Raw genomic sequence first — 72,089 nt, 5'->3', positions numbered from 1 at the left:
GGCAGAAGCGACTCTCATCGCTGAAGACGACACGTCTCCATTCGTCCCTCCATTCACGTCTGTCGCGACACCACTGGAGGCGGGCTGCACGATGTTGGGGCGTGAGCGGAAGACGGCCTAACGGTGTGCGGGACCGTAGCCCAGCTTCATGGAGACGGTTGCGAATGGTCCTCGCCGATACCCCAGGAGCAACAGTGTCCCTAATTTGCTGGGAAGTGGCGGTGCGGTCCCCTACGGCACTGCGTAGGATCCTACGGTCTTGGCGTGCATCCGTGCGTCGCTGCGGTCCGGTCCCAGGTCGACGGGCACGTGCACCTTCCGCCGACCACTGGCGACAACATCGATGTACTGTGGAGACCCACGCCCCACGTGTTGAGCAATTCGGCGGTACGTCCACCCGGCCTCCCGCATGCCCACTATACGCCCTCGCTCAAAGTCCGTCAACTGCACATACGGTTCACGCCCACGCTGTCGCGGCATGCTACCAGTGTTAAAGACTGCGATGGAGCTCCGTATGCCACGGCAAACTGGCTGACACTGACGGCGGCGGTGCACAAATGCTGCGCAGCTAGCGCCATTCGACGGCCAACACCGCGGTTCCTGGTGTGTCCGCTGTGCCGTGCGTGTGATCATTGCTTGTACAGCCCTCTCGCAGTGTCCGGAGCAAGTATGGTGGGTCTGACACACCGGTGTCAATGTGTTCTTTTTTCCATTTCCAGGAGTGTACTTCAGTCGATCGATGAAAGAATGAAGTACACAGATGTTTAGGGAAATTCAGGGATAATGAAATAGAAGGCTCTGAAGAATGAACTAAATAGGAAGTGCAGGGAAGCTAAGATGAAATGGCACATGAAAAAAGTGAAGAAAGTGAAACAGAAATTATGGTCGGAAGGACTGACTCATTATATAGGAAAGCCAAAAACGACCTACGGTGAAATTAAAAGCAAGGGTGCTAACATTAAGAGTGCAACGGGAATTCCACTGGTAATGTAGGGGAGATAGGTGAAAAGTGTGGTGTCACCGCTAGACACCACACTTGCTAGGTGGTAACTTAAATCGGCCGCGGTCCTGTAGTACATGTCGGACCCGCGTGTCGCCACTGTGTATTCGCAAACGTAGCGCCACCACATGGCAGGTCACAAGACACGGACTTGACCTCGCCCCAGTTGTACGGACGACATAGCTTGCGACTAGACCTACCAAGTATTCCTCTCATTTGCCGAGAGACAGATTAAATAGCCTTCAGCTAGTCCATCGCTACTACCTAGCAAGGCGCCATGTGTATCATTGCTAATTGCTTACTACTATGCAAGAGATGTATTTCTACAAGAACAAGACTACATTAAAGTTAAGTATATTAAAATCTCTCTTCTTTTCTTTATAGTTTTTCATCCAGTCTCCTGTTTCAGAATTTACGCCCGTCTGCGTTAGTTTCGCGTGCACCTAGCCACTCATTGTGTCGAGACCTTAGGGAATCGACACAACAATATTTTGGCGCCGAGGAGTGGTGCCGCGCCCACGTTGCAGTCTTTGTGTTATACTTGCTCTAATTTGCTTGTGTCATGGCTTCGCCGCATTCTCCAGATGTACTGTCCGAATTTTTTCGCTTGCAGAATCAGCAGACGCAGGCGTTATTGGAAGCCCTTGGACAGCTCGTCCAGGGTCAACGTGCGCTGCAAACCGATGCGGCGGCAGCCGTTTCATCGCTACCGCAGCCACACACCGCTGTCGCACCGCCATTTAGGCCCTTTGAGGCCCATAACGAGAGCTGGACTGAGTGGGCCGATCAGTTCAACTTCCACCTCACTGCTTATGGAATTCAAGGTAAAGAGCGGCAGCCGTTTTTGCTTTCTTGTGTCGGTGTGTCTACCTACCGGGTGATAGTGAAATTGTTTCCCCGACGCGACGTAGCAACTCTGTCCTACGAGGAAATTTTGTCTGCTTTAGATGCCTATTTCAAAGAAACAGTAAATGTTGTTGCAAAACGGTATACGTTTTTTCGTACAAAACGTACGGCCGGTCAGACTAACAGGGAGTGGGTAGCAACTTTGCAAGGCCTTACTAGAGACTGCGCGTTTGCCTGTGAATGTGGCCTCCCATATTCAGATACTATGGTGCGTGATGCAATTGCACAGAACGTTTCTGATGTTCGCATAAGGGAACAGATTTTGAAACTAGTTAATCCCTCCCTGCAACAAGTGATAGACATATTGGACAGGCAAGACACACTTGACTTTGCTCAGGCATCATTTGAAACTTCGCCAGCAGCGTGTCACGTTAATCGGCCCGCCGGGCCCGCTGCACGGGACGCTAAGCGGCCCTCGCGCCCGACTTCGCAGCGGCCGCCTAGCTGGCAACCACGTGCGCCGCGTAAGCAAGCAAATGCAGTGATATCTTGCCCGCGGTGTGCCACTAGACATTCGCGTGCAAATTGCCCGTCACGCCAAGCTATTTGCTTTTACTGCCAAAAGAAAGGACATGTACAAAGTGTTTGCCGGAAAAAGTTAAGATCAGACAATCACACAAATTCCAGGCCCTTTGCTTCGCGCCGGAATCGAACCCAGGACAATCAGGCTCGTGGACCTTCACCCTTGGACATTCATGTGGTTCATTCCCACCCGTCCAGTGCCACTTTAGCTAACAGTGACTGTGTTCGTCCCACCCAACGTGTGCGTCGACGTCGCCGGAAATCCCGTAAAGTCGCAAGTGCTTCTGTACCTGTCTCCGTTCCAATTGCACGAGACAGTCGCTCTTGTCGTCAACAAGACAATAAACTTTTTGTGGACTTAGACTTTGCAGGAAAAGTGATACCATTCCAGCTCGATACCGGAGCTGCAGTTTCCTTGCTCAATCACGACACGTACAAACAACTGGGCGCCCCGCCATTGCGTGCCGCAAATGTTACGTTAACTAGTTACTCAGGACAGCACATACCTGTGTTAGGACAGTGCAGCCTTATTGCAACATACAAGGGACAGACAAAACTTGTGTCATTTTATGTTCTTCGTTCCTCTAGTGCAGTGAACTTGTTTGGTTTAGATTTGTTTCAATTGTTTAATATGTCTATTGTAAATCAGGTCCTATCAGTGAATCAGACTGTGCCTTCCGCCAGTGTTTCTAGTCTTTGTGAAGAATTTGCAGACATTTTTGCACCGGGCCTTGGTTGCGCTAAGAACTATGAAGCGCATTTGGAACTGAAAGACAACGCGCAACCGAAATTTTTCAGAGCGCGCAATGTTCCCCACGCATTGCGTGATGAGGTCGCAAGAACATTAGCCGAATTAGAATCTCAAGGTGTCATTGAACGTGTGCAGGCTTCTCTCTGGGCCTCACCCTTAGTCATTTTGCCAAAACCTTCCGGAAAACTGAGACTTTGTGTGGACTTCAAGGCAACTGTGAATCCACAACTTGTGACTGCTACTTTTCCTTTGCCCCGCCCGGAAGATCTTTTTGACAAACTGTGCCCGGGAAAGTATTTTTCAAAATTGGACCTAGCAGATGCGTACTTGCAGATACCTGTGGACGAAGAATCCCAGCGCGTCTTAGTGGTCAACACGCATCTTGGCTTGTATCGCTTCAAAAGACTGCCATTCGGGTGTGCATCCGCCCCTGCTTTATTTCAGCAATATTTACAAACTATTTGTGCGTCGGTCCCTACGGCTGCGAACTATCTGGACGATATTGTAATCTCAGGAAAGACAGAAGCAGAACATTTGCAAAATCTCCGGACCTTATTTCAGGTCTTGCGACAAAATGGTCTTCGCTTGAGGAAGGACAAATGTGTGTTCTTTGCTCGGGACTTACCGTACCTGGGCCATGTCCTTAACGCCCAAGGTATACATCCGAGTCCAGAGCACCTTCGTGCCATTCAGGACTTGCCGTCACCGCAGAACTTAAAACAGCTACAGAGTGTGCTGGGTAAGGTAAATTATTATCACCGATTTGTGCGCAATGCTTCTTCCATTTCAGCTCCGCTTCATCGCTTACGCCGTAAAGGTGTTCCGTTCGTCTGGACGACGGAATGCGAACGCGCCTTTCGTCAGTTGAAATCGGCGTTACTTTCCAATACTTGCCTTACGCCATTCGATCCCCGAAACCCCATTTTGTTGATGGTTGATGCATCGGATTTCGGGATCGGTGCTGTGCTTGCGCACAAGGATGGCTCGCATGATCGCCCTATTGCCTTTGCGTCCAAATTGCTCTCATCTGCGCAAAGACATTATTCACAAATAGAGAAGGAAGCTTTGGCTCTTGTGTTTGGTGTAACAAAGTTTCACGATTTCTTGTCTGGTCGTCACTTTACCATCATCACGGACCACAAGCCTTTGACATCGCTTTTTCATCCGAACAAGCCTGTACCTCCATGTACAGCGCAGAAATTCATTCGCTGGTCACTTTTTCTCTCGCAGTACCGCTACGATATCTTGTATCGGTCCACTGCTAAGCACGGCAACGCTGATGCGTTGTCCCGTTTGCCTGTTGCTGAGGATAAAGCATTCGATTCTTCCGAACTTGCTTGCATGTTCATTGATTCGGAAGCCGATGACGTGGTCGCATCGTTTCCGATTGATTTTCGTCGTGTAGCTACAGCCACAGCTGCTGACCCTGTCCTTGCTCCCGTTTTGCGTTTTGTTGCTACGCAATGGCCCTTGTCAAAGTCACGGATCGAGGATCCTTTGGTTCGCCGTTTTTTTGCTCACAAGGAGAGACTTTTTGTACGACGTGGTGTTTTGTTGTTGCGTTCCGCTAATGATCGATCCCGAGTCGTAGTCCCACGTTCGTTACAGTCCTCTGTCTTACGGCTTCTTCACCAAGGACATTGGGGTATAGTGCGAACGAAACAACTTGCTCGGCAGCACTGTACTTGGTTCGGAATCGATGCTGCGATTACGAAAATGTGCTCCTCTTGCGTGGCGTGTGCCGAACAACAATCCGCACCGCCGCGGAAATTCTTTGCATGGCCGAAAGCCACTTCCCCTTGGCAACGCTTGCACATAGATTTTGCTGGTCCGTTCTGGAATGCTCGATGGTTGGTTGTGGTCGATGCTTTCAGTAATTTTCCTTTTGTTGTCCGGATGTCTTCCACGACGTCTTCTGCCACAATCCAAGCCTTGTCTGCTATCTTTTGCTTTGAAGGTCTTCCGCAGACTATTGTTTCCGACAATGGCCCACAATTCATGTCCGCAGAATTTCAGTCATTCTGCCAGGCCAATGGTATTCAACATCTGACATCCGCGCCGTTTTCGCCTCAGTCAAACGGTGCCGCTGAACGATTGGTCCGGACTTTCAAGTCGCAGATGTTGAAGTTGAAAGAGTCGCATTCTCGGGAGGACGCTTTGTTGCTCTTTTTGTTCTCATATCGCTCTCAGCCCCGCGATGGTCGCTCGCCGGCTGAGTTGCTCCATGGTCGTCCTCATCGAACTCTGATGTCTTTGCTGCATCCGCCACATCAGGTTCCTGTGCAGCGGCAGACTCCTGCTTTTGCTCCTGGCGACGTTGTCTATTATCGCAACTATCGCGGTTCACAGCGTTGGCTCGCAGGGCGCATTCTTCGCTGCCTCGGCCGCGCGATGTATTTGGTTTTGGGGGCCTCTGGTGAGGTGCGTCGGCATCTCAATCAGCTGCGCCTCTGTCGTCGCCTGGGTTCTGCCGCTCCCCGTCTGCTTTCAGCGACGGAGCCGTCAGGTCAGCGCCTTGGGGACCCATCTACTGGCTCGCCTCATCCCCAGGTGTTACCGACGATGCCTTCCATTTTGCCTCATGGCGTCGCGCCGCCGCAGCCGCCGCCGGCGCCGCCCGCAGCGGACGCTTCGCTGCAACCGCATGGCGCCTCCCTGGGTCACGCGCCGCCGCTCGCTTCCCGTGACCAGCCGTCCTCCGCCATGGACCTCTTGCCCGCTCCGGACCAGATGTCGTCTTCGCCCGTCGGGTGCTCCGACCACATGGAGGTCGACCCTTCTGTCTCATTCCGTGCGCATACCCCTCATGTTGACGTGCACCCTGGACTAGGTTTGCAGGCGTTTCCTAGCTCCCCTCGGACCGAATGGCCGGGTGCGGGTGGCACAGCCTCGCCTGTTGTTAGGCTCCCCACCTCATCGCATACGTCAACATGGGGTCCTCCCCACGGCGGGCGGAAGCCTTATCTCACGACCGTTCGCCGATTTGCGGGGGAGGAATGTGGTGTCACCGCTAGACACCACACTTGCTAGGTGGTAACTTAAATCGGCCGCGGTCCTGTAGTACATGTCGGACCCGCGTGTCGCCACTGTGTATTCGCAAACGTAGCGCCACCACATGGCAGGTCACAAGACACGGACTTGACCTCGCCCCAGTTGTACGGACGACATAGCTTGCGACTAGACCTACCAAGTATTCCTCTCATTTGCCGAGAGACAGATTAAATAGCCTTCAGCTAGTCCATCGCTACTACCTAGCAAGGCGCCATGTGTATCATTGCTAATTGCTTACTACTATGCAAGAGATGTATTTCTACAAGAACAAGACTACATTAAAGTTAAGTATATTAAAATCTCTCTTCTTTTCTTTATAGTTTTTCATCCAGTCTCCTGTTTCAGAATTTACGCCCGTCTGCGTTAGTTTCGCGTGCACCTAGCCACTCATTGTGTCGAGACCTTAGGGAATCGACACAACAAAAAGAGTACATCGATGGCCACTATGAGGAGGAAGATTTGTCTCGTGTGATAGAAGAAGAAACAGGATTATATTTAGAAGAGATAGGGATACAGTATTAGAACCAGAATTTAAAAGAGTTTTGGAGGACTTAAGATCAAATAAGGCAGAAGGGATAGATAACATTCCTTCAGAATTTATAAAATCATTGAAGGAAGTAGCAACAAAACGGCTACTCATGTTGGTGTCTAGAACTTATGACCCTGGCGCTGTACCGTCTGCCTTCCGGAAAATATCATCCACACAATTCTGAAGACTGCAAGAGCTGACAAGTGCGAGAATTATCGCACAACCAGATTGACAGGTCATGCATCCAAGTTGCAGGCAAGAGTAATATAGCCTACAGAAGAATGGATAAGAAAACTGAGAATATGTTAGATGACGATCAGTTTTGCTTCACTATAGGTAAAGGCACTAGAGAGGCAATTCTGACGTTGTAGTTGATAATGGATGCAAGACTAAAGAAAAATCAAAACTCGTTCATAGGCTTTGTAGATCTGGAAAAAGCTTTCGACAATGTAAAATGGTGCAAGGTGTTCAAAATCCAGAGAAAAATAGGGATAAGCTATAGGGAGAGACAGGTAATATACAATATGCACAAGAGCCAAGAGCGAATAATAAGAGTGGACAACCAAGAACGAAGTGCTCGGATTCAAATGGCGTAAGAGGGGAATGATGTCTTTCGCCCCTACTGTTCGATCTGTACATCGAAGAAGCAATGATGGAAACGAAAGAAAGATTCAAGAGTGGGATTACAATTCAGGGTGAAAGGATAACAATGATACGATTCGCTGATGACATTGCTATTCTGAGTGAAAGTGAAGAAGAATTACGTGATCTGCTGAGTGGAATGAGCAGTCTAATGAATACAGAATAGAACTGAGAATAAATCGAAGAGTCCGCAGCTCGTGGTCGTGCGGTAGCGTTCTTGCTTCCCACACCCGGGTTCCCGGGTTCGATTCCCGGCGGGGTCAGGGATTTTTCTCTGCCTCGTGATGACTGGGTGTTGTGTGATGTCCTTAGGTTAGTTAGGTTTAAGTAGTTCTAAGTTCTAGGGGACTGATGACCATAGATGTTAAGTCCCATAGTGCTCAGAGCCAGCCCAGTAAATCGAAGAAAGTCGAATGTAAGGAGAAGTAGCAGAAATGAGAACAGCGAGAAACTTAACGTTAGGATTGGTGGTCATGAAGTATATGAATTTAAGGAATTCTACTATTTAGGCAGGAAAATAACCAATGACGGCCGTTACAAGACTAGCACTGGCAAGGAGGGTGTTCCTGGCCAAGAGAAGTTTTGTAGTATCTATCATAGGCATTAATTCGGGGAAGAAATTCCTAAGAATGTACGTTTGGAGCTCAGCATTGTATGTAGTGAAACATGGACAGTGAGGAAACCGGAACATAAGAGAATCGATGTAGTGCTACAGAAGAACGTTGAAAATTACTTAGTTTGATAAGGTAAGGAATGAGGAGGTTCTGCGGAGAATCGGAGAAGAAAGGACAGGATGGTAGGACAGCTGTTAATACATCAGGCAATGACTTCCATGGTATTAAAGGGAGCTGTAGAGGGCAGAAACTGTAGAGGAAGACAGAGATTGGAATACATCGAGTAAATAATTGAGAACATAGGTTGCAAGTGCTACTCTGAGATGAAGCGGTTGGCTAAGGAGAGGAATTAATGGCAAGTCGCACCAAACCAGTCAGAAGATTGATAACTCAAAAAAAAGTCTTACAAAGCTTTTTTAAATTAAGATTCTAATATGGGATTTCCTATCTCTTACCTGTCGACTCCTGTGTCTTCTTCTATCATATCATCAGGTAAGTCTTATCCCTCATAGAGGCCTTCAATGTACTCTCTCCAAGTATTTACTCTTTACTCTTAATTTTTGTGTGTATTTAATCTAGTATATCACATTTATTTATGTTGAACGTTAAGTGCCAGTCCCTGCAGCAACCACTGATTATCTACAAGTCCTGCTGCAGTTTGTAAGAGATCTCTGACACTGCCATCTTCTAATAGTCAACTGCATTGTCTTCGACCGACCTGATGCAACTTATGACGTTATTTAATATATATGTGTATTGTATACCAGGGTCGCCCAAGATTTCATGTTGCGGGCCATGTGCAGGCACAAGTGCCTCAGCGCTCAGCCTTGCAGCACATTCTCCCCCCCCCCCCACCAGACCATGCTATCTGAGCAGGAGGAAAGGAAAGGGCAAAACTGCGAACGTACCACATTTAAATGGCAGTGCAGTGCACAGTATACAGCTTGGTTTTATACAGTATATCACATTTCTCAACAATAAATGTTACACAGAAAACAATTTTTCAATATTGCTTAATCAGTTTTGACGTGCTGAATACATTATTTGTGTAGCTAAAAAAGGCGGGTTTTGGGGAACTGGCTCAGTTTTTGGCGAACCTTTTGGTGTGCTAAAAACTGAACTATTGAACCAGAACCTGCATTTTTAGCTACTACAATATATATTTTCAGCTCAAATTCACTACATTTTTAAAAGGTGAATGTAAGAAAATAAATTTAAAATATTTATTTATAGAATGTGAATGTAAGAAACTAATTTAATATAATTTCTTATAAAAGATGAATGCAAGAAAATAAATAAAATGAATTATGGCAATGTATCCCTTACCTAAAATTTTCCTAATTCTTTCTTCTTTAGCAGTGATAAGATTTTTATGAACTGCTGATTTTTTTATGTTCTTTGAGTGATTTCTTGAATACAGTTCTGCCACATTCACTAGTAACTTTAATTTTCTGAAATTCTTTACTATATTCTACACAGTTTCTACAACACCCACCTTTTCGACGTTTATCCTTGTAAAATTCACTAACTTTATTTTTCTCTACACACATATCCGTTTAAAGAATATAAAATTCAATAGGAAGAAAATAAAATCAATGAAAATAAATTTATTTTCAAAAAATGCAAAACTTTCAGCGCCATTTGAAGTAAATCCTGGAGGTTTTTTTTCCTTCTTGATGGTACTCTCTTTATTTCATTTGCACCATCCAGGATTTTTTTGCTGAACGTCACTGTTGTTCTGCGACTAGTTGCTTCATTGTCCATCCATCATCTTCTCTTCTTCTTGCTGCACCTTGTCATCTACCTCTCGAATAGATGGAAGAGCTGCTGACGACTGATGTTGGTATCTTCTTCTTGTTGATGGGCTCGAGCAGTGAACGACGATAGGAAATTACAATAGAATTTGGCCAGCTGAACCAATTTCTATAGCAATTCAGCTTTTTGCCACACAGGGAAAAGCAATTCTATGTACAAATTGTATATATAGTTGGTATTCGAGTGGCAAAGCATGATATAAAAGCGCCATTTTTAATCAACTTATTTTTCTGTAAAATGCGAATTATTTTATCAAAATATATTTTTATTTGAGGAGTAGAATTTGTAGATAATACGTAACGATAGTTGAGATACTCAAGTTATCACCAGAAAAAAAGTTATTCGAATTTAAGGCCAAGAATGTTCCCTATTAATTTAAATGAAACAAACAGTGCTGTCACCAATTAACAGAATTTTGCACTAATTTTAACTTATACTGAATATTGTGCGTCACTGTACTAGGACAGCGGAATGTCTAAAGAGGTTGTGTGGTTCTAAAATCACTTCACCATGCTCGCTAATTGCCTAGTTGCTAGCGAGTAAAAGTTGGAACTCGCTCTTGAGATAACACGTGTTGCACATTGAGCGAAGTCAGTTATATTTATTACAGGTCAGACGCAAAGCATGGAATCAGAAACAGCCAAAGCAGTCTTAGTCAGACTGCATCCAGAACTCGACGCATTCACGAGCCACTGTGAGCTTCATTTATTCAGAAGATTACGAGTTAATTTCTCAACGAAATATTAACCGATTTTAAAAATTCAATGTGCTGATGGAATCTATATCAAAAGAGCTATCTGGAAAATACATAATTAAAAATCTTTCAGTTAATATTAAGCGATACCTATTGTAAGTGGATAGATCGGTTTTTAAAAATTCATAGGGCTGTCAAAGATCTATTCAAAAATTTTCATTAAGTATTCTGTGTTGTGAATCATATGTAAGATTATTCTTCCCATACATTATTATATATACTAAATGGTCTGCAGCAATTTTATCATTAAAAGTTGCTCGAAGTTCCATAGTTGTTTTCTGTGAAGATACAATATTTTTTCTTCAAGTCATGTTGAAACCTTCCTGTCTCCTCTATATCTCTTTTTTTTTGTTACATAACCTTCCCTTCTACAATAACCTGTGAAACCTTCCCTTAGGATTTCTACCTCTTGCTTAATAGTAACAAATGAAATCTTCCCTTTGAAATTAATTTTATTTCTCAATCTTCGTATACAAATTTAAATGCTGTTTATTAAAAGATATTTTCTGATTATTTCGACGAAACATAGAATGTGTCGTCGTCGTGGCCCTCAGTCGTTACCTGCAATAACCCAAAACTGTTCCTTACCTTTTCTACTGTTACTGGATCGCCATCTGACTGCTACATCAAACTGCAACATGAATAAACTTACTCTGTTTTACTATACTCTATTAGCTGCTGGTGGGCTGTCATAATAAGTGGCTGTATTTATTACCAAAGCTGACTTTATTCTTTAGTAGCAAAGCTGACGTTATTCTTTAATTAATTTGACTGAAGTTACGTAATTCATAGTTAAACTTTTTCTTGACAACAATAAAATTTTGTGAAGATTTACGTTGATGGTTTTTGAGATGGATTATAATCAGTAGTGCAATATTGCTGGCAAAAATTAATTATATTCTGAATGAAATGATTTTACAAACGTTCAAATGGGACTTACGTTTTACAATAATCTTACAACTAGCAATTTACAAACATACCCACAGTAGTCATAAGTTTCTCAAAAAATTAATTCAATAATATTAGTTTCTCTTAAGATAATAGTTAGCTGATGTCTCTGTACATCGGTTTATAATCTCTTGCAAATCATAGCTGGTGGCTGGCAGGCACACCACTCCTCTCAACCTCTCACTTCAGACCTGCTACCGACTCGCTCCACATCTCGCTTACTACTGACTTCCTACGAACGCTAAAGTGCGGTCTCTCCTGCCAACAGTGCTTTCTGGTGCAGACAATCCCTGCTACCATTATAAAATGAATCAATGCGCCGTCTTTCACGCTCTTTTCTTAAAATGTATCCATATGCTGTCTCTCTCGCCCTTTTTTAAAGTAATATCAGTGTGCAGTCTCTCTTGGCAACAATACTTTGGTGCAGACATTCCCTGCTACCACAATTATTTCCAACATGACAAATATTAATTATTCCTACTTAATCCTATTAATAAAATATAATCATCTTTCATGAATTGTGGTTTGACAATAGACAATAGAAATATACACGTCTTACAGTGTTAACCTTCCCCTCATGAACCATGCACCTTGCCGTTGGTGGGGAGGCTTGCGTGCCTCAATGATACAGATAGCCGTACCGTAGGTGCACCCACAACGAAGGGGTATCTGTTGAGAGGCCAGACAAACGTGTGGTTCCTGAAGAGGGGCAGCAGCCTTTTCAGTAGTTGCAGGGGCAACAGTCTGGATGATTAACTGATCTGGCCTTGTAACACTAACCAAAACGGCCTTGCTATTGTGGTACTGGGAACCGCTGAAAGCAAGGGGAAACTACAGCCGTAATTTTTCCCGAGGGCATGCAGCTTTACTGTATGGTTAAATGATGATGGCGTCCTCTTGGGTAAAATATTCCAGAGGTAAAATAGTCCCCCATTCAGATCTCCGGGCGGGGACTACTCAAAAAGATGTCATTATCAGGAGAAAGAAAACTGGCATTCTACGGATCGGAGTGTGGAATGTCAGATCCCTTAATCGGGCAGGTAGGTTAGAAAATATAAAAAGGGAAATGGATAGGTTAAAGTTAGATATAGTAGGAATTAGTGAAGTTCGGTGGCAGGAGGAACAAGACTTTTGGTCAGGTGAATACAGGGTTATAAATACAAAATCAAAGAGGGGTAATGCAGGAGTAGGTTTAATAATGATTAAAAAAATAGGAGTGCGGGTAAGCTACTACAAACAGCATAGTGAACGTATTATAGTGGCCAAGATAGACACGAAGCCCATTCCTACTACAGTAGTACAAGTTTATATGCCAACTAGCTCTGCAGATGACAAAAAAATTGAAGAAATGTATGATGAGATAAAAGAAATTATTCAGATAGTGAAGGGAGACGAAAATTTAATAGTCATGGGTGACTGGAATTCGAGTGCAGGAAAAGGGAGAGAAGGAAACCTAGTAGGTGAATATGGATTGGGGCTAAGAAATGAAAGAGGAAGCCGCCTGGTAGAATTTTGCACAGAGCACAACTTAATCATAGCTAACACTTGGTTTAAGAATCATGATAGAAGGTTGTATACATGGAAGAACCCTGGAGATACTAAAAGGTATCAGATAGATTATATAATGGTAAGACAGAGATTTAGGATCCAGGTTTTAAATTGTAAGACATTTCCAGGGGCAGATGTGGACTCTGACCACAATCTATTGGTTATGACCTGTAGATTAAAACTGAAGAAACTGCAAAAAGGTGGGAATTTAAGGAGATGGGACCTGGATAAACTGAAAGAACCAGAGGTTGTACAGAGTTTCAGGGAGAGCATAAGGAAACAATTGACAGGAATGGGGGAAAGAAACACAGTAGAAGAAGAATGGGTAGCTTTGAGGGATGAAGTAGTGAAGGCAGCAGAGGATAAAGTAGGTAAAAAGACGAGGGCTAGTAGAAATCCTTGGGTAACAGAAGAAATATTGAATTTAATTGATGAAAGGAGAAAATATAAAAAATGCAGTAAATGAAGCAGGCAAAAAGGAATACAAACGTCTCAAATTGAGATCGACAGGAAGTGCAAAATGGCTAAGCAGGGATGGCTAGAGGACAAATGTAAGGATGTAGAGGCTTATCTCACTAGGGGTAAGATAGATACAGCCTACAGGAAAATTAAAGAGACCGTTGGAGAAAAGAGAGCCACTTGTATGAATATCAAGAGTGCAGGTGGAAACCCAGTACTAAGCAAAGAAGGGAAAGCAGAAAGGTGGAAGGAGTATATAGAGGGTCTATACAAGGGCGATGTAGTTGAGGACAATATTTTGGAAATGAAAGAGGATGTAGATGAAGATGAAATGGGAGATACAATACCGTGTGAAGAGTTTGACAGAGCACTGAAAGACCTGAGTCGAAACAAGGCCCCGGGAGTAGACAACATCCATTAGAACTACTGACGGCCTTGGGAGAGCCAGTCCTGACAAAACTCTACCATCTGGTGAGCAAGATGTATGAGACAGGCGAAATACCCTCAGACCTCAAGAAGAATATAATAATTCGAATCCCAAAGAAAGCAGGTGTTGACAAATGTGAAAATTACCGGACTATCAGTTTAATAAGTCACAGCTGCAAAATACTTACGCGAATTATTTACAGATGAACGGAAAAACTGGTAGAAGCCGACCTCGGGGAAGATCAGTTCGGATTCTGTAGAAATATTGGAACACGTGAGGCAGTACTGACCGTACGACTTATCTTAGAAGAAAGACTAAGGAAAGGCAAACCTACGTTTCTAGCATTTATAGACTTAGAGAAAGCTTTTGACAATGTTGACTGGAATACTCTCTTTCAAATTCTAAAGGTGGCAGGGGTAAAATACAGGGAGCGAAAGGCTATTTACAATTTGTACAGAAACCAGATGGCAGTTATAAGAGTCGAGGGATATGAAAGGGAAGTAGTGGTTGGGAAGGGAGTGAGACAGGGTTTTAGCCTCTCCCCGATGTTATTCAATCTGTATATTGAGCAAGCAGTAAAGGAAACAAAAGGAAAATTCGGAGTAGGTATTAAAATCCATGGAGAAGAAATAAAAACTTTGAGGTTCGCCGATGACATTGTAATTCTGTCAGAGACAGCAAAGGACTTGAAAGAGCAGTTGAACGGAATGGACAGTGTCTTGAAAGGAGGGTATAAGATGAACATCAACAAAAGCAAAACAAGGATAATGGAATGTAGTCGAATTAAGTAGAGTGATGCTGAGGGAATTAGATTAGGAAATGAGACACAGTAGTAGATGAATTTTGCTATTTGGGGAGCAAAATAACTGATGAGGTCGAAGTAGAGAGGATATAAAATGTAGACTGGCAATGGCAAGGAAAGCGTTTCTGAAGAAGAGAAATTTGTTAACATCGAGTATAGATTTTAGTGTCAGGAAGTCGTTTCTGAAAGTATTTGTATGGAGTGTAGCCATGTATGGAAGTGAAACATGGACAATAAATAGTTTGGACAAGAAGAGAATAGAAGCTTTCATAATGTGGTGCTACAGAAGGATGTTGAAGATTAGGTGGATAGATCACGTAACTAATGAGGAGCATGGACAGCTGCATCAAACCAGTCTCAGGACTGAAGACCACAACAACAACAACAATGTTAACCTCGTTAATCGGATAATTTGTTATGTAACTTTTAGTAGAGTAACTCATTTATAACCGAGAAAGGCATCGTATTCTTTGAGAAAATTTTCTGGAGGATAAATATTCCACATCACCTGTGGGAATTTCGTTTCTTCCATTTTTCAAATATATATTTTGCAGTTTAACATGATCGAATAATGATCAGTCAATTAGCTGATTATTTATACGATTTGTCTGAAACTAATAAATAAAAAATTTGCCATGTCCAACTCCACTGAGTCATAGTAATTCGTGATAATGAACTCAAAATATTTCTTGCCAGTTAATCCAGCAAACTTCTACTGTTTGTAGTTCATAAAAAGGTATCGGAATTTTTGAATTTTTCAAAATATTTTCTCATTGTTATAATTCATAATTTGAGTTTCCATCGATTCTATGACAATTTTTACTTGTTTTGAAGAACATGTTTTATTTCAGTTCTCGTGTCATTATAATCAGACCATGGAAGAATTACGTCTTCAGAACTTGATGACCTTGCAAAAAGTACTGATAAATCTCCTTCACACATGATTTCCTTACAATCTTTAAAAAATCTACGATGCATTGATAATGGATTAAGTAGTTTATTTCTCTTACTCTTTATTTTTCCATTACTAAGAATATGCTTGTCTAAGCTTATTTTATCAGTGAGGGATGAAGCCAAATTTAACAGAACTGATGATGAAATAAAAGAATGTTTGATTCTCGAAAAATTTTATTGACTTTCTTTATGGTTATAAAATCAAAAAGTTTTGCCACATGATTATCGATTAATTTTTTATTGAATTTTCCAACACATATTGGATAATCTGTTGCATCAGTTCCAATAATACTGAAATTCATATAAAGTTGTGCATGATTCGATGAAGCCATCCATCGCCAATATTTATTTCAATTTCTGTATCCTTATTTGTCGCATTTAAATTATTTCTAGTTCTTCTCATTCACAGAGAATGAGAAGAATTGATAACTCTCGATTTTATTCATGATACAGACGAAGACTGCTTTGGCTGTTGCTGATTTACTTAGGAAAAAAATTATTAAGAGTAAATCATTCCTAAAACAACTGTTACTATAGATCCATTAAAGTCAATTAAAATATCATTTTCATCAGTTACAGATATTTTTAAATCTTGAACAAGATCAAAAATAGGAGTATTTAAAGAATAATGTGGTTCATGAATTATTGGTCCTCCAAATTGAGCATTTTGTTTAAATGAAGCAATAATATTAATTTCTCGATGCAAATGATCAGTATGTTTAAGAAACATTCCAACAGCCTTATTAAAATGTATATCTATTAATTCAAATTGAATAATTTTAGGATCATCAGTAGCAATGGGTTTTTCATTAACTCCAATAACTTGGTTACTAAATCAAAGCACACTTCCTACACTATCTTCTTTATCCATATGTAATTTAACATCACTCTCCAAATTTTTCAAACTATACTGTTCTACAGGAATTTCTATCGTTTCTCCATCGATATATAATTTGTCATTTTCCGATATAATATTCTGAGTTAAAAATTTGTATAAAAACCTACTAGCAAAACATTGTATTACTATCTTGTATAGGTACAGTCAATCTTTTTTCGAGAAGAGATGACTTACCAGTAAATTGAAATAGATGAGTCATTCATTTCAATGAAAATTTTGTTAAATAAATGAACAAAATTGATTGGCAACGAAAATAATAATTCCAGAAAAGAAATAAAAAAATAAACACACTAAACTCTTACCTAATTCTATTCAATGTGCAATAATTGGGCTGAGCGGATGGGGAAAAATAGAATTAATGATTGACATTTATATTCTAGTTCATGGATGGTTGAAATGGTATAAAATTAATCATTTGTACATTTATTCAAAAAGCTTAGATCAGCCAAAATACTCAGAATTTATAAAAAGATGTGAAAAAATTAAAGGTAAGCAGAATGTTAAAATTACTACGTTTATTGAAAATAATGATGAAATTTTTCCATTAGCTCAATATCTAAATAATTTTGTATTTGAGAAATCATTCTTGAAAATCAGGATATAGTCAGAGAATATTTTACTAGAGACAGACAAAAAGGAATAGATTGGTTTTATTTAGCTCAAACCTATTCAAAAGTACCAGAACAATTGGTCAGAGATAATCTAAATTTTTTAAATGTTTTAAGACAGGATGTCACAAATTTAAATCATATGTATCAAGAATTTGTTGGAGGTAATTTAAAGTTTGACGATTTTAAAGAAATGTGTAGATTGGAATGTATACCACAGAGAAAGGCTGGACAGTGAAGGGGGAGGCGTGTTTATAGCGACAAAATGTGCAATAGTATCAAAGGAAATTGATGGAGATCCAAAATGTGAAATAATTTGGGTGCAGGTCACGGTTAAAGCAGGCTCAAACATGGTAATAGGATGTCTCTATAGGCTCCCTGGCTCGGCAGCTGTTGTGGCAGAGCACCTGAAGGAAAATTTCGAAAATATTTAGAGTAGATTTTCCGACCATGTTATAATTCTGGGTGGACATTTTAATTTGCCAAATATAGACTGGGAGAATCAAACGTTTATAACGCGTGGCAGGGACAAAGAATCCATTGAAATTTTTTTAAGTGCATTATCTGAAAACCACCTTGACCAATTAAACAGAAAACCGACTGGAGACGATAATATATTAGACCTTCTGGTGACAAACATACCAGAACTATTTGAAACAGTTATTGCAGAACAGGGAATCAGCGAACATAAAGCGGTTACTGCATCGATGATTTCGGCCGTAAATAGAAATAGTGAAAACGGTAAAAAGATTTTTCTGTTTAGCAAAAGTTACAGAAATCATATTTCAGAGTACTTGATGGCTAAACACAAAAGTTATGTCTCAAGTACAGATAGTGTTGAGAATCAGTGGACGAAGTTCAAAACCATCGCACAATATGAATTAGATGAGTATGTGCCTAGCAAGACCATAAGAGATTGGAAAGAGCCACTGTGGTACAACTTGGCAGAAAATCCTAAGAAATTTCGGTCTTTGCCAAAGCGGTAGGTGGATCAAAACAAAATGTCCAGACACCCTGTGACCAAAACGGTACTGAAACAGAGGATAACAGGCTAAAGGCCGAAATATTAAATGTCTTTTTCCAAAGCTGTTTCACAGAGGAAGACTGCATTGTAGTTCCTTCTCTAGATTGTCTCATGGATGACAAAATGGTAGATATCGAACTAGATGACAGAAGGACAGAAAAACAATTAAAATCGTTCAAAAGAGGAAGCGCCGGTGGACTTGATGGGATACCAGTTCGATTTTACACAGAGTACGCGAAGGAACTTGCCCCCCTTCTTGCAGCGGTGTACCGTAGGTCTCCAGAAGAGCGTAGCGTTCCAAAAGATTGGAAAAGGGCACAGGTCATCCCCGTTTTCAAGAAGGGACGTCGAACACATGTGCAACGTCGATCAGTTGTAGAATTTTGAAACACGGATTACGTTCGAGTATAATGACTTTTCTGCAGACTAGAAATCTACTCTGTAGGAATCAGCATGGGTTTCGAAAAAGACGATCGTGTGAAATGCAGCTCGCGCTATTCGTTCACGAGACTCAGAGGGCCATAGACATGGGTTCCCAGGTAGATGTCGTGTTTCTTGACTTCCGCAAGGCGTTTGATATAGTTCCCCACAGTCGTTTAATTAACAAAGTAAGAGCATATCACTATCAGACCAATTGTGTGATTGGATTGAAGAGTTTCTAGATAACAGAACGCAGCATTTCATTCTCAATGGAGAGAAATCTTCTGAAGTAAGAGTGATTTCAGGTGTGCTGCAGGGGAGTGTCATAGGACCATTGCTATTCACAATATACATAAATGACCTTGTGGATAACATCGAAAGTTCACTGAGGCTTTTTGCGGATGATGCTGTAGTATATCAAGAGGTTGTAACAATGGAAAATTGTACTGAAATGCAGGAGGATCTGCAGCGAACTGACGCATGGTGCAGGGAATGGCAACTGAATCTCAATGTAGACAAGTGCAACGTGCTGCGAATACATGGAAAGAAAGATCCCTCATCATTTAACTACAATATAGTGGTCAGCAACTGGAAGCAGTTAATTCCATAAATTATCAGGGAGTAGGCATTAGGAGTGTTTTAAAATGGAATGACTATATAAAATTAATCATTGGTAAAGCAGATGCCAGACTGAGATTCATTGGAAGAATCCTAAGGAAATGCAATCCAAAAACAAAGGAAGTATGTAACAGTACACTTGTTCGCCCACTGCTTGAATACTGCTCACCGGTGTGGGATCCGTACCAGATAGGGTTGATAGAAGAGTTAGAGAAGATCGAATGGAGAGCAGCGCCCTTTGTTACAGGATCATTAAGTAATCACAAAAGCGTTACGGAGATGATAGGTAAACTCCAGTGGAAGACACTGCAAGAGAGACACTCAGTAGCTCGGTACGGGCTTTTGTTGAAGTTTCGATAACATACCTTCACCGAGGAGTCAATCAATATATTGCTTCCTCCTATGTATATCTCGCGAAGAGACTGTGAGGGTTAAAATCAGAGAGATTAGAGCCCACACAGAGGCTTACCGACAATCTCTCTTTCCACAAACAATACGAGACTGGAATAGAAGGGAGAACCGATAGAGGTACTCAAGGTACCTTCCGCCACACGCCGTCAGGTGGCTTGCAGAGTATGGGTTTAGATGTAGATGTAAATGTTGCAATGGACAGTTTGGATTTTTGACGATAGACATGATTAGCAAATCGAATGATGGCAAGTTTAGGAACAAAATACATTTTATTAAATATTAATGTATTTTTTCCTTATTAAATGAGAGATAAAATTGCGTGTCTGTTAGACCACAGTGATGATCTTTTACCAGAACATGTAAGTAAATTTAAAGAAGCTCTTGATTATTTAGAAAAATATGAAAAATTACAGAAGGTTGAATCGAGATTTGATGAACATTATAGCAATTGTGTATGGTCTGATAATAATGCTAAATGTGGACGAGACACATGTCGTTGTTGTTATTTTGATAGATATATATTTAGAATATGTCATCTAATTAAATTTTACCATCAATGTAAACGTTAAATTCAAATGTAAATGTTGAATGTAAATGAATTAATGTTTTTTCTACTTTAAGAAATGTTTGCAAAATACAACCCAGAGATTGTTGAAAAAGCCAAACGAAATAGAAAGTAAACTGAAGAATTGGACCTGATGGTGTTAAATAAATAAATGCAAGTGAAAGAATATCAAAGTATGTTAATCATAGTGTAGTTTCAACTTTTGGATTCAGACCTGTTGATAAATTTAAATTTGTTGCATGATTTCCAGTTGATTTCGATGGTGATAAATTAAAAATTTGTGGAAAACGAAGGCACAGATAGATTAATGGATCTTTTAACTAAAAAACAAATTACTATAGATTATTTAAATGATTAGTTTGATAGTGTAGTTTTATCAAATTATGCCGATGTATTATACCATTCAGGAGCATTATATTCTGAAAATAATCCAAATAAAATAAAATAAACTTGAGTTAAAAATGCAATAAACTGACAAAAGAAATTGTTAACGTATGTTTTCCTAAAGTATATCAAGTACCATCAGATTCAGGTTGTCCAGATTCTTCAGATTCTTCAGAAATAAGTTCACCTGAGAAAATGGGTAAAGAATTAATTAAAAACTATACACAAAAACTAGTTGAATATGTTTGGATGAGTAATTTTAGAGATTTAATCGATAGATTAGCAGTAACTCATGGTGAAGAATTGGCAGGAAATAAAAATATCATAATGAGAAAGTTGCAATAATGCACATGCTGACAAACAAATTTAGTGATTTTATTATCAATAATCCGAAAAGTATTCCATACTTGATTAAATTTTTGAATAATTTACCACATACACTTTGGAAAAGTGAAAAATATGGAAAACAATTAGTAAACACTTTGATTAACAAATTACCTTTCTAGATGCATTTTCCTAGTTATCGATTTTGTGGTGCAGCAACAAAATTAGAAGAAAGATTAGGTAGAGGAGATCAAGGAATAAACAACTTATATGAATCTTGTAAACTAAATACTATTGCTTATAGAGATGAAAAGATTAATAAAAACGACATGAAGCAGATAAAGAACTTCAATTAGCTGCAAAAGAAAGAATGCACGTAAGTGATGCACCTTTCGGTGAAAAAATTGCAGGTACTGCAATTCGAGGAATATTGTATGGAAAATGAAAATTAGGAATGGGTTGTGAAATTGATGAAAACGGATCGGGTTTATATTTCTTTAATATATTTTTAACCTATATAAATGAACAACTTTTCAATCGATTATACTTTGCTTCGAAGTGGCAAAACTAAGACAAATTAAATTAAACTTAAATTAAATAAAGATCAATTAAATGTGTTTGAACCGTATCTGAATGATGTTTGAAAAAGATAGAAAGAGAAAAAACAGGTGGAAATTTGCTTGTTTCCTTAACAATTCTAGCTGTGAAAAATTAATTGAATATCTAACAAAAAAGAAAGAAGGAGCCAGACTAAAAAAACATTAAGGTGGATTTCTTCCTTTATTATTAGCAGTTTTGCAATATATTGCAACAATTGGTTTACTTGCTGGCAGATCTGCAGCAATCGCAATTGCAGTCATAAACAAGAAAAATGATGATAAAGAATTAGGAGAACAAAAAAGACATAATTTGGAAATGGAAAAGAAAGGAAAAGGAGAAAAAAATTGAAAAATAATTAAAAATATAATAATTCCTTATCTAATTTTAATATAGAAGATTAGTTAGACAATTAAGAATTAAACACTAACTTCGTGGTTTCATGATTGATGAATTCGCTAATGTGGAACAGTAAATTTAGATACATCTGATCCTCCAGGTACTCACTGAATTTGTTATTATAAGAACAAGTGAGATATAAAATTCGTTTTTGATTTTTTGGGGATAATACCCGAAAACAGCTAGTTATCTAAGTGGGAAATAATGACTTCTACTACAACACCAAGAGAAACAAAATTTTGATGAAGTAATTTGTGATCATTTTTGTATGTTTGTTTTAAAACTGTTGTGTCATAATTATAATTGTAATTGTATTTTGCATCTAATAATTCGACGTTTTTGGAAATAAACTACTGCCTAAAGGTGGATTAAATAATGGGAAATTAAATAAAGGAGATCTAGTAAAAATCAAAAGTGAAATTGATCCAAAAACAGAAAGTTTAATCAAACAATTTCATAAAGAACTTTGCACGAATTTTAAAGCAACTAAAACTTATATTGATTTTAAAGGTAGAAGAATCACAGATATAAAAGATCCAGTAAATGGCTATGATGCAGTTACTGAAGAATACATAGAAAAAGAATAAGCTACAAAATATGAATACGCCAGTATTTTATCACAGTTTAATAACTATGTCACTCCTGCACAGCTTAATGAAAAGATTAATCACATTCATCAAGATAACTGTAACACTACAACAAATTTCTATACAAAAATGGAAGTAGAGAAAGCTTTTATAGATTATTTTTCAAAGGCAGGTCTAACACCATATCTAAGTGAAATAAGTGTGACAGTCATTGAATTTAATACTGATGCAGAAATACTGAAATACACATTTGGGATGTAAAAATCAAGAGAATTATTTTACTTGGAGCCAACGCAGATCGTTTCCTGTCACCAACTGATTTTAAAATAGAGATAGAAAGAATCATTGTGGATGAATTGCAATGAATTGCAAATTTTACATTCAACATAATTCAATAATCCATCACTTAAAATGAAAAGGAAAGATAAGACATTTATATCTCTTAAAACTGTACCTGTCTCAGGTGAATTTATCATGTTTGGTGAATTACTTTTAGAATATAATGATGATGACAGAATGGAAGCATAACAAATTAGATTATTAAATTTTTAATCTATATAAATGGACAATCACAAAAATATTCGTGAACCAATCATTAATGAGTAACATAAAATGATAAGAAAAAATTTTAAAAGGATAATTGTTGTTTCTTTTGGTATAGATGATCAATGGCAAGCTGACTCAGTCGAAATTGATTCAGGTAATCTGAAAGTAATTTCGAAGATAAATGAAGGACATAAATATTTATTAACTGTTATTGATGTTTTTCGAAACTTGCATGGGCTATTCCAATTAAAGATAAAAAGAGCAAGAAAATAGTTGATTTTTTGGAATAGAATTTCAGTTCAGTAGCCCAAAAATTTGGTAAAGAGTTTTACAATAAAGATTTTCAAGAATTAATGAAAAATATTACATTTACTATTATTCAAATTTTACAGAATTAAAAACGTATGTTGCTGAAAGATTTAACAGAATATTAAAAGAAAAGTGGACGAAATTTGCTCTTCAAGGAAATTACAATTGTGTTGACTTAGTTTCAAAATTAGTAAACGGATACAATAACACAACACATTCAACTATAAAAATGAAACCAGATGTTAATGAAAATAATGATAAGATTGGCCCCATTGTAGCTAATCAAAAAGCGAAATTTAAAAAAAGGTGATATAGTGAGAAAAAGTAAGTTAAAATGACATTTTGAAAAAGGATATACTGCCAATCAGATAGCAGAAATTTTTGAAATTGTTCTATTATTCATTTGAACCAATCACATATAAATTAAAAGCTATGGATGGTGAAGAATGAACAGGAAATTTTTATGAGTATGAACTATGCGGATGTGTGTGTTATTCAAAACGTTTAGAGAAAGAAAGGAGTTAAAGTTTATGTCAAATGGTTGGGATGATTGATAGTTCACACAATAGTTCAGTAAATAAAAATAATGCAATTTTATAGATTGGGTGAAACTCATATTAATTCAGTCTGATGAAGCATATTAATATCATTAATCAATTGTGCCAACACACAATTTTAAAGATTTTTTCATATTTTGATATATTTTGATTCAGTTTGGATTGTAATTATGTCTCAACATTTCTTCATAATTCGGATGTCTCTGAAGTTCTACATAACTTTTTTCCTAAATTTTTCCTGTGAGCCCTAATCACATAATAATCATATTCATATTCATCATCAAATAATTTTAAAGGAATAAAAGATGCTCTTAAATTTTCATTATTGTTTGAGCAACAATATTAGGTGATAAATTATGTATTTCTTAGTTTCTTTGTTGTACTATTTCTAAAGCATTATCCATTTAAATTTTGTATATGATTTTCTCGAATTTTATTTAAGTTATCCAGGTGAGTTATTTGAGCTTTATACATCTCTTTTATTTCTTTTTTAATTATATATTCTCCATGTCCATGAACTGTTGGTAAAACTTCTTCATAAAACCCAATCTTGAAAATTTTCAGCAAAAGGCATCGTGTATTTCATAACTAGAGAGTAGAGACCAGATTTATTGATAAATTTTGTTGAATTTTGTAAATATTTAGGTAGCATTATTTCAATGCTATATAATTATTTAAATGATTTACAGTATTTTTGTTTAACATGATCTTTAATTGGATACATAGGACGTTCATCTCCTAGATCAGTAACTTGATTTGTATAAAACCATGGATTATTTTTTCATCAATAATCCAAAACACTTGCTTATTATTATATGTATGCTTGTTCATTAGATCTACGATCGACTGGCTTTAAAAAATGGTTGTTAATAGGACTAAAAAATAACTGAATTTATTTCATTTGTGATTTACAGTGTATGCAAGCATAAAACATGTAAGTATTTTTACTGAATTCCTTTTATTACAATTAATATTTTCAGCCATATTGCTCATACCATCTGAAATTCTATTGAATTTTATTGTTTATTTCACATACTTTGAGCATAGGATCTGTAATTCCATAATGAATAAAATATTATGACCTGGATGGTTTGAAAAAAATATATTAATTCTTACACAGTCAAAGAGGCTTAGCTGTCGCTGATGGAGCATATTAATATCAGTAATCAATTGTTCTTCAGTATAGTTATTCAAAGTATTGAAATAGTTGAGATGACAGATAATCCTGAAATTTTCTTTCATTCTTCTTGTGCTTGACCCTTGGCCTGCAGTTTGTGCAGTTTCAGCACTGTCGCAATCGGATTTGGCATGGTTAGTCTGAAGGGGTGGCCAGATGTCCTTCCTGCCGCCACCCCGTACCCCCAAGATGAAATCAGTGCTATCTGTATATAGTGTAAATCATGACATAGTGCAAACATGTTTCAAATGTCTGCTAGTCGTGTAACTGATGCGGGACATGGGGACCAGCCTGGTATTCACCTAAAAACCACATCTAGGCTGGGCAGCACAACGGTCCTCATCATCAAGCAGCCAGGTGGATTTGATCTGGGGCTGGTGGGCCTACCCGAGTCCATGAAGCAGCACAGAAGCACTCTATGCTAACCTGGCAAATTCTCAAATTTTCTTTCATTATTAGATATAAATTAATTGAATAAGGATCGTATTCAAGCCTCAAATTCCTTCATAATTTGGATAGCTGTCTACATTTCCATAGAACTGTCTTTGTAAATTTCTTCTTTGTATTCTAATGACATAATAATCATATTTACATTCATCAACAAATAATTTTAGAAGAACAAACATGTACCTCAAATTAAAACTTCATTTAGTGTAACTACATGTGTTTGTATTTCTCTAATTAACTCATCCTTCTGATTAATTTGTTGTCTTAAGTTTTGATTGTCATGTCTTCTTTTCCTTAGAACTCACATCATCATTTCCTTATCAAAATGTAAATATTCAATTTGTTCTTGTAAATTTGCAATTGTTGATTGTAGTTTATATTGACCATGTTTTCTGATTGAAGGTAAAACTTTATTTGTTACCCATTTTTGAACTTGTTTAGCTGCTGGTAATTTTGTACCCATAACTACATCATATAAACCATATTCTGTAATGAAATGTTTTTCATTAAAACTCTGGGGTTGTGTTTCACCACCTCTAATTAACTTTCAATTTTTGTTTATATTCATTACGCACATGTTGTTTATAGCATTTATGTTATGTTTATATTACAATACAGCACTCATATCCCTAGCTTTAAACCATGGAATATTCTCTTTGACAATTATCGCGAAAACGTTTTCATTTTTATACTTACATGTAAGCTTGTTGTTGAGTAGATCTATAATCGACTCCATTTAGGAAAAATAATTTTTGTAAGTTTTGCAAAAAATAAGTAAATTTATTTTCTCTGTTTATTTTTCCAGGGAGTGGAATTCGCTCAGATCCTTTGAAATTCCATAATGAATAAAGAGCAAAAGTCATTTGTTATCAAAACATCTTTTTGATTGAACAAAGACACAGACTTGAAAGTCAGCTTTTTCTGATGCACGGAACACAGTGACAGCCAAAGCAGTCTTAGACAGTGTCAAATGTCTTTGAACCATGATGACCATATTTATTTCTATGTTTGGAATGACATTATCTTTAAGAAACTGAAAATAATTATCTTGCTTAACGACTGCAGGGATTAAATTTTTAATCCCTGCAATTCCAACAAATTTCAGTGATCGATGGAAAAATAGTTGTTAATTATATTGAAAAGGAATAATCCATTCTATGAATTTACATGGAAACAAGTAATTTCAAGATGTCTTAAATTATCTGAAAATTTTATGAGAGAATTTCAAGATAAATTAGATTGGTAGGCTATAGCATGTCATCAAAAACTGAGTGAACATTTTATGAGGGAATTTCAAAATAAATTGATCTGGATTTGTTTCAGCTCTTCAAGAATTGTCTGAAGATTTTATGAGATAATTTCAAGATAAATTAGGTTGGGAAGGAATATCGCATGATCAAATATTATCTCAAGATTTTATAAGAGAATTTCAAGATAAATTAGTTTGGGAATCGACCTAGATCCGATGGAAAAGATTCCTTTGGTAGTTATACAACTAGTATGTATAAATGGAGTAAAAAGAATATAAAATGGTGCTGTAAAGGATGAACTAAGAAAATATTGGAAATAACAGAAAATAGCACTTCATTTATGGCAAAAATATACTGATATTAAATTTGACCTCAGTAACAATAACCCTGACATTTTAATTTCAAATAAATATGATTATATAAAAATGAAATCTATTTTCATCAATGTCCAAATGATATAGACAGAAAAGGAAATGTGTTAGATCATGCATTTTCTCCAAATAAGAATAATGATCCAATAGAGATACATATGGATGATGATGAGTTATGGTACCTAGAAACTGACACAAATACACCAAAACATCTGACAAATTTATTTGAAGTTTTGGTTCACGAAATTGGTCACTCATTAGATTTACATCATTCAGATGTTTATGAATCACTAACGTATTCATACTATAATGGTTCACATTTAGAATTATTTCTAGATGATATTCATGCTATTCAAAGTTTCTATGGTAAAAAATAATAACACAACCAACTATAGCAGTTCAGCCATCATCAACAAACCTTCAACACCAAATGAGCCAATTGAGTCATTATGTCAAATGAAAAAGTCCAATCACTTACTTATTGTAAATGGGATTTTATATATTTTTCATAAGAATTGGGTTTCAATAGGTGAAAGTAAGTCACAAATGATAACCAGTTGGTTAACATTCTTACCTCAAAACTTCAATAAAGTAGTTTGGAATATATCAAAGACCACGTGGCGAAGTTTTATTATTTGTTGACAATATGATATTAATTGCAGGATACACAAAACCGATTTCTGCTACAAGATTATGCAAAAACTTTAAATTAAATTGTTTAGTTAACTCTTATACAGGTGAAACATTTTTGTTCTTTAAGATTTTTTCTGCAGAGTTAGATGAATGCAATTTTTCATGTAAATCTTGAGGAGCTATAAATAGAGAATTTCCAGGATTGACAACTAAATGAATTCTGCATTTAGGAACATTAACGGATTGTTATATTTTTTCATGAATAATATTTTCTATGAATATAATGAATTCACAAAAAAAGTTGGACAAGTATTTTGTATTTATTTGGTATTGACTGTAGAGAATTAGTTCCTAAGATAATAAATATATTGAAAGGTACAGTCGTGCTCAAAAGTATCCGAACGACCTGAATTGCATTTTGCCTGATTCGCATACAACCCTCATAACGCAGCTGTCTAGCTGGTTCTCTAATCGATCCTCGGTACAGTCGTTTGAGTATTGAAAATGGTTCCAACAAATAAACACTAGAAAACACTGCTCTGTATCGCAATAAATCAAGATGTAAAGTAGTAACACGATACTACAAATATTATGGAACACCTTATCACAGATAAGACTGTCCTTAAGGCTTGTAAGCTCATATTTATTACAATAAATGGGGTACCTGAAATGTTACCACTGTCATTATTATATCAGATAGGTAATGCACGTAATAAGTTCGTCATAGTCATGATTTCCTCTTCAAAGTAACATACCGTACCAATTATTTAACACAAAATTCCATCAAAAATTTAAGTTTTTCACGAGCTGCTAGTTGAGAATATGTATGAACTTCAAATGACACGACGAACCGTCTCGTTCTGCATATGGACTCAAACCCAGGTCATGCAGACTAAGCAAAGTTTTCGTGACTGACGGAAACTAACAGTCATTCCTGACTAGGCATACAGAGAGTGATATACCTCTATTTTAGACAGTATCAGTTAGGAAATATCAACTTTAAATTCCATAACAAAAACATTTTTAACGGATGGGAATTCGTACCGAGCATCAGATGTCCCTGTTAACGAACTATGAGAGATATTAAATATTGGTTCTTCACAAGTAACTTACTTGAAATGCCGTGAGGTAAAGCTTTGTGTTGGACAGCGATTCGAACCCAGAACATAATCGGATTGTTATCGAAGCACAATCAACTGTGACATATAGGATTTTCTCGGCAATAGCCGTTGGTGGGGAGGCTTGCGTGCCTCAGCGATACAGATAGCCGTACCGTGGGTACAACCACAACAGAGGGGTATCTGTTGAGAGGCCAGACAAACGTGTGGTTCCTGAAGAGGGGCAGCAGCCTTTTCAGTAGTTGCAAGGGCAACAGTCTGGATGATTGACTGATCTGGCCTTGTAACAATAACCAAAACGGCCTTGCTGTGCTGGTACTGCGAACGGCTGAAAGCAAGGGGAAACTACGGCCGTAATTTTTCCCGAGGGCATGCAGCTTTACTGTATGATTAAATGATGATGGCGTCCTCTTGGGTAAAATATTCCGGAGGTAAAATAGTCCCCCATTCGGATCTCCGGGCGGGGACTACTCAAGAGGATGTCGTTATCAGGAGAAAGAAAACTGGCGTTCTACGGATCGGAGCGTGGAATGTCAGGTCCCTTAATCGGGCAGGTAGGTTAGAAAATTTGAAAAGGGAAATGGATAGGTTAAAGTTAGATATAGTGGGAATTAGTGAAGTTCGGTGGCGGGAGGAACAAGACTTCTGGTCAGGCGACTACAGGGTTATAAACACAAAGTCAAATATGGGTAATGCAGGAGTAGGTTTAATAATGAATAGGAAAATAGCAACGCGGGTAAGCTACTACAAACAGCTTAGTGAACGCATTATTGTGGCCAAGATAGATACGAAGCCCACACCTACTACAGTAGTACAAGTTTATATGCCAACTAGCTCTGCTGATGACGAAGAAATTGAAGAAATGTATGATGAAATAAAAGAAATTATTCAGATAGTGAAGGGAGACGAAAATTTAATAGTCATGGGTGACTGGAATTCGAGTGTAGGAAAAGGGAGAGAAGGAAACGTAGTAGGTGAATATGGATTGGGGCTAAGAAATGAAAGAGGAAGCCGCCTGGTAGAATTTTGCACAGAGCACAACTTAATCATAGCTAACACTTGGTTTAAGAATCATAAAAGAAGGTTGTATACATGGAAGAACCCTGGAGATACTAAAAGGTATCAGATAGATTATATAATGGTAAGACAGAGATTTAGGAACCAGGTTTTAAATTGTAAGACATTTCCAGGGGCAGATGTGGACTCTGACCACAATCTATTGGTTATGACCTGTAGATTAAAACTGAAGAAACTGCAAAAAGGTGGGAATTTAAGGAGATGGGACCTGGATAAACTGAAAGAACCAGAGGTTGTACAGAGTTTCAGGGAGAGCATAAGGAAACAATTGACAGGAATGGGGGAAAGAAACACAGTAGAAGAAGAATGGGTAGCTTTGAGGGATGAAGTAGTGAAGGCAGCAGAGGATAAAGTAGGTAAAAAGACGAGGGCTAGTAGAAATCCTTGGGTAACAGAAGAAATATTGAGTTTAATTGATGAAAGGAGAAAATATAAAAATGCAGTAAATGAAGCAGGCAAAAAGGAATACAAACGTCTCAAAAATGAGATTGACAGGAAGTGCAAAATGGCTAAGCAGGGATGGCTAGAGGACAAATGTAAGGATGTAGAGGCTTATCTCACTAGGGGTAAGATAGATACTGCCTACAGGAAAATTAAAGAGACCTTTGGAGATAAGAGAACCACTTCTATGAACATCAAGAGCTCAGATGGGAACCCAGTTCTAAGCAAAGAAGGGAAAGCAGAAAGGTGGAAGGAGTATATAGAGGGTCTATACAAGGGCGATGTACTTGAGGACAATATTATGGAAATGGAAGAGGATGTAGATGAAGATCAAATGGGAGATAAGATACTGCGTGAAGAGTTTGACAGAGCACTGAAAGACCTGAGTCGAAACAAGGCCCCCGGAGTAGACAACATTCCATTGGAACTACTGACGGCCTTGGGAGAGCCAGTCCTGACAAAACTCTACCATCTGGTGAGCAAGATGTATGAAACAGGCGAAATACCCTCAGACTTCAAGAAGAATATAATAATTCCAATCCCAAAGAAAGCAGGTGTTGACAGATGTGAGAATTACCGAACAATCAGTTTAATAAGCCACAGCTGCAAAATACTAACACGAATTCTTTACAGACGAATGGAAAAACTGGTAGAAGCCGACCTCGGGGAAGATCAGTTTGGATTCCGTAGAAATACTGGAACACGTGAGGCAATACTGACCTTACGACTTATCTTAGAAGAAAGATTAAGGAAAGGCAAGCCTACGTTTCTAGCATTTGTAGAGTTAGAGAAAGCTTTTGACAATGTTGACTGGAATACTCTCTTTCAAATTCTAAAGGTGGCAGGGGTAAAATACAGGGAGCGAAAGGCTATTTACAATTTGTACAGAAACCAGATGGCAGTTATAAGAGTCGAGGGACACGAAAGGGAAGCAGCAGTTGGGAAGGGAGTAAGACAGGGTTGTAGCCTCTCCCCGATGTTATTCAATCTGTATATTGAGCAAGCAGTGAAGGAAACAAAAGAAAAATTCGGAGTAGGTATTAAAATCCATGGAGAAGAAATAAAAACTTTGAGGTTCGCCGATGACATTGTAATTCTGTCAGAGACAGCAAAGGACTTGGAAGAGCAGTTGAACGGAATGGATGGTGTCTTGAAGGGAGGATATAAGATGAACATCAACAAAAGCAAAACGAGGATAATGGAATGTAGTCGAAGTAAGTCGGGTGATGTTGAGGGTATTAGATTAGGAAATGAGACACTTAAAGTAGTAAAGGAGTTTTGCTATTTGGGGAGCAAAATAACCGATGATGGTCGAAGTAGAGAGGATATAAAATGCAGACTGGCAATGGCAAGGAAAGCGTTTCTGAAGAAGAGAAATTTGTTAACATCAAGTATAGATTTAAGTGTCAGGAAGTCTTTTCTGAAAGTATTTGTATGGAGTGTAGCCATGTATAGAAGTGAAACATGGACGATAAATAGTTTGGACAAGAAGAGAATAGAAGCTTTCGAAATGTGGTGCTACCGAAGAATGCTGAAGATTAGATGGGTAGATCACATAACTAATGAGGAGGTACTGAATCGGATTGGGGAGAAGAGGAGTTTGTGGCACAACTTGACCAGAAGAAGGGATCGGTTGGTAGGACATGTTCTGAGGCATCAAGGGATCACCAATTTAGTATTGGAGGGCAGCGTGGAGGGTAAAAATCGTAGGGGGAGACCAAGAGATGCATACACTAAGCAGATTCAGAAGGATGTAGGTTGCAGTAGGTACTGGGAGATGAAGAAGGTTGCACAGGATAGAGTAGCATGGAGAGCTGCATCAAACCAGTCTCAGGACTGAAGACCACAACAGCAAGATGTTTTAACTGAAATGACGAGACGAAACATAAATTTTTTCCTGCTCAGGACTCCAACCCGGCACCTATCACTGTTACATTCTAGAGAAAACGAACGTTAAATATGGGTTTGTTTCACCAGCAGCGACATGCGAGCTTTTTTGAACTAGAAATAATATGACAAAGAGTTCAGTGCTGACTGGTAATCGAACTCCACACATATCGTTGTTGACTACACACAAAGAGACGTCAGCTACCGAATTTTTCTCCACCAGTAGTACGGAATAACATCCTTGAACTTACAGTGATCTCACAAATAGTTCTGTGTCTCACTGGGAGTCAAAAACGTCAGACAGCGTAAGTGTTGACAACGAATGAAAATACACTAAAAATCAAGATTATTATCCACTAGCAGATAGGTTTTCTCATGCCAGAGATGATAATACACAATGAAAACTTTAGTGCTGTACCAGGATATGTGGAGATGTTGAGGAATCTCCAGTTTTGAACAAACAACAAATTGTAGTCGAGCTGTATTGTCACGAAGGGATCAAATTCCATGTTAAGGGCGGTCTGAGTTGCATTCCCAATTTTATCGACATATAGAAGCTCAAATAAAAGATGGAATGTGTCCTGCGACACTAGAAAGCGTTTGTTTCGTCACTAGAAATAAATAACTAGTATAAGAAAAGTCACTGGTGATAGAGTTTCTACATGTCGCCCTCCTGTCTTTATTGTGGTTCAACCTAACGTCTACTTGTTAAAGAAGGAATATAATGTTTAATGTGAATTTCAGACCACAATGCCATTATACCTTCTTCACTTGGCGTAGCCAGAAGAGAATGGAATCTGTCTCTCCCTATCAAAAATCATCGGCAGAAGTTCGAATCGAACTCAGACCATGAGTATGAGGTGCATTCAAGTTCTAAGGCCTCCGATTTATTTTCTAATTAACTACTCACCCGAAATCGATGAAACTGGCGTTACTTCTCGACGTAATCGCCCTGCAGACGTACACATTTTTCACAACGCTGACGCCATGATTCCATGGCAGCGGCGAAGGCTTCTTTAGGAGACTGTTTTGACCACTGGAAAATCCCTGAGGCAATAGCAGCACTGCTGGTGAATGTGCGGCTACGGAGGGTGCCTTTCATTGTTGGAAAAAGCCAAAAGTCACTAGGAGCCGGGTCAGGTGAGTAGGGAGCATGAGGAATCACTTCAAAGTTGTTATCACGAAGAAACTGTTGCGTAATGTTAGCTCGATGTGCGGGTGCGTTGTCTTGGTGAAACAGCACACGCGCAGCCCTACCCGGACGTTTTTGTTGCAGTGCAGGAAGGAATTTGTTCTTCAAAACATTTTCGTAGGATGCACCTGTTACCGTAGTCCCCTTTGGAATGCAATGGATAAGGATTACGCCCTCGCTGTCCCAGAACGTGGACACCATCATTTTTTCAGTACTGGCGGTTACCCGAAATTTTTTTGGTGGCGGTGAATCTGTGTGCTTCCATTGAGCTGACTGGCGCTTTGTTTCTGGATTGAAAAATGGCATCCACGTCTCATCCATTGTCACAACCGATGAAAAGAAAGTCCCATTCATGCTGTCGTTGCGCGTCAACATTGCTTGGCAACGTGCCACACGGGCAGCCATGTGGTCATCCATCAGCATTCGTGGCACCCACCTGGATGACACTTTTCGCATTTTCAGGTCGTCATGCAGGATTGTGTGCACAGAACCCACAGAAATGCCAACTCTGGAGGCGATCTGTTCAACAGTCATTCGGCGATCCCCCAAAACAATTCTCTCCACTTTCTCGATCTTGTCGTCGCTTGTGCGAGCCCAAGGTTGTTTCGGTTTGTTGTCACACGATGTTCTGCTTTCATTAAACTGTCGCACCCACGAACGCACTTTCGACACATCCATAACTCCATCACCACATGTCTCCTTCAACTGTCGATGAATTTCAATTGGATTCACACCACGCAAATTGAGAAAACGAATGATTGCACGCTGTTCAAGTAAGGAAAACGTCGCCATTTTAAGTTTTTAAAACAGTTCTCATTCTCGCCGCTGGCGGTAAAATTCCATCTGCCGTACGGTGCTCCCATTTCTGGGACGAATTGATAATGAGCGCGGCCTCAATTTAAAACAATGCGCATGTTTCTATCTCTTTCCAGTCCGGAGAAAAAAAAAAAATCGGAGGCCTTAGAACTTGAATGCACCTCGTACATCAACCTCTCAGGAACCCAACAGTCCACCAGACACGCATATCTGTGGCTGATTTTTCTATTGTAACGCCGTTGCGACACGGTGGGTTGCAGCATGTTCAGGACATTCATTAACTTCCTTGACTGAATCGCCAAGAACTAGCTGCCTCGGCTACCCAGTGCATACATTCGACTCTACTTTTTAATCACCGAAACTAAATCATGTAACTGCCACCTAGACAGAACTGCCAACAGTGTAGGATGCAGAAATTTAAATAGGAAGTGTTCCTTTCCATTTGAGCTACTCTATTGCGCCATCTGTTTGTTGAAAACGTCGTGCAGTGCAAAAGAAAAGCTGTAACAGTCTATCTCTCACACGCCCGCATCTCGTGGTCGTGCGGTAGCGTTCTCGCTTCCCACGCCCGGGTTCCCGGGTTCGATTCCCGGCGGGGTCAGGGATTTTCTCTGCCTCGTGATGGCTGGGTGTTGTGTGCTGTCCTTAGGTTAGTTATGTTTAAGTAGTTCTAAGTTCTAGGGGACTTATGACCACAGCAGTTGAGTCCCATAGTGCTCAGAGCCATTTTCTATCTCTCACAAGTCTACATCCGCCCATATGCATTATCTCACAACACTGTGGAATGCAGAAGTTGCCGGCCGGTGTGCAGTGCGGTTAAAGGCGCTTCAGTCTGGAACCGCGTGACCACTCTGGTCGCAGGTTCGATTCCTGCCTCAGGCATGGATGTGTGTGATGTCCTTAGGTTAGTCAGGTTTAAGTAGTTCTAAGTTCTAGGGGACTGATGACCACAGATGTTAAATCCCATAGTGCTCAGAACCATTTGAACCATTTGAAATGCGGAAGTTCTGTAGGATGTGTTGTTGACTTCTTGAGCAAGTGTAGCTACTGTTCAGCTACTAGTGTAGCGGTAAGTATAATGAACTGTAGACAAAATGTTGCGAGTTCAAATACATCCACTGCTAAATTTTTTAAAACGCAATTCTCTTGTCTGCTGAAGTTATCAGTCTAATGGAACTTCGAACATAATTCCCTTCACTTCTCAACTCAAAACTAGCATGTGGAACAAGGGCTAACTACTGAAACGTTATGAACATTTTAGGTTTAATAGACGGCCAGCCAGCAGGTGCACCTCGAAAGTTTCGTATTATGTTTGTGGAGAGCGTATCGTGCCAAAATACGTCAGAAAAGTATTTTCTACATTAGCTGTCGTGTGGTAGTGGCATTTTATTCTTCTTCAAACCTTGAGAATTCACATATATCGTTGACGATTAATTTCTCTCTGATGTTCACTATTGCTTAAACAACACTAAAAGAAACCCTACGAAAATTGTGCACTGTAATATAAGAAATGAAATAAAACTGCCGACGATAACCTTACAACAAAAGTCTGTTTTAATAAAGCTGAGTATCTGTACACAAGCGTGCCTCTATCTAACCGAATTAGTAAAATACTACTCACTTTGATTTCGATTGGGTCTGTGTTTATTTGGTATGCTGTGTCCTACTCAAGAGGTATGCAAATAAAGCATTTCATGAATAAAGTTATGTATTCCTAGAAACCCAAAATTTGCTTGTCAGCAACGGAAAGAGGCATTTCCTGTTGTGCAGCATTGTAAGTTTTTCGCCATTGCAATAAGAGCCGAAAGTATTTTCTTGCGTTTTCCTTATTGGTGTTTGATCTGACTGCTTGTAGCTCTTTCACAGAAGGGATAAAAACGTCACAGTCAGTGAGACTGGAACCGCAACCCAGAACAGAAGCTTTTTTAGAGCGCAGCATGGTACCACAGAGCTAGGGAGGCCAATAGTGACTAGAACTCGTAAATCGCTATTTAAAGGACAAGATTAGTTGAGATTTCCACGTGCAACGACTTTCCTGGCCTGAAAACCGTAAATGTACAGAATTTTGTTACACCTCAAGCTATAATAACTCAGATTATTCAATCGAAATGACAGGAAAAATCAAGTGAACTTTGAGGCTTAATTCCGTGCTCACCATGAGGTAACTCGTCGATCACAGAGTTGTCAAACATACCTTGCCTTGTTGCCAAATCTGAGTTACAGTACCAGCAGGAAAAGACGAACCGATGTGTTCCTACAGAGGGCTGGGAAGTGACCATCTCAAAGACGCGGCTGGCACTGCCTGGAATGTGTCTGATTTGCATTTCTGTAACTAGGTTTAGGGACTGGAGAGTAGTTACTAATAATAATCAGAACTGACTGTAAACTAAGCATCATAAATCAGTAACTCTCATAGTTGGTTATATATTCCTTTCGTAAGTGTACTCAAAACTAAGATATTCATTCGTGGACAGTTTCGTGCCTGACCGATAGCCGAGCACAACAAACAAGAAAAATAAAAAACAATGTGTGTGTGTGTGTGTGTGTGTGTAGTGTGTGTGTGTGAGAGAGAGAGAGAGAGAGAGAGAGAGAGAGAGAGAGAAAGAGAGAGAGACAGAGAGAGAGAGACAGAGAGAGAGAGAGAGAGAGAGAAAAGAAAGAGAGAGAGCGAGAGTGAGAGAGAGAAATATAAAAAAGAATGAGAGAGAGAGGGAGTAAATATTGTTGTAAAAAATTGCATCATGGTATGTAGAGAAATCTTCCATTAAAATGACAGGTTCCACATTATTACGATATTTCGTATTCATGATCCATGGAACAAATATTAATCGAATCAAATCAAATCTAATCAAATCTAATCATATTGCTGACTAGCCATGAAGAGTCATGAATTATCGAAATATTCGCCAATATCGGTAACCAAATCTAAACTTGAAAATAAAAGACCACAGTTTTTGTAATAAACCGGGACTCCTATCAAGACCCTTTCGTCTCTGTTAACTAACCACGAAAGATGTCTGGGATACCTCCATTCAGAAGTAAGAAAGTGTGCATGCATTTAAAGATGGAGCGCATGATGTGAAGATCTGTGACGTAGATACGAAACCAACACGTAATCGGATTGTTAACTAAGTAAAATCAAATGTTATGTATCGGTTTTTCTTACCAGCTGCTAGGTGTTTGAATCTGAAATAAGGATACAAATTTTTGTGCCTGAGCGACAATCGAACTGCACACCTACCGTCCTTCTTTATCATCCACGAATATGGTGTAAGTATCAATTGGTTACTCACCGACAGTAAGATGTGTGCGTGTCTGACCAAAAATAACGACACCTATTGCGAATGTTGTTTACCAACCGTACTCTGCGGCATTTCGCTGGTTGGAAGACAAAAAGCTTACTGACAACTTTCACAGAAGGAAAAAGGGGACGAAATGTCTCCCACTGGAAAGTCATGTTGTTTTATTTAAAAGATTACAAAATCAGGTAAAATGAACAGTGAGGTTGTCAGTAAAAGCACATTACTGTTGTCAGTATAATGTTGCACTGCCCAGGGCCCGTGATGATAAAAGGCCCGTCTGGATCAGGCATATTGTATATAGAAGTGGAAGAGAGAGCACCACTAAATTTTACAATCCGTATGCATTGCATACACACAGAAATTACTGTTATAGTGTACTGATGGAGCCCAATGGGTTAATTGCGTATTTTCTGGTGAGAAAGATCACTGGCAAACAGTCTTCGCTACATTAGGCTACTTAAACTGGTGTCACTCTGAGCTAGAATTTATGGTCAGCGACTAAGTGTAAGGTCAATGGGTCGGATTCAGGTTTTGCAACTGTGAAATACTTTCCCACATTACAGAAGCGAATATTAAATTTGAACTGATATTGCGACAATTTTGAACTTCGGTAGTTTAGAATGAACATCTTTCTGTTTATTGCAAAGGAAAATAATTGATTTTCTACAACATTCTCTGTCATACACAACTTGAAACAGGTCACGTCGACCAAATCATATGGAAGAACTGACAGCAACGTATATCCCTTGGCTTTTGGTTTGGCAGTATTCGACAGCCATTTCTAGGCGCAAGTAAATGAAGAAAGACAGTGCGTTTGTGTTATCAAGTGACGTCTTTAGCAATTACTTCAGTTTTTATGTAATCTACGAGTAGTTGCTGATATTTGATATTAACATGAAAAGAATAGCCGGCCGAAATGGCCAAGCGGTTTTAGCCGCTTCAGACTGGAACCACGCGACCGCTACGGTCGCAGGTTCGAATCCTGCCTCGGGCATGGATGTGTGTGACGTCCTTAGGTTAGTTGGGTTTAAGTTGGTCTAAGTTCTAGGGGACTGATGACTTCAGAAGTTAAGTCCCACAGTGCTCAGAGCCATGAATAGAATTCTGTTGACCGGAAAAGAACCTGTTCCTGGCAACTACTTCTATAATGACCAAAAGGCATTAAATGATGTTCAAGCACATGTGTTCCAGCAGCGGTATGAAGAAAATGATAGTACTAATGACGGTAATATTCGAATTATCCGGTAACTTCGCACTTCACAGTGGATTTTCTCGAACTAAGAAATTTGCTCAATTAGTGAAAATTTCAAAATGGCTTCACATCGAGGATATGATGCCTAGAAGAGTCTTTACATCCTGCTGACATGAGAATAGCATAATCTCTGTGTCAGAAGATTGCTTCTACTGAACCATTTAATAGACTCGCATGTTTTCCACAGTGACTAATTTTGTAAGCTAAGCATATCATCCGTTACAGCAAACTCCTGGGGCTGGGAAATGTGGCCCCAATGGTCTGGTGGAACGAACTATCTCAGGTGAAATGCGTGGGTTCAGGCATTTACTTTTAAGAGGCACAAACAGATTTACTTTACCTCTGGTAACCTCAAGAGAAAGACGTTATAATTCATAATCCACATTAAACATCACGTTCCTTCATTACCAACTGGGCGGAGCCAGTTTACGTTGGCAAATGACATAGGCGGAAGAAATGGTAAACAGTAATACTGCCGCCAGTAAACTTACTTACGTTAGAAAATTTTATTTTATTTGATGAACCGATAGACACTCAAAGGAACAGGGCCCTTATATTAATTGTACTTGATTGGACAGCAGACATAGAAAAATTTGGTGCTGGACTGTGATTTGAATTCGTATCTCCTCTCTCGAGGATCTGAATCTCTCGGAACAGTATAGTTCAGTCATTTCGTTCCTTTCCCCAAGACTGCAGTCTCCTCTGGGTCTACTCCAAAGGTAAGTATGTGGGTCCGAATACTGATCCAGTACAAAAATATTGATAATTTCACTTCAAGCCCTATCACGTGCATACCGGCCTGCTAGTGAAAATTAATATGCAGTTTTAATGTCTGTTCATGTGTTGCCAACATTCGCAATAGGTGTCGTTATTTTTGGTCAGACACGCACACATCCTACTGTCGGTGAGTAACCAATTGATACTTACGCCATATTCGTGGATGATAAAGAAGGACGGTAGGTGTGCAGTTCGATTGTCGCTCAGGCACAAAAATTTGTATCCTTATTTCAGATTCAAACACCTAGCAGCTGGTAAGAAAAACCGATACATAACATTTGATTTTACTTAGTTAACAATGCGATTACGTGTTGGTGTCGTATCTCCATCACAGAACTTCACATCATGCGCTCCATCTTTAAATGCATGCACACTTTGTTACTTCTGAATGGAGGTATATCAGACATCTATCGTGGTTAGTTAACAGAGACGAAAGGGTCTTGATAGGAGTCCGGGTTTAATACAAAAACTGTGGTCTATTATTTTCAAGTTTTAGATTTGGTTACCGATATTGGCGAATATTTCGGTAATACGAAATATTGTAATAATGTGGAACCTGTCATTTTAATGAAAGATTTCTCTACATACCATGATGCAATTTTTTACAACAATATTTACTCTCTCTCTCTCATCAAGACCCTTTCGTCTCTGTTAACTAACCACGAAAGATGTCTGATATACCTCCATTCAGAAGTAACAAAGTGTGCATGCATTTAAAGATGGAGCACATGATGTGAAGTTCTGTGATGGTGATACGACACCAACACGTAATCGCATTGTTAACTAAGTAAAATCAAATGTTATGTATCGGTTTTTCTTACCAGCTGCTAGGTGTTTGAATCTGAAATAAGGATACAAATTTTTGTGCCTGAGCGACAATCGAACTGCACACCTACCGTCCTTCTTTATCATCCACGAATATGGCGTAAGTATCAATTGGTTACTCACCGACAGTAAGATGTGTGCGTGTCTGACCAAAAATAACGACACCTATTGCGAATGTTGGCAACACATGAACAGACATTAAAACTGCATATTTCTCTCTCTTACTCTCGATCTCTCTCTTTCTCTCCTCTCTCTCTCTCTCCCTCTCTGTCTCTCTCTCTTTCTCTCTCTCTCTATCTCTCTCTCTCTCTCTCTCTCTCTCTCTCTCACACACACACACACACACACACATTGTTTTTTATTTTTCTTGTTTGTTGTGCTCGGCTATCGGTCAGTCACGAAAATGTCCATGAATGAATATCTTAGTTTTGAGTACACTTACAAAAGGAATATATAACCAACTATGAGAGTTACTGATTTATGATGCTTAGTTTACAGTCAGTTCTGATTATTATTAGTAACTACGCTCCAGTCCGTAAACCTAGTTACAGAAAGGCAAATCAGATTCATTCCAGGCCGTGCCAGCCGCGTCTTTGAGATGCCAGCTATGATCACTTCCAACCCCTCTGTAGGATCACATCGGTTCGTCTTCTTCCTGCTGCTAATGTAACTGAGATTTGGCGACAAGGCAAGGTATATTTGGCAACTCTGTGATCGACGAGTTACTTCCTGGTGTGCACGGAATTAAGCCTCAAAGTTCACTTGATTTTTTCTGTCATTTCAATTGAATAATCTGAGTTATTATCGCTTGAGGTGTAACAAAAGTCTGTACATTTACGGTTTTCAGGCGAGGAAAGTTGTTGCACGGGAAATCTCAACTAATCTTGTCCTTTAAATAGCGATTTACGAGTTCTAGTCACTATTGGCCTCGTAACAAGAATCCAAACTGTATATCTCTTCGCTAGCTCTGTGGTAACGTGCTGCCTTCTAAAAAAGCGTCTGTTCTGGGTCGCGGTTCCAGTCTCACTGACTGTGACGTTTTTATTCCTCCTGTAAAAGAGCTACAAGCAGTCAGATGAAACATCGATAAGGAAAACGCAAGAAAATACTTTCGGCTCATAGTGCAATGGTGAAAAACTTACAATGCTGCACAACAGGTAATGCCTCTTTCCGTTGCTAACAAGCAAATTTTGGGTTTCTAGGAATACATAACTTTATTCATGAAATGCTTTATTTGCATACCTCTTGAGTATGACACAGCATACCAATTAAACACAGACTCAGTCGAAATCAAAGTGAGTAGTATTTTACTAATTCGGTTAGATAGAGGCACGCTTGTGTACAGATACTCAGCTTTATTAAAACAGACTTTTGTTGTAAGGTTATTGTGGGTAGTTTTATTTTATTTCTTATAATACAGTGCACAATTTTCGTAGGGTTTCTTTTAGTATTGTTTAAACAATAGCAAATATGAGAGAGAAATTAATCGTCAACGGTATATGCGAATTCTCTGACGTTAGATATAACAGTCTGACAATGCACAAGCACTTTATTTATTACATGCATGTAGAATACATGTTCTGAATTAAAGCTGTCAAACAAGGTTTGAAGACGAATAAAATGCCACTACCACACGGCAGCTAATGTAGAAAATACTTATCTGACGTATTTTGGCACGATGCGCTCTCCCCAAACATAATACTAAAGTTTCGAGATGCATCTGCTGCCCGGCTGACTATTAAACCTGAAAAGAACAAAATGTCGCAGTAGTTATCCCTTTTTCCACATGCGAATATTTTGAGTTGAGAAGTGAAGAGAATTATGTTCAAAGTTCCATTAGACTGATAAATTCAGCAGACAGCAGAATAGTGTTTTAAAATTGTAGAAGTGAATGTATTTGAACTCGCGACGTTTTGTCTACAGTGCATTATAATCACCGCTACACTACTAGCTGAAACGTAGCTACACCTGCTCAAGAAGTTAACAACAAATCCTACAGAACAACCGCATTCCATAGTGTTGTGATATAATGGATATGGGCGGATGTAGACTTGTGAGAGATAGACTGTTACAGCTTTTCTTTTGCACTGCACGACGCTTTCAACAAACAGGTAGTGCAATAGAGTTGCTCTAATGGAAAGGAACACTTCCTATTTAAATTTCTGCATCCTACACTGTTGGCAGTTCTGTCTAGGTGGCAGTTACGTGATTTAGTTTCGGTGATTAAAAAATAGAGTCGAATGTATGCACTGGGTAGCCGAGGCAGCTAGTTCATGGCGATTTGGTCAAGCAAGTTAATGAATGTACTGAACATGCTGCAATGTAAAAAATTGATGAGTGATTTTCCCTATAGAATAATGAAACCGAAATATGGAGAAAATATTGAGTTGCGTTATCAAGATACAAATGGTTCAAATGGCTCTGAGCACTATGGGACTTAACTGCTGTGGTCATCAGTCCTCTAGAACTTAGAACTACTTAAACCTAACTAACCTAAGGACATCACACACATCCATGCCCGAGGCAGGATTCGAACCTGCGACCGTAGCGGTCGTGCGGTTCCAGACTGCAGCGCCTTTAACCGCTCAGCCACTCCGGCCGGCTATCAAGATACAGACAATTACATTTACGACATTGAAACTGAAGATTTTTATAAGGACATGAAGTCGATGATTAATTATATTGATGGAAGTGATTACCCAATAAATACTATTTATGGATTTTCCACAAGTAAACAAGAAAGTTTGAGGAAAAATGAAAGATGAATGTAATGGGAAAATAACAGAAGAATTCTGTGGCTTAAGAGAAAAATGTATGCTTATAAAATTGGTAATAAAATAGAGAAAAAGGCTAAAATAGAATAAGTTCAGAAGATTATAAAAATTGTTGGTTTAACTGCAGAGGACAGTACAGAAAAAGTAATATGATGTGCAGTGAAAAGCACGAAATATACACAGTTGAAATAAACAAGAAAGCATTGAGCCCTCATGATAGTAAAAGATATGTCTTGGAAAATAAAATAGATGCATTACCATATGGACATTACTCATTATTGTTATCTTCATAATAATCAGGATAGTCTTCATATTCATGATAATCTTCTATTTCTTTGAAAAAATAAGGAAATTAATTCAGATGTATTATATATCATTTCTGCTATCTCTTCAACAGTATAAACCATTGTAGAATTGTTGTTGTTTTTTCTAAGTCCATTTATAAAGGATAAAATTTAATACTAAAAATTAAAAATAATAATTTCACTATTAAAATTCTTTCTATATCAATGGAGACTCTAAACAAGAAACTCAACAATGCAAGTGTCTCAGAAGAGATTTAAAAAATAAACAAGATAGAGATAAATGTTTCATACATTGTTACTGGATGTGAATATTTAAATACTAGATATGGAGAAAAATATTGCATAGAGGTTAATAATGTGCTTAAGACTATTTTACCAGATAGATTTTCTAAATTTATTACTAGTTGGGACTTTGAATTGACTGAAAATGAACAGATGAAATTGAGATATGTAGGGATGAAGAAATTTAAAAATAAAAATAATGAATTTCATGAATCAGAGTTCTTGATACTGTGAATTTTTAAAATTTTTATTTAATTTAAAATGTTTAAATGGACTATACTATACAGCTAAAGCAATGTAGTCAAAGTATGGATGGAAAAAATCCGACTGAATTTCATAAAGGTATACATCCAAACAGTTAAAGTTACATGTGAATGTGGTAAAACTGTAAACAGACCTTATTTAAAAAGACAGTTACAAACTTCTGTTCGTAAAAATCGGTTGCCACTAGTGAATAATTTTCATTAACCAATTCATTTTATTTATTTTCTACATTCACCTTTTATAAGAAATTATATTAAATTTATTTTCTTACATTCACCTTTTAAAAATATGGTGAATTTGAGCTGAAAATATATATTATAGTAGCTAAAAAAGGTGGGTTCTGGGGAAACGTCTCAGTTTTTGATGAATCTGAAGGTGAGCAAAAAACTGAGTATTGAGCTAGAACCCACCTTTTTTGAGCTACTTATATAATTTTCATCTGTTACAAGCAGCCGGCATACAGACAGATGCAGACAATTTCACTGTTTTCGGAGTCAAGTTGCCACACAATCGTAACTGATTTAGTTTCGTAATCGACTAAAAGTCTTTCGCACAGATATGCTAATCTAAATATTGTAGTACTTCTGCAACATAATTGTGGTGGAACTCTAACTGAGGAATGCAATGTAGATGTCCTGGACAGTTTTAACGCAAAAAGGATTAGTCGTTAGAACAGGAATTACCTTGCAGGTCATTCAGTTAGATCTGTCCAGGCACAGGAGTGCTTTCAACTGAATCGGCAAATGATTTTGCAAATAACTACAGAACAGGTGTCAGAATGACAGTGTTGTCAAAGTGTTTAGCAGACTATTCTTGTAATTCTTTCAAGGTCAATGTATTCTCCAAAGCTCTTGTTTTTTTAATGACACTGAGCTTAGGAAACTGAGCTGTGTTTGCTGGAATGTGTCCTTTGCATAATGCGATTTCGTTCTTAAATGCATCCCCATCAAATTAGATAGAAGTTGTTTTTCACTTTGCAATACCTTACTGCGGTCAGTGTGCAGTCACTTGGAACGAGAGGCCTGCAATCCATTTTGGATGTTCACATTGTCGTTTCTGCAGTCCTGCTTAGTTCATAAATACAACAATAGCGAGTTTTAAATTGAAAAATCTTTCAGGGCATACCTGTGACTTAAGCAACGTAGTTTGGAGGAATACTTAAAGTCCCCATACTCCTCGTTCAGTTTCATAGAAAACTGTTGCAAGTGACAATGGAATAGCGCCTGCGACTTCGTTAATTTTACTATTCATGCCACGAATTTCTCCTCGTGCAGTATGCCTGCATATTAAGCAAAAGGGCTTATTGATGTACTGAACAATTAAACCCGTCAGTCTGTCCTTGTAATTCATTGCTCTTTCATTGTCAACCAAATCTTTAAATCCTTTATGCGTGGTATTATAACATCGTTTCATAGCAAATTTGTTGTACCCGCCGATTATGCAACTGCTTGATAGATATTGACAATTCTCATTCCTGTCTTCTATCACACCCATTCATTTTTGATTGTGGAAGCATCCACTGAGCCTGTGAAAGTCCATTATACCACCAACAGCGAATGGTAAAAGGCGCTGGCAGCACGATTCTGCCAAACTGAATACAGTTGTGCCAACCGAAAAATGCCACATCGCAATACTAAATGAAATGTCATGCTGAACCGAGTACCTACGGGACATTACAAAGCAGTAATGGCCCGTCACACTTACCTTGGGTCCGCTTAGAATATCATCTCATCTGTCGATTTTGTTCTGTTAACTAGTACGTGTGCCGTTCTGTCTGCAAGGACGTCATGAATCCAATCACGAATCTGGTCCAATACACGGTAAGCTCGCAGTTTGTTTACTAAACGATAGTGCGAAGCCGTGTGAAAAGCCTTTCTGAAGTCAAGAAACGAGACATCAACCTGGGCGCACTTGACTATGGTTTTCCGGATCTCATGGACGAATAGAGCGAGTTGAGTTCCGCATAATCTACACTCCTGGAAATGAAAAAAAGAACACATTGACACCGGTGTGTCAGACCCACCATACTTGCTCCGGACACTGCGAGAGGGCTGTACAAACAATGATCACACGCACGGCACAGCGGACACACCAGGAACCGCGGTGTTGGCCGTCGAATGGCGCTAGCTGCGCAGCATTTGTGCACCGCCGCCGTCAGTGTCAGCCAGTTTGCCGTGGCATACGGAGCTCCATCGCAGTCTTTAACACTGGTAGCATGCCGCGACAGCGTGGACGTGAACCGTATGTGCAGTTGACGGACTTTGAGCGAGGGCGTATAGTGGGCATGCGGGAGGCCGGGTGGACGTACCGCAGAATTGCTCAACACGTGGGGCGTGAGGTCTCCACAGTACATCGATGTTGTCGCCAGTGGTCGGCGGAAGGTGCACGTGCCCGTCGACCTGGGACCGGACCGCAGCGACGCACGGATGCACGCCAAGACCGTAGGATCCTACGCAGTGCCGTAGGGGACCGCACCGCCACTTCCCAGCAAATTAGGGACACTGTTGCTCCTGGGGTATCGGCGAGGACCATTCGCAACCGTCTCCATGAAGCTGGGCTACGGTCCCGCACACCGTTGGGCCGTCTTCCGCTCACGCCCCAACATCGTGCAGCCCGCCTCCAGTGGTGTCGCGACAGGCGTGAATGGAGGGACGAATGGAGACGTGTCGTCTTCAGCGATGAGAGTCGCTTCTGCCTTGGTGCCAATGATGGTCGTATGCGTGTTTGGCGCCGTGCAGGTGAGCGCCACAATCAGGACTGCATACGACCGAGGCACACAGGGCCAACACCCGGCATCATGGTGTGGGGAGCGATCTCCTACACTGGCCGTACACCACTGGTGATCGTCGAGGGGACACTGAATAGTGCACGGTACATCCAAACCGTCATCGAACCCATCGTTCTACCATTCCTAGACCGGCAAGGGAACTTGCTGTTCCAACAGGACAATGCACGTCCGCATGTATCCCGTGCCACCCAACGTGCTCTAGAAGGTGTAAGTCAACTACCCTGGCCAGCAAGATCTCCGGATCTGTCCCCCATTGAGCGTGTTTGGGACTGGATGAAGCGTCGTCTCACGCGGTCTGCACGTCCAGCACGAACGCTGGTCCAACTGAGGCGCCAGGTGGAAATGGCATGGCAAGCCGTTCCACAGGACTACATCCAGCATCTCTACGATCGTCTCCATGGGAGAATAGCAGCCTGCATTGCTGCGAAAGGTGGATATACACTGTACTAGTGCCGACATTGTGCATGCTCTGTTGCCTGTGTCTATGTGCCTGTGGTTCTGTCAGTGTGATCATGTGATGTATCTGACTCCAGGAATGTGTCAATAAAGTTTCCCCTTCCTGGGACAATGAATTCACGGTGTTCTTATTTCAATTTCCAGGAGTGTATATTTGGAGAATTCACACTGCTTTTGATACAGGAGATGTTCTCCAAAAACTTCACAATACGTGAGCACAAGAATATATTCCATAATTCTACAACAGATTCACTTCAGCGATATAGACCTATAATAATGAGCATCTGTTCTTCGGCTCTTCTTGAAAACAGGAATGAACTGTGCTTTTTCCAGTCGCTAGGTACGCTTTCTTGCTCCAGCTACGTATGGTAAACTACTGCTAGAAGGAGACGCCAAAATTACAATGCTCCAACCAACTGGCCAATTCTAATAAACAAACATCGATGGATACGCGCTAAGGTGCTGCTAAATGTCAACAAGGTTTGTTTACTTAACTTGTTACTTACATTACGAAATTGAACCCTTTGACGGTGTTAAACTGTTAGCGTACCAATGAGGCGTTACGTCAAAATCGTGCTTGGGTTCGGAAGTTATGTGTGGTATCTGCCTACGTCACTTACGACTCCAGCATCGAAATGTCAGACGAGCGAGTGTAATGCTCTTTATCCATTAATTAAAAAAAATAGTCAATATTTCCAAAGCGTGGTCATTTGTATTACCACGAAAATACGGTCACAGTGAGACAACATATTAGATATCCAAAAACTAACTATATTTATTATTTACAGTTCATCAAGTTAGGATTAGTTGCAGGACAATCGGGTTTTTAATTGTAAAGCAAGAATGTATTCAACAATATCGGCTTACTGTGAACAAAGATCTTCATGGAGCAAAGAAAAACATTATTAAGCAGTTGCTGCCGTGAGAGTAATCAGTTTTCTGAACATTTACGGCAAACAGTGGATCACTGGAAGCTTATTTGTATCTTAATGCCCGCCTAACACATTTTGAGGATACGTCAAATCTAATTGGGAAACTGCTTGGGAAGTGCAGCAAACTTTCGTAATCTGCACGGCTCGCTAATCGAGTGAAAGACTGGCGAAATAAGACATCTAATCAAGCAGCCCAAGGTACGCTGAAAATTATGAGCTGCTCAGATAACGTACAGCACTAACTGCGAAATGTAAAACTTACTTTTAACTCGGTGAACTTGCGCCCCAACGCACAAGTCAGCACCGAATGCAAAATGGCCGAGATGGCAGCCTAGAATAGGTGCCACCGACATCAGGACAGGTCCACAAGACCTCTCCACGGCAGGTTCCGAAACGGATTCCTCGTCTCCTCCTAACTTTCTCGAAAAATTCGATCTAGAGTGTAGGATCTCTAGGAATTGCCACAGTGACTAGCGAGAACTTCGCTTTCTTCTCCAGAACACAGAGGAATCCAACACAAATTTTTCTTGGTTCACCGAAAGCATTTCAGTATGCAGAAGGTTGGCATAAACTCCTAGTCAGGTTTCACTCACTGGTCGAGCCCTTCACTCCAAAGTACGGTATCGCTGAAGATTCATATGATTCCTTAACCAGATGCTGGAGGGAAAGCAACAAGTTTTGCCACCGTAGACTAGCGGCGGAATGTCGTTGTTCCCTTCTGCGTTCTGTGTACCGGAAGATGAAGTCGTCACACATGGCAGTTCTCTGAGGGCTAGTCCTTTCAAAGGAGAAAACTGCATTCGTAGCAGACGTGGATGACCAGGGGCTTACCACAGTTGTTTTTGCATAAAGCAGCACCCATGAGTCCGGCCAAGAGTTCCACCAGAGCCTTCGTGACAGGCTCTCTGTGGTGACACTGGGACCGCTGAGCTTCCAATCAGCCCGCTCGCTTTCCACCAAGGCTAACAGAAGCCTTCCTTCTCAAACATAATCAAAATGAGCAAATAAAAAGATAAACTTCGCATAGCGACTAGGGACTGCAACATCACCATGAATTCAAGTATAAAGTTTGTAACTTTTTGCAACTTATAGAATTGCATATGAAACACCTTTCAGCAGTCTGAATTTCCAAATTGTTACTTTATTGGGTTACCAGTTCCGGCGATATATTACTCCATGGTTGCTGTCTCAAAAATCTAGCGGTGCCAGTCATTGAATGCTGTCCCCTATTTTGGCCAGATCAGAGGTTGGAATCTCACTACACTTCTGTCAGGGGTCTGAAGATGGCGTATTATATCACCGAAACTGGTAGCTCAATAAAATAACAATTTGGAAATTTAGACGGCTGAAATATGTTGATTTGACATTCTGTACTAAACAACCGAGGTCCCACAAAAGATGGACGTACAGAGACTTTAAGCACAATAGTATTTCTTTGTAGTAACAATGTTTGCAAAACAACTGTTGCATTAACTGACATCTATTCTCCATGGTAGATGGCATGGTACTGCTGAAAATTTACTGGTTATAGTTTTCAGCTTATTTACTTAAATGCTATAACGAAAATTTTCATAGATTTAATCTGTCCATGAAAATTATTATTCATACACAAGAGGTCGCGCGTCACCATGTGCTATGTAAGTGCTTCGATGCTTTCGTTAATTAGTGAAGTTTTCTTTTTACAGACATTTGTGGTTACTTCCCATAGCTAAGCATGCATATATGAAATAAAATCTCTGCCAATCAGCAGAGATAATCTGATGCCATAGCCACAAGGGACGTTGATAAAACGTTAGAATTGTTAACGGTAAGGAAAATGAAGTGCTGGAGAGTGAATGTTAATTCAGAAACTTCAGTAATCCGTAAGTTGGAAAGATAGGATATTAGTACCATGTCTGATGCGAGGGCGGTTGTGATATGATTAATATATAATGATGACACATAAACACGTAGATATTTTTCCCTGATTTTTTGGATTAGGCTGCTAGTAGTATTAAACAATACTAATAATCACTACGGAGCGAGGTGGCGCAGTGGTTAGCATACTGGACTCGCATTCGGGAGGACGACGGTTCAATCCCGTCTCCAGCCATCCTGATTTAGGTTTTCCGTGATTTCCCTAAATCGTTTCAGGCAAATGCCGGGATGGTTCCTTTGAAAGGGCACGGCCGATTTCCTTCCCAATCCTTCCCTAACCCGAGCTTGCGCTCCGTCTCTAATGACCTCGTTGTCGACGGGACGTTAAACACTAATCACCACCACCACCACTAATATTCACTAAATGACATTTCCTTTAAAATCAAGTCTTTCTAGGAACTTGAATGCTTCCACGACCAGAAAAGTGAAGATGGCTGTAACGAGACCGCAGCACCCGGCTACTTAACGTTGCAGAATGGTACGATTAGAACTACTACAAAAGACACCATTTGGTTGGCTATAGAAAGTAGTGCGACTTTAATCTGTTAACTGTTGTGTGTGGTAGGTAAGGTCTCAAACAGCACTCAAAGGCAGCAGTGGATCTCTGTTTTGGGACTGCTGTGCAGAAGTGAGAACGAGCTACTACGATAGGCACAGGCAGCCTGTGGGCCACGTGGACGAACAGTGCTGGCGCCATGCTGTAGCAGTATTCCTGACTGTTGAAGCCCCGTACGTTTAGGGAAAACTGCTGGATTTCGATATTATTAAGATAGCTTGAAAGTACGACCGCAATCAAACACTGCAGTCGTTCATGCTGCTGCTCGGGACACTCTAAAAGATACTATCATTTGATGCAATATCGCTATCGTTTGCCTTCATTTACTGGTACGAGGGGCAAACATTAATAAAACCGACAAACTGCAGGGACGGATTCCTGATTGGAAATGAGTAAAAAAAGATGTATGAACATGTGTCCGGAAATCCATCGCTGCCATGTATGACACCCTAATGAACCCCAAAACCCAATTAGGAAAGACCATCAAGATGTAAAGCAGGGAAAAGTTATCTTGACAGGTACGACAACTTTGCCGACGGTATAACACCAGAAAGTCGTGATGAACACCAACATTAAGCATTACAGACTGTGTTTTGGTAAAAAGGAAGAAGAAAGAAAGGTCGTCTTTAGTTATTTGCCAAACATCTAAGTAATAATTGCAAATTAGTACCACGAAAGTTAAGTCCAAAGAAATGTCGGTCAGAGATAACTTTTATGTGAAAGACAGTTGTAAACGCAACGAAGAAATTCAACGCGTCTACAATACTCAATCACGGAAAAAGTAAGTCGCTTGCTAGCTATTTTGCTATCAAGTCATACGAGAGCAGCTCTTGCCATAGTTGAGCGAACGGAGCGCGACGAGATTGTTTTACTTTGAAAAGTCGTTGTTGCGTGACGTAGACGCACGGATTTTGTGAACTGATATTAAGACTAGAGACTTAAACCGAGAAGTATGCTGACTGTGTATACCGAGGTGTTGGACTTTATTAACGGAAGTAGGCAATATTGGACTCAACATTCATAGAAGTGAACTTATAGAAAGGAATGGACAAAGTTTCAGAAGACTATAATACACGTTTATTCTCGAGTAGGAGACATTGTCGTTTTTGGAAACCCAGAATCTACTCTGTAGGAAACAGCGATCGTGTGAGACCCAACTCGCTTTATTTGTTCATGAGACCCAGAAAATATTAGATACAGGCACCCAGGTAGAAATTATTTTCCTTGACTTCCGGAAGGCGTTCGATACAGTTCCGCACTGTCGCCTGATAAACAAAGTAAGAGCCTACGGAATATCAGACCAGCTGTGTGGCTGGATTGAAGAGTTTTTTAGCAAACAGAACACAGCATGTTGTTATCAATGGAGAGACGTCTACAGACGTTAAAGTAACCTCTGGCGTGCCACCGGGGAGTGTTATGGGACCATTGCTTTTCACAATATATGTAAATGACCTATTAGATAGTGTCGGAAGTTCCATGCGGCTTTTCGCGGATGCTGCTGTAGTATACAGAGAAGTTGCAGCATTAGAAAATTGTAGTGAAATGCAGGAAGATCTGCAGCGGATAGGCACTTGGTGCAGGGAGTGGCAACTGACCCTTAACATAGACAAATGTAATGTATTGCGAATACATAGAAAGAAGGATCCTTTATTGTATGATTATATGATAGCGGAACAAACATTGGTAGCAGTTAGTTCTGTAAAATATCTGGGAGTATGCGTGGGGAACGATTTGAAGTGGAATGATCATATAAAATTAATTGTTGGTAAGGCGGGTACCAGGTTGAGATTCATTGGGAGAGTGCTTAGAAAATGTAGTCCAGCAACAAAGGAGGTGGCTTACAAAACACTCGTTCGACCTATACTTGAGTATTGCTCATCAGTGTGGGATCCGTACCAGATCGGGTTGAAGGAGGAGGTAGAGGAGATCCGAAGAAGAGCGGCGCGTTTCGTCACAGGGATATTTGGTAAGCGTGATAGCGTTACGGAGATGTTTAACAAACTCAAGTGGCAGACTGTGCAAGAGAGGCGCTCTGCATCGCGGTGTAGCTTGCTCGCCAGGTTTCGAGAGGGTGCGTTTCTGGATGAGGTATCGAACATATTGCTTCCCCCTACTTATACCTCCCGAGGAGATCACGAATGTAAAATTAGAGAGATTCGAGCGCGCACGGAGGCTTTCAGACAGTCGTTCTTCCTGCGAACCATACGCGACTGGAACAGAAAAGGGAGGTAATGACAGTGTCACGTAAAGTGCCCTCCGCCACGCACCGTTGGGTGGCTTGCGGAGTATAAATGTAGATGTAGATGTAGATGAATACATGAAGAAGATACAATTACGCCAAGGGTTAAAGGTGTCGTAATTGTCACGATACTTGAAACTAACAGAACTGCCAGAGCTAATTAACCGTGTATGCGCGTGGCGTGATGTTTATAAAGTATTTAGCGAAAAGCAACAATAAAATTGTTCATCGAAAGTGGAAATTCAACGTGTCGCCTCCATCATTCTATGAATATTTGGTAATTGCTCATCAAAAGTTAACGAACACTGACTATTTAACTTCGAAGTGAATTCGTGGACTGTTAGTTGTGACAAGGAAGGTTGGGACATACATAATATTACGACGCAAGATAATGAAGACATTGTTAAAGAGTATCTGTGGATCTTGCGTCACATAGAGCGAACAATTTTACTTAGCAACGAACAAACAACTACCAATACGATCTGCTATTGAACTTTTTCCTCGCTTTTGGTGATGTGGACGATGCGCATGGGGGAAGATTCGTCAATTGCTGCACTACAGTGTTAACCGGGCGCATAATAATTCAACTTCAAACCATAAGAGTCAATCAGAGTGCGCAGTTTGCATTAATAAGGAAACTGTGCGGACTCGCAAACAAACTTTAATCATTACGCGTGGAACGATTTCTTAAGAGCTTTTTCAGATCTTGTCTCTCGTTAACCGACGGAGACATCCATCATCGCGCATCGCGTCTCGACTCCACCGACCGAGCTGTAGCAGTAACAGCACCACGGCGTCAACGCCACCACGCGGCGGAGAGGGGACGTCACACATGGCAGATGACGCTGACGAATTAAAGTTCCTTTGACTACGTGCCTTGTGTTCCTTGTGTGTTGCAGGTTGTGCGATTGACGCAGCGCACTGTTAGAAGCAGAATGGTCCGGTATTTATATCGGGAACAAGCCGAGATGGTGTTTGTGTACAGCCAAGCACATGGAAACGGTCGGGAGGCAGCACGGCTATACCAAAACAAGTGGTATTTATATCGGGAACAAGCCGAGATGGTGTTTGTGTACAGCCAAGCACATGGAAACGGTCGGGAGGCAGCACGGCTATACCAAAACAAGTACCCTCACAGAGACCAATCACATCACACAAAATCTCAAGCCCTTTTTGGGCGTTTGTGTTATCGTGGATTTTTTAGACAGACGAACGTGCAGGGAGGTGGCGGACTGAGCGTACAACAACTTTGGAGGATTGGTTTTTACAGCATATTGAGACGAACGTCAGTACAGCTCCAGGCTGACACTTCGGTTCTGTGGATGGGGATTGAGGACTTCCAATCCAGACTCCGAGGAGAGACGGAGGACCCTCTTGGATGGACGCTAATACAGCTCAGCGCCGGCCACCTCCGACTCCGGTAAGAACGCTTTGGAGTAACACCGTGACAGGGATGGGTAGGCACGTTAACTCGCTGACTTTATGGAAGTAATGAATCCACGGTCTCTCCCTTTGCCTCAGTAATATGCTTGCCCTGACTTACGTCATCCTCTCGTCTTGCTATCACTGCGTGCCTGTTTAACTTCGTGATACGATAACGATGATGGGAAACCGTAGTAATCAAACTGCTGCAGTCACCCACCTTAAAACCTCTCCAACAATTAGATACAGTCATTAGTTTGGCCAGCTATGTACTACTTGAATCAGAACTGTTTATGATGATAGTTTAATTCATGTAGTATTCAAGATGCCAATTTTGGAATAAATAATGAATATATTTTATTCCTTAATTTTCCTTTCCTAGTTAATGAAAACCATATCAACAGGAAGAATTAATAAAAAATTAATTGAGGCCCAATCACAGTGCTTAACGCTCCATAACTTACCGTGTTCTTTAAATTCCATTGCGGATCTTAATCAATCAGCACTGTATCCTGAGGAATGGTATGTTTTCATAGCTGTATCGGTCATACCATCAAGGTAAATACGTGACAAGCTCATGGGTTCACTACAATAAACAAAATAACAGTAACGTCTAAATTAAATGCACTACAATGCCAGCTCAGTTAGCTTTTAGCTGAATCGCCAGAAACTGGATTTATGTTGATGACCTTAAATTTACAGTAGACCAAACATTTCACCCTTTTACGTTAAGCAAGCACAGGTGTTTCCTACTGTAACCTTTCGACATGCATAACTGATGTTTTAGAGGCGTAAGATTCGTGCGGTCCAAGATCCGGTGTAACGAATCCATTTCTCAACGATTTTTTGCTGATATATGTATGCTGAATATCATTGTTACACTTTTCTGACTTCAAGTTTTTAGCGTAAGGCGTGAGAATGAAAGTGTGTTTCGAACTGTGCAATGGAGAACAAAATTCGTTCTTGTGAGACAGTGAGTGGAACTGTAAATTTCCATAAAGTATTAAAAAAATCTATCTTCAGTATCTTATGATGAACTTGGAGCAGTGTATAGCAACGAAACCTCTGCGGCAGAAGTAAAACGAGGCGCACCTATTTCACGGCAATTCGCTCAGAGCCATGCATACATAATTCAGCAGATTTCTTGCTCATCGGGCTCTGCGCCAGAACCAACAGATAGTGGCAGGACGGAAAACGCTATAGTGGCCTCTGCTCCTGTACAGGGTGTCTCAGGGAGAATCGTCAATATTCAGGGATATCACAGGAGCGATCAATTGAAGCAAAAATCTTCATATGGACGTGTCCCTGTGCTGGATGGGTTACGAGATAGAACACATTTAATGTTTCTTTCTAGCACTCACGTACATATGTTAACCACTCAACTTCTTTGACGTTTTATTCTGGACCACCCTATCTCGTTCTATCTTCTTTGTTCGGGATGTCTTTTTTCCATTACACTAGCATGCTGAATGTCCAGTTGTCCGTGTTTTGTAACTGAGATAGTGGAGAGGGATAGAGAGAGTATTAGATAGAAGCATCGGTTAACTGTGTTCGCGCACGCGCTAGCTAAAATACGCAGATACAGTATATATTTACGGCGTCCATGTTGGTACCGTTCCTGCTGCTGTCGAAGAATATCTTCGGCGCTTCCCGACATGGAGAAATACCGCTCGTAGAATGTTTACCAGAGTTATCAGCACATTGCATGAAACAGGTATTCTTCCAAGTTTCCGTTTTTCTTATAGATGTGTAATTGAACAACCTGTGCTGGAACATCTACACATTGTTGAAATGGTGCCACATAGTCTTATTATCAGCATACGGCAAATCTCTGCACACATTAGGGTCCTGTGTATACGAGTATAGCGAACATTACATGCGGAAAACTTGTATCCGTTCCACATACAGAATGTCCACAATCTTCACCCTGGTAACATTGAATATTGTCAGTTGTTAAATGACAGTCAGCATTTGCTTCCATTAATACTATTCAACGATCAAGCCACGTTTACACAGAATGGATTCGAAAAACACATGAAATGAACATTGATCGTCGCAGAACAATCAACTCGCTACAGTGGAAGCAAATTTCCAAGTTAGTTTTTCGATCAGTTGAAACTTCTTTATTAAGTTTTTACTTAAACTGAAATCACTGAGAGGGTGAAACTTCTACATAATTTAATTCTGAAACTGCTGAGTGAAACTGAACGTAACTCAGACTACTTTCTCGTTACTTATTCTTATCATTTCCACACTGTCTCACAATATCCTAGTGCAAAGCAATCTGACTGCCCAAAAATGATAATCTGACTTCAAATAATTAATACAAAAGAATGGCACTGAATTAGAGGAAATCCTAACAATAACCTATACATTTCATAAGTCACTTATCTCACAAAAGTCTTCATTACACGAATTACTGCAAAGCAGCAAGCGCCAATACAGCCATCTAAATAAAAGATTCTAACTACTGAAGGCTCTAACTACTAATAGAAATGTAGTTAGCAAAGGAAAGATTTTGTCGCAGAGCAAAGAATGTATTTACCTTAAGAATGTGACAACCAGTTCAAAAATTATATAATCATCAGTAATAAATCTCTGTGATGGACATACATTCAGACCATCCGCTCGCGCTAATGCTGCAAACCTCCAACACTGTTAATTGTTAACCTCTAACCTCCATCACTACTGACTACTCACTCCCAACTCCCACCACTACTGGCTGTTCACCTCCAACTGCCATCACCGCTGACAGTTAACTTCCAATTGCTAGTCTGACCAGCCACAGAGTCTCCACAGAGTGCACACAGCACTGTAAGAGTTATTAATGCAGAGCGCTACATGGCGCTGCCAACATACAAACACATAAACAGCCTATTTACATAGACCCTGCTCCTCTCAAAAAATTTTAGAAACTAGTTTGGGCAGTGGCCAAGACTAATTTGTTAAAAATTTTAATAAACTGTTGATCAATAAATAAAAAAATCACCGCACAGCCCCTAAGGACAGTCCTAATCATTTAGCAGAAGAGTAGTCTATGACAGTTTTATGCACAAAGTCTGAGCAGTAGAAGAAAATGCACACATAGGTAGTGGGCCTCCATGCAGTCTTCAAGAGGCAGAGTTGTCCTCCCAACGGAAACACAGTGCTGACTCTTGACATGAAGATTGGTAATGGGCCACAACAGAGCAAACTCACAGCAGAGTCAGTCGAAGTCTTGAAGAATATTGGTAGGTAGGCCACCATTGAGAGCAGACCCTCAGTATTTCTTGTAGAGAGTATGGTAGTAATGGGCCACCGAAGGTGCAGACCCATTGTAGTACTTGTAGAGGTTATGGTAGTAGTGGGCCACCAAAGGTAAAGACCCACTGTAGTCCTTGTAGAGATGGTCAGAAGCCATCCATTGCGACTGTGCAGGTGCACAATCACAACTGAAGAGTCTTGCGGATAATATAGCAAGTCCATAAACCACCACTTGTGCATTCACTAACTTTTTCTGCAATATCCTTAGCACCAGCAATGCTGTTAACCAGTCCCTTGCTGAATTATCAAAACATGTGCAAGCACTAACACATATAACCTCAAACATTTTATTCATATAGTACGACCAACAGAAATGTGAGCAGTAAAATGAATCCCCATTATTTACTTAACTTGAAGAACTAGTGTCTATACAACTACAATTTTTAAAGCATAAGAATATGTAAAGAAAACATCGTTATAGCCAAGAACATGATAATACAAATAACTTTTGTAGTAAAACAGGGTTTACAAAAGGAATAGAAATAAACATATACATGAGTATTACAGGAATAATGACCTAAGTAAATAAATTAAAAATGAGAATATCCACGGAAATATTAACTTGACACATGAGCATTAAAGAAAACATAACAGAATAAATAATGTCCAAACTTCTTGCCAAGGTAAAGAATATTTTACAAAACCAGATTAGGTTTGAGGACAACAGTATTCCTCATCATAGTGAATGCAGCTTAGTAGTAGAAGGAAAAAAATTCTACCAAATTTATCTTGACAGGTAAACACACATATACAGGAAGAACACATACATTCAAGGGTACACATAAACACATAGCGGAATAACACAAAAGGAAATGAAAGGGTTTGTTTTCAGTGTAAAATTTGGTACTGCAGTCTATCCAAAACTTCATTAAATTCCCAAAGATCTTTCTTCTTATTTCGACATTCGTTGCCACAAAAAAGTCCTATCTAAGCATGCTTTCTGGATTTATAGTTTCACTTATCATTCTTTTCCACGAAAATCCTAATTACACCTGTTGACATTATTCCCTACTTACATCTATTCATTTCCTCTTTCAAAATAATAATTACTCATTGTGCAATACTCTTTGGCCAAACCTTTCTCATATAGCTTCTCAATGTATTTCTTCCCAACTCATCATATCTCATTTTCTTGTATAGCATAGCTCCTCCTAAACTAACTTAACTCTACTGAGCTCATATACATAAACTAGAGAATGAGGCAATGCAGCATCACAAAACAATTAACACAAACAACAATGACAAAAAATGCAAATTGGCAAAGCAAGTAGCAGTATATTTAAATTAGCGAAGCAAATCCAACATTACAACTAATAGAAAGCAATATGCAGCAAAGAAGAAAAATAAATCATTGGTAAAACTAGCTTAATTCAACGTAAAATTCAGTGGGACAATGTCTGACAAATAGCAGCAGCAAATGCAATAACTTATACCTAAACATGACAAAGGACAAGCAAAAAAAAAAAAAATTACAGTAAAGACAGCAAAGGAAATGTCTATTCACATCTTAATGTCTATGTCAAATCTTATCACTAGAGTAGTGCACCACAACAACTTATTCTACCAACAAATAATCAATTCCTTGAAAAGAAAATTATGTATGCAGTTCCAGTTACTGGTCACTTCACCTTCTTATTATTTTTTTTCTTTCCAAGTGCTTCCCTTTTCTTAGGAAAAGGGTCATAAAATTATTATTTAATGGATCTGTAGACAGAAAGTGTTTACATTAGCATATCTATTGAATTTATTTGATAAAACCAATGCTACAGCGCAGCTAGAAACTACATATCAAATGAAATAAGCAAATATGTACAAAGCAAAGCATAAAAACATCATTCACCATCCATATGGCATTTCATAAGTCCGTAAAAATTCTCTCAGCTTTCTTAGAAAGATATTTGTCATAATCAGGTGTGTAGACATAAGAATATTTCTCATCACTTCATAAGTATTTCAGTAAGTAACACAAAGTACGACCTCCAAAGTGTTTGGTTCAAATGGTCCAAGCACTATGGGACTTAACATCTGAAGTCATCAGTCCCCTAGAACTTAGAACTACTTAAACCTAACTAACATAAGGACATCACACACATCCAAGCCCAAGGCAGGATTCAAACCTGCGACCGTAGCAGTCACGCGGTTCTGGACTGAAGCGCATAGAACCGCTCGGCCACCACGGCCGGCTCCAAAGTGTATTCATATGTTTCCACGTAATAGTGTGTCATGTTGGTGGTGCGTTCTGCAAAGAAACGTCAATAGCGAGGTCAACGGCCTCTCTTTTCTGCAGCTATGCGAGCGGTTACGGGAATGCGGCAAGCTTCAAAGCTGCTGAAGCGGCACGAGGAAAGTTAAAAGTCCACACAACAATGGGTATATTTCAAAGCGGCTAGCGCGCAGCTGAGTGCAGCAGAGCACTATGTCAAGGTCACATACACTTTTTGCAAACATATTTACGACAGCTATTTCCGCTACAGTGATAGTTTCATACAAATAAAAAATTTCACAGGTTGAAAATTTACATTAGAAGTGTGTAGAAACGAAATCTTATGAATAACAGTGTTCAAAACTTTCCGTCAGCACTGTGGTACTGATATTCACATATATACACACTTTTCATAATTCGTAAATTACGATTCTTAGTTTCTAACATTCTTTTTCATGAAACAGAGCCCCTAACACCTACTCATTATTTTACCTCATTACACATATATGTATTCGTCGATACTTCAATACATCATCATAAACATGTAACATACTCATATTCCGCATATAGCATCATCCTACTGATCATAAACATACGTCAACATCATAATACACATCGTCGTCATACTAACATCATCATAACAGATCAATCAAATTTCAAAATCGTTGTAGCTTCCTTCAATAATCACAAAACCTTAAAAAAATTCTATCTGCTCGTTTCAATAATGTCATCTACCTCAAACGTACTTAAAAAATCATGACCCCATGCAAAGTACATCACTAAAGTTCTGTACCACAATGGTTCCGAAAATATATGAACGGTTTACAAAGTATTGACAAAGTACAATTTCCTAAATGTGAAGTTATCGAACTGTGTAATTACGTAGGCATGTGTCACTGACGTAGTGAAAGTTCGTTTCCCTCATTAAAATGACCAGATAGCTGTGTAATTCTGTGTTAAAGAAATATGTTACCGATGTGTAAAATTGTATAAGCAAATACCATATTAGCTAGGGCTCCTTGCGTTTGCACACGCATGGTACACCAAGTAGGCGTACCCCCATGAGGGTTGACGTAATTATACCCTCAGATGTTACATTACTAAAACTGCAGAAAAAATGTATCGCCGAAAACCTCTGTGTGATAATAGTTCAAAAATATTTCTTAAAAATGTTCCAGTTACAAAAATTAATCACTCAAATGCGTGTCCTGTAGCGCCAAACTGCGCTTCTTGCTGTAAGATAATTTCTGTCATTGGCTAACGGTAAAAAATGTACCGAGTGTCGTAGTTATCGTCGTTCATAAGCAAAGTTCTCCAAAAATCAATGTACTTACCTTCTTCATATACAAAAGTAAAGTGCTATGCGTATAAATGTTGTAGATATTACGTTCGTTGCCGTGATCTTGAAAGTACTGTACTGTAACGTATTGTTGTGTTACGAAAAATACCTGCCTCATTGTAGCTATGCCACAAAAGTCACTACTAAAACATGTTTTACTTTTTAGAAGAAAGCAGAAAAAGTGTGCAGACATAAACACATACATCGTAAAATCAATAATTAAGATTGTGTCACTCATTAGTAGTGTTGTAATATAATCTTGTAGCTGCCAAACAAACAAAATACTGTGTCATCTGTAATCTCTCAGAAAGCACATTAAATAAAAATTTCTTTTGAAGTAAACCACACTGTCGCAGTAAAACCTCATTAGCAGTATTTTGTAGGGAGCACATTGTGCTCATGTGGGAGCGATCTAGATGCTTGTAACACAATAAACTGTTAGCCAAGATCACAGGAATTCTTTTCATTCCATGATTACCGGTTTCGGCGAAACTAAAGCCGCCATAATCGGATCTTAGTCTTGTTTGCCTTGTTGTTGTAACCTGTATGTGTCCTAATATCTTGGCTAACAGTTTATTGTGTTACTCATTAGCAGTATATGTTCCAAGTATGTAAGCCTCATAGTCGTTACGTAATCGTGCAACCAACAAGCAAAAATGTACACACAATAAGGCTGTATCGTGTGTTCCCCATAAAACTGGACTCGTAAAATTACTGTATTAATTGATATTCATGCCAGCTACGTCGTCAGTTTCATAGGTTCTTAATTAGATAGTTAACTTCAAAACATCGCTGCATGCAAAATGTGACAAAGCGTAATACAGTAGTAAACTGAAGTGAAAAATTTAATGGCAAAGACTAAGTCAGAAAGCAAATTGTTTCTAAATAATCGATTTCATATGAGAAATGTGGTAGAATCTTTTGTAATTTTCTTTTGCTCTTATAACCAGTTAGGGGGAAAGCAATAAGAAAATTGATGAAACCAAGCCTGTAGATGTATATCATTACTAGAATTCTTGAATGTTCTGCATTTACGCGTTGTGATGAAGAGCCTATAGTGACAGTCATCGTGTCGTCGAGTCGCAAATCTGTCACTCTTACATTGTGTCGGCGGTTCCTTCTCAAGACTTCCTGCATCTTGCCGACTCCTTTCAAGATCTCCGGAATACCACGTATTATTGCTTTGCAACCTTTCCGTATTTCTAAATAACTCTTCCCGTATCGGAGAGCGGGTATCCTGTGAAATGGGTAGCTCTTGTACCACGTGTGCTAACTGATCTTGTACCTCCCCCATTTCTCTTTTGTACTGTGTATTAAACTGATTCTGATGTTGTTTAAATTTCCTAATATCTTTGTACTCTTCTGTGTCAGTGAAAGCTACCGGTCTTGTAACATTCAAATCATTATCTACCTTCGTAGACAAGTTTGTTAACTGATCCGAAAGTTCGACTACTTTTTCTGCTAATGTGCTAATTTCCTCCGTGTGTTTTTCTGAACCAAATGTTAGAGTGTCCATTTGTGTTATAATCGTGTTTACTGTGCCTTTTAAGTTTTCCTGATCTTTTACAGGTTGCGTAACTGTGTCGGTAGATGCAACTGAGTCAGTTTTAGCTTGCAAGGTGTCGTGATTTTCGTGAACAATAGTCTGCAATTCTTTTATGGCTGCTTCATGATTCTGTAATGCGTTTTCATAACGCGAAAAAATATGCTGAAAATGCTCACAAATTTGTGTTTTTACATCTTTACAAACTTTTTGACATTTAGATTCGATTTTAGGTAACTCAGCAGTTAAATCTTCTCGTTTTTGTTCAACCATTGTGTCTAGCATTTGAAGACTGTTCAATTGTGTCCAACTTTTGAAGATTTTGTTCCATTGCGTCTAACTTTTGAAGCTTTTTTCCCATTTGTTGCATTAATTGTAATCACAAAATATTAGTGTCTGGAACATCTTCCTTTGTGATTTTCGGCAGTGCATTTGCAATGGCAACATTTATTTTTTGAAAATCAGAAAACGTGTTTTGAGTTAACTGAGGGAAATGTGATGACGCAAAACCTGAATCTACTGTATTTGCAATATTTCGTTCTGTCATTTCGCATTTATGAGGCGAACAGTTACCGACCGATCGGTCGACGATACTTTTGTGTTCACTAATTGTTTCCGTTTCTACATCGTTATTTACTGTCTGATCCATGTTCCTATGCACAGTTATCAAATTACTGTCTTAAATATGTGTCAATTCGTTACAAGGTGATGGTAACAGGCTACTCTCATCTTCACTGTAAATTCTCAATTTACTTTCAGCCGAATGTTACGCTTGTCACACGCCATAGTTGCCACACTGTTTCACTCGATAACACGGAAAAAACACAATTTGAAGAGAAAAAAAACTATAAAAAAATTAGTAGACAAATAAAAATAGCAATGAAAATAATAAATATCTAATTAATGGCAAAAGCGATTGCGAGATACTTTGTGCAAATCCACATGCGTACCACAACTGATTTTCTCATTACAACACTGTATAACAATAAAAAACCACAAGTACAAAGGAAAATTTCTATACAGTTACGCGCTAGCAGTAAACAATAACTAATTTCTAATCATGCATTAATCATTCAAAGTACAAGAAAATCATGATTCCAGTGAGGTAACCTTGGCTAAAGGTCGACAGATGAAACTTCCTTATTAAGTTTTTACTTAAATTGAAATCACTGAGAGGGTGAAACTTCTACGTCATTTAATTCTGAAACTGCTGAGTGGAACTGAACCTAACTGAGCCTACTGTCTCTTTACTTATTCTTATCATTTCAACACTGACCCACAATATCCTAGCGCAACTCAATCTGACTGCTCAAAAATGATAATCTGACTTCAAATAATTAATACAAAAGAATGGCCCTGAATTAGAGGAAATACTAACAATAACCTATACATTTCATAAGTCACTTACCTCACAAAAATCTTCATTACACGAACTACTGCAATGCAGCAAGCGCTAATAAGCCAGTTAAATAAAAGATTCTAACTACTGAAGGCTCTGACTACTAATAGGCTTGTGGTTAGCAAAGGAAAGATTTTGTCGCAGTGCAATGTATTTACCTTAAGAGTGTGACAACCAGTTCAATAGTTATATAATCATCAGTAATAAATCTCAATGATGGATGTACATACAGACCGTCCGCTCGCGCTAATACTGCAAACCTCTAACACTGCTAATGATTAGGCTCTAACCTCCATCACTGCTGACCACTCACTCCAAAATTCAACCACTGCTGGCTGTTCACCTCCAACTGCCATCACCGCTGACTGTTAACTTCCAACTGCTAGTCCGACCAGCCACAGAGTCTCTTACAGAGTGCGTACAGCGCTGTCAGAGTTATTGATGCAGAGCGGTAAATAGCGCTGCCAACATAAACAGCCTACTTCCACAGTGTTTGGTGCCTCATGATCAGTAACATCTTGTCAGGTCCAGTCATTTTAGAAGACGGAATGACCGGACGGAATTACTCGCCTTTTTTTGTAAAATTCGACTGCTGAACACTTTTAGGACGTTCTCTTGCCCACGCGGGCTGCAGTGTACTGTACTTCCAGCATGACGGAGTCTCTCCACATTTTACCAGAAGTGTGAGGGAACATCTAAACCGCACTTACTCAAGTCGCTGGATTTATCGTAGTAGCAAAACTAACTGGCTACCGAGATCGCCGACCTTGCGCCATTATATTTTTGTTTATGCGGTTGGTTGAAGTCTGAGGGGTACAATCGAAAGGTGAATAGGCGAGATGAACTCCTTGCCTTAAATGCATCATGGACGTTGCTAATCTCATTAAGGAACGTGTAGAGGCACTCAGATAAGCAACACAGCATGTTCTGCCAAATGTTGCACAAATGTACTGAAGCTGACGCTAACCTGTTCAAATATTTATTGTGACCTTTTAACAATACCACCACTTGCAAAGTAGGTTAGAGATCAGATTAATAATGTTGCTCACGCAGTATATGTTCGCTTTATCGGGCAACAACAAAGTTATTGGCTGTGGATGGTATCGTCAGAATGGAAATAATGAAGTCACTGTAAAAAAAGTCATTAATTTTGGCACTTATCTTGAATGGATTCCCACGTAGATTTCGTCGAAGTTGTTATGGCTCATCTTGTTGATTCTAGGGTGATTCCACTTTGACTGCTAGAAGGTCCAGATCTGTATTTTAGCAATATTTGAAGAGCTAACAAATGCGTTTTTCATGAAATTCTTAATGATCAAACAACCCCAGATCAGAACAATGGTATGGTAGAAATAATTTTTGACTCGGTGTTCACGATTCACATTTTTATTAAACTTCTTGTAAATTCACACATACTTCTACGTAATTGTCACATCATCGAGAAAACAGTTTTGTATCAATCTTCATATATTTAATTTCCACTTTAACCAAACACATGACTTGACTGTTCTTTTACAAAGCGAAATAACAACTTAACTTCCGCAAATTGAAACAAAGACTGCTCTGTACGCATTCGCGCCAAAACGGTTACAAGTAAGTCAAAGATTATGACAGTCTCACAGAAATGAATACACACAAGAACCATATCACTGTATTATATCGATACATCGGAGTACCTATACATTAATAAAACAAAATGTGAATATTGTCACAAAAATATGTTACTTCGCAGAAAAGTAGTACGATATTACTGGCATCGAGAACTGGGGTTGGAGTGCCGTAATGGTCACGTAAATAAAGAACCATTACAACCTGTATAACAGCTGTAATGTGATGTGTACGGTAATGGGTAGCAGCAAATGTCTTAAAAAATACGTATTTTTCAATTTGTACTTTGTAAAAGGCGTGTTGTAATGTTTACTAACCGTTGTAAATGTGTAAATCTGACAATGTACTGAGTAAAATAGAAAATAAATAACAATGTACAGCGTGTCCAAAATAAAGTTCCAGTTTTAAAATGGTGTAGAAAGAAAAAAAAAACTATTGCTCAGAATGACGTCAAATTTGAACAGCACGTTACTGACGCAGTGGGAAAGAGAGAGAGAGAGAGAGAGAGAGAGAGAGAGAGAGACAGACAGACAGAAATGGGCTTCGTCTGTCTACGGAATGTTCCATGGCCATTCATACGAGCAAGAAATTTCAGTGCTAACGTTTGTCTTGCTGGCAGGTCAGCATGAAACAACTCCTGAACATGGGTGATTTTGAACTGATAGCAACGCAGGATGTTTCTTAGGATTTTATTCACCGTGCTTGCAGGCATGTCCAGCGTTCGGACAATACCCCATGCACGGCATGTTTGCACACCACCGCTCGACCCCTCCTGCAATGCTGTGGCCACATTTTCGACATGCGTCGGATCAAGTGCTTTAGTCCCTCTGCCATACTGCTCTTCAAAAGTGGTTCAAATTTGACGACGTTCTGAGGAATGGTCCATTTGGAAACTGGAATTTTGATTATGGACGCTCTGTACCTTAAGTGTTAGCTATTTCGGAAACCACTCGGAACAGAACATATATCCATATGATTCCATTCCATTCAGCCGGTCACGGCAGCTCGCATTCTGAATTACTTCTCCCCGAACGTGCCTGCAAAACATAAAAAATACATTATAATACTGCTCTGTTATTTTGCGCGATTGCCATCAAGTTTGGCAGCAGCTACCGAAAGAAAAATAGAGAAGCAGTTTCATTTACGGAAACACTATTCTTTCGTCGAGAGCGCAAATAGCGGGGAAAGGAGGTTCTTGAAACAGATTTTCGAGGTTTACACAATGTGGTGATGTTTGATTCAGTGCAACAGCGGCGCCGAAAATTTGCATGGGAGACTTATGAAAAAATATCTGGAGAGAGTAAATAAAAGCATGGGTCCAAGTGATAAAGGCTTATTACGCAAAAACTCTCAGTTTAGGAAAACTCTGCTACATTATCACGAAACTGTCTCAGATTCTACTTCTACATCTATATATTTACTCTGCAAACCCCCGTGAGTTGCACGGCAGAGACTGCGTCCCATTGTATCAGTTATTTGGCTTCTCTCAGGTTCCATTCACGTATGGAGCTTGGGAAGAATGGTTGTTTGGATGCCTCTGTGCATGTGGTAATTATTCTAATCTTATCTTCACGATCCCTGTATGAGCTATACGTAGAGGGTTGTAGAAGACCCTAGAGTAATCATTTAAAGCTGGTTCTTGAAACTTTGTTAATAGACAGAGTCTGTCAGTTTAGTTCCTTCAATATCTCTGTGGCACTCTTCCAAGGATTTAACAAACCTGTGACCATTCGTGCTGCTCTTCTCTGTATACGTTCAATATCCCTGTTAGCCCTATCTGGTACGAGTTCCACAGACTTGAGCAATATTTTAGAACCGGTCACATGAGTGATTTGTAAGCAATCTCTTTTGTGGACTGATTGCACTGCCCCAGTATTCAACCAATAAAGCGAAGTCTACCACCTGCTTTACCCACGACTGAACCTATGTGATCATTCCATTTCAGATTCCTACATAGTGTTGCACCCAGGTATTTGTATGAGTTGGCCGATTCCAGCAGTGACTCATTGATATTATAGTCATAGAGTACTACGATTCTTCGTTTTGTGAAGTGCAATATTTTACATTTCTGAACATTTAACCAGGTTGCCAATCTCCGCACCACGTTGAAACCTTACCAAGATCTAACAGCTTCTCTCAAATAGTATTTCATTACAGATAACTGGATCTTCTGCAGAAAGCTTTATTTTACTATTAATATTGTCTGTGCAGTCAATAATATACCACATGAACAGCAAGGGTCCCAGCACACTTCCCTAGGGCACACCCGAAGTTGCTTCTACATATGACGATGATTCTCCATCGAAGATAACATGCTGTGTCCTCCCTATGACAAAGTCTTCAATCCAGTCACAAATTTCACTTGATTCCCCATCAGATCGTACTTTTGACAATAAGCGTAGTTTCGGTACTGAGTCAAATGCTTTTCGTAAATCAAGAAATACTGTATCTATCTGGTTCATCCAAAGCTGTCAGCATGTCACGCGAGAAAAGTGCGAGTTGGGTTTCACATGATCGATGTCTTCGAAATCCATGCTGGTTGGTATAGAGGAGGTCATTATGTTCAAGATACCTCACTATGTTTGCGCTCAGAGTATTGTAAATAGGCTGTTTAGGTTTTCTTTATTGGTAACGCTACGTAGCGCTCTGTATGAAAATCACTGACTGTGCTGTGTGCAGTCTGTGGCTGGTTTGCATTGTTGTTTGCTATTGTAGTGTTGGGCAGCTGGATGTGAACAGCGCGTAGTGTTGTGCAGTTAGAGGTGAGCCGCCAGCAGTGGTGGATGTGGGGAGGGAGATGGCGGAGTTTTGAGAGCGGATGATCTGGACTTGTGTCCGTCCATCAGACACAGGAAATTTGTAAGACTGTATGTCATGAACTTATATATATATATATATAAATATATATATATATATATATATATATATATATATATATATATATATATATATATATATATATATATATATATATACTCCTGGAAATTGAAATAAGAACACCGTGAATGCATTGTCCCAGGAAGGGGAAACTTTATTGACACATTCCTGGGGTCAGATACATCACATGATCACACTGACAGAACCACAGGCACATAGACACAGGCAACACAGCATGCACAATGTCGGCACTAGTACAGTGTATATCCACCTTTCGCAGCAATGCAGGCTGCTATTCTCCCATGGAGACGATCGTAGAGATGCTGGATGTAGTCCTGTGGAACGGCTCGCCATGCCGTTTCCACCTGGCGCCTCAGTTGGACCAGCGTTCGTGCTGGACGTGCAGACCGCGTGAGACGACGCTTCATCCAGTCCCAAACATGCTCAATGGGGGACAAATCCGGAGATCTTGCTGGCCAGGGTAGTTGACTTACACCTTCTAGAGCACGTTGGGTGGCACGGGATACATGCGGACGTGCATTGTCCTGTTGGAACAGCAAGTTCCCTTGCCGGTCTAGGAATGGTAGAACGATGGGTTCGATGACGGTTTGGATGTACCGTGCACTATTCAGTGTCCCCTCGACGATCACCAGTGGTGTACGGCCAGTGTAGGAGATCGCTCCCCACACCATGATGCCGGGTGTTGGCTCTGTGTGCCTCGGTCGTATGCAGTCCTGATTGTGGCGCTCACCTGCACGGCGCCAAACACGCATACGACCATCATTGGCACCAAGGCAGAAGCGACTCTCATCGCTGAAGACGACACGTCTCCATTAGTCCCTCCATTCACGCCTGTCGCGACACCACTGGAGGCGGGCTGCACGATGTTGGGCCTGAGCGGAAGACGGCCTAACGGTGTGCGGGACCGTAGCCCAGCTTCATGGAGACGGTTGCGAATGGTCCTCGCCGATACCCCAGGAGCAACAGTGTCCCTAATTTGCTGGGAAGTGGCGGTGCGGTCCCCTACGGCACTGCGTAGGATCCTACGGTCTTGGCGTGCATCCGTGCGTCGCTGCGGTCCGGTCCCAGGTCGACGGGCACGTGCACCTTCCGCCGACCACTGGCGACAACATCGATGTACTGTGGAGACCTCACGCCCCACGTGTTGAGCAATTCGGCGGTACGTCCACCCGGCCTCCCGCATGCCCACTATACGCCGTCGCTCAAAGTCCGTCAAATGCACATACGGTTCACGTCCACGCTGTCGCGGCATGCTACCAGTGTTAAAGACTTCGATGGAGCTCCGTATGCCACGGCAAACTGGCTGACACTGACGGCGGCGGTGCACAAATGCTGCGCAGCTAGCGCCATTCGACGGCCAACACCGCGGTTCCTGGTGTGTCCGCTGCGCCGTGCGTGTGATCATTGCTTGTACAGCCCTCTCGCAGTGTCCGGAGCAAGTATGGTGGGTCTGACACACCGGTGTCAATGTGTTCTTTTTTCCATTTCCAGGAGTATATATATATATATATATATATATATATATATATATATAATGACTTTTGAACACTATGAAGGTAAATACGTTGTTTGTTGTCTATCAAAATCTTTCATTTGCTAACTATGCCTATCAGTAGTTAGTGCCTTCAGTAGTTTGAATCTTTTATTTAGCTGGCAGTATTGGCGCTCTCTGTATTGCAGTAGTTCGAGAAACGAAGATTTTTGTGAGGTAAGTGATTCATGAAAGGTATAGGTTATTGTCAGTCAGGGCCATTCTTTTGTAGGGATTGTTAAAAGTCAGGTTGCGTTGCGCTAAAAATATTGTGTGTCAGTTTAGTGATGATCAGAATAAATAAAGAGAGTAATGTCTGAGTACGTCTTTTTTGCTTAGCTGTTTGAAAATCAAATAACGTAATGGGTTTATCAGCACAGTCATTCATTAATTTTTCTAAGGGGACGTTTCAGTATGTTCTAAGATCCTAAAACAAATCGATGTCAGGGATATTGGACGCTAGTTTTGTGGATCACTTCTACTAGCCCTCTGGTGGGCGCGTGTGCCCCGTGTCTTTTTCCAAGAACTGGACAAGGGTTTTTGTTAAAGGGATTTACGACAGATTATAGTTAGACGAGGGGCAAACTCAACCGCAATTTCCGTATAAAATCTGACAGGGATTCCATTGGGCCTTACGAGGATTGAATTGGGACGGTTCTCCTAGGTTTTCCTTTGAAAAGGAACATTTGAATATGGAGTTCAGCATTTCAACTTTTGCTTTGCTACCCTCAGTTTCAGTTCCTGTCTCATTCGCTAGGGACTGGATACAAACTTTGGTACCACTAACAGCCTTAACATACGACCAAGATTTCTTTGGGTTCTGCGAAAGATTACTTGGCAATATTCTGATACGGTAGTCATTGTAGGCCTCGCGCATAACTGTCGTGACAGCCAAAAGCGCTTCATTCAGCATCTCTCTCTCTATAGCCTAAAGCTTTCTTTTCCACCTACTATGCAGTTTCTTTAGAAGTTTCTTTACAGTGACTGCATGGTGGTTCCCTCACATTATGAACTGTTCTACTGTGTACATACTGTACATTGAGTGGTCAACTATTCTTTTAAACTTGGGCCAGAGTTCCTCTGCATGCTCCTGACCTGTGCTGAAAGTTTCAAGTTCCTTATTGGGATATGACACTACTGATTTCTTTATCTAGTTTACTGAAGGTATATATCTTTCTATTTTTTTAGTTGTCCTTTGTACTTTGGTAATCATTATTGCCATAACTGCTTCAACATCACTGATACCAGTTTCGATGGAGGACATCCTCAAAGAGGTTCAGATACATTTGTTGCAGTTAGACACAACATATTTCCATCACGAGTAGGGTTCCTAACTATCTGTCTGGGTAGTTTTCAGAGAAGGTATTTACTAAAGTTTCACAGGATGTTCTGTCACACCTTCCACTAACAAAACTAATTTTCCCAATTAAATGTTGGATGATGAAAGTCTCCACCGATGATTACAGTATAATTGGGGAATGTATGTACAAGTGAACTGAGGTTTCCTCGAAAGTTTTCGTTTACATCAGGAGATGAGTGTGGTGGACGATAGAGCGATCCAATTATCATTTTATGCCGGCCCTCATACTGAGTCTTGCCCAAACAATTTCAAATGCAGCTTCAATTTCTATTTCAGTGGTTTTGAGTTCCTTATCTACTGCGACAAATACATACTTCCATTTCCTATTTTCCTATCCTTTCTACGCTGCAGCCATGGACTGTGCGGCTGATCCCGGCGGAGGTTCGAGTCCTCCCTCGGGCACGGGTGTGTGTGTTTGTCCTTAGGATAATGTAGG

Source organism: Schistocerca nitens, chromosome 7, assembly GCF_023898315.1.
Source record: "Schistocerca nitens isolate TAMUIC-IGC-003100 chromosome 7, iqSchNite1.1, whole genome shotgun sequence".
In the NCBI taxonomy this organism is placed as follows: domain Eukaryota; kingdom Metazoa; phylum Arthropoda; class Insecta; order Orthoptera; family Acrididae; genus Schistocerca; species Schistocerca nitens.
The sequence above is the reverse complement of the archived record's forward strand: the minus strand, read 5'-3'. Positions refer to the sequence as shown.